The sequence below is a fragment of the Anomalospiza imberbis genome, chromosome 3, assembly GCF_031753505.1.
Source record: "Anomalospiza imberbis isolate Cuckoo-Finch-1a 21T00152 chromosome 3, ASM3175350v1, whole genome shotgun sequence".
Taxonomy (NCBI): Eukaryota; Metazoa; Chordata; class Aves; order Passeriformes; family Viduidae; genus Anomalospiza; species Anomalospiza imberbis.
This window is the reverse complement of record NC_089683.1, coordinates 10,904,376-10,976,464: the sequence shown is the minus strand read 5'-3', so window position 1 is coordinate 10,976,464 and position 72,089 is coordinate 10,904,376. Positions and strand designations below refer to the sequence as shown.

The 72,089-nt window shown below is 38.5% G+C and overlaps 2 long non-coding RNA genes across 2 annotated transcripts; both read right to left on the bottom strand.

The window, feature by feature from the left end:
- Positions 1 to 12,838: 12,838 nt before the first annotated feature.
- LOC137470260 (uncharacterized) lies at positions 12,839 to 23,844 on the bottom strand. The gene is made up of 2 exons (XR_010996969.1): positions 23,456 to 23,844; positions 12,839 to 15,190 (listed from the first exon to the last, which is right to left on the bottom strand). It is a non-coding gene; the product is annotated as an uncharacterized lncRNA (long non-coding RNA).
- A 2,163-nt stretch (positions 23,845 to 26,007) lies between these two features.
- LOC137470259 (uncharacterized) lies at positions 26,008 to 56,617 on the bottom strand. Its single transcript, XR_010996968.1, has 4 exons — positions 56,378 to 56,617; positions 36,438 to 36,506; positions 33,268 to 33,323; positions 26,008 to 26,460 (listed from the first exon to the last, which is right to left on the bottom strand). It is a non-coding gene; the product is annotated as an uncharacterized lncRNA (long non-coding RNA).
- Between the last annotated feature and the right edge of the window lie 15,472 nt (positions 56,618 to 72,089).

Genomic DNA, 72,089 nt, shown 5'->3' with positions numbered 1-72,089 from the left:
AATACAAAGCTCACAAGAGACTTTCCTGTGATCACAACAGAGAAGTCACAAGTTGCAAGATGAAAAATATTAGCAAATAATCTTGCCCAGCTGGAGTCCTCTCTTTCTCTGCTATGTTCATCAACACATATCAGTTGAATGAGGTAAAAAAAAATCATCATCCATAGGTCTTCAAAGGCACCTATCACTTCTCCTTAACCACATAGGGAAATTAGTCCCTTATTTTATACAAATGTCTTCATTTGGAACCTTAAATTTGAGAGCAAATCACATGCTTAAATTAGGGAAACTGAGTGAAATCGAGTCCAAAAGAATTTTTAGATATGTCTATTCAGCTGAACAACCACAGTCCACTTAATTAAATGTTTAGATTCTGTGTTGAATGTTTCTTTCTGTGAGGAAAGGCAAGCAGAGCAGTGTGCTTTCATGAGTTTAGCATTCCCCCATTCAACATGGAAAAAAATGTGTTTTTGTTGACCACAGCCTGAAAAGTTGTATTTTACGATAGAAATCCTTTCAACAATTGACATAACAAAAACGGACAGAGAAAAGCTTTCCTTTTTCCTGGATGTCCTACCCACAGAGATCTCTTTGTGTGAAAGGTAGGTAAGCATCACCTCTGGTGCCATCACCTCAACCTCACTCTTCAGTTTTCAGAGGCGCTCACACAACTGTTGGGATGACATCTAAATGTCAAAGGAACTGAAATACAGACCTGTTTTACATCTTACCAGACTGGAACACTTCCAGGATGACCAGGAAGTTAGGATGTCCCAGATTAATCCCGCATCACTTTTTTTAAGGGAGGGAAAAAACAAAAAGTGTGTTTGAAAAAGAAGAGTAAAACAAGAAAAAAAAAAGAAAAAGAGAATGAGAAAAAGAAAAAGAAAGAAAGAGAAAAAAGAAAAAGAAAAAGAAAAAGAAAAGAAAAAGAAAAAGAAAAAGAAAAAGAAAAAGAAAAAGAAAAAGAAAAAGAAAAAAGGGAGGAAAATAGCTCCCGGAGCAGGTATAAGATAAATATACCAAAGCCAAAGACATGAAACAGATACTGCTCAGGTATACAGCAGGATGCCTGTTTAATGTCCACTTTGTACCTATTGCTTGTACAAATAGAAAGCAGTGGCTTCAGACACAGCCTTCACTTTACCTGCTCCGATATTGAACAGACCTACTTTGCTACAGGAGACAAGAAGCAGTGGAAGTACAGGTGCTGAGAAATAATAGCCACAGGAAAAACCTGGACACACAAAATCAAACCAGTGAAACTTGGCTCTCACATCTTGGAAAAATCAACCCAGCCCTTTATGTTCTACATCAGATGCAGGAATCCATTTATATGCACACAGACATACAGGACTACATATATATATATATATATATATATATATATATATATATATATACATATATATATACACACATGTGTGCATGTATGTAGAGGAAAGGATAGAAAAAGGAATGCAGGTTACAGCTTATGTCATTTCACTAATCTAGTTGGATTTCAGTGCCAGTTTGATTGTTTATTACCCCTTTATTTTCTTCACTGACATCTTCTTGATACCAATATTCTAACAATATGTTACCTTTGTAAATGATAGCTTGAAATTAAATTTCAAAAACTGCCTATATTATATCAGTTAATTGTCCAGTGACTGTGGAGAAATGAAACCAGAACTATGTATTTCAAGTAATGCCCAACACATGGCAAACATCAACTGAGGAATGCAAGGCCTATGCTAGTGAAGAATGCAATAAATATAGGCCAGATCATAAACACTGCTATAATAAGACAATTGAGGAAGAAGATTTGGAAAGATATAATTGATTTCTGTACCTTTTCTTGTGCAGGTTGTGCAGGAAATGGATAAGCTCAAAACCATCACCTCTGTGTCTAGTTTGACATAAGCTTTTTGGACTCAGTATTCTTGACTTTGAAAAAGGGAGAGATATTCTCTTTGCAGCCTGAGTTAATCTGAAGAACTCTGGCTTGTGTTATGCAGGAAATAAGAGCTAGATGTTTACAGTGCTCCCTCTGCTCTTGAAAATCTGTTAACTTTGAAATGACCTGTGCTTCACATCATTTAAACATGGTAATCCACATCTTATTTGCTTCTGCCATCCACCTTATTCACTAAGACTGTTTCAGAGAGTTAAATGGGGATATCATAGTGCCCATTTGAAGTTTTATATTTCTGAACCAAAGGCTAATAATTTAATAGTGATATCAAAGATAATTGACATTGTGTCAAAATAAGAATTATATAACTAGGCCCTGGACTGTAAGATCTTCACTGTAAAATCGTCTTATCCTTTATTTCGTTATATCATCATTTTTTTGAATACCAGTAATGAAATGTGAATAAAACAAAATTAAATCCTCTTTCACTGGCCCTCTTTCACTTAATAGGGAATATTATGCCAAAGCAAATGTTCACTCTTTGTACAGTTTTGCTGATCAACAGAATTGGAAGGCGTGGCTTCAAATTAGTTGAACATATGCTGTATTACTGTGCTTCAAATTCCATCTTTGCTTGGTATAGATTGTGATTGCTTTAATACATACCAAAAGGAAGCTTTATACTGAAAGGGGTGTATGACCTATCAGTCTGGTAATAATGTTTGTTTTATCAAGCTGGCAATATGAACAATCCAGAGGTTCAGCTCCAATAATCCCATATATTTTTACAGGATAAAAAATAATATTTGTCATCTCCAGTAATCATTCCACAGTACAGTAGCTGCTGACAAGCACTGAGCCCTTCCATGAAGGTCCTTGCATCTTTAACCTTGTCCACAAGAATTGCTTGTTTATTAGTCTGAGATTTCTAAGTGTAAAATTAGGATATTGGATAACTGGACCTTGCTTCACCTTTCCACCTCCTAACTGATTCTCTGTATGTGCTATACGACAGTATTGTAAACTGTCTGTAATAAAAACTTACACAGAATATACATAGAGAGTGAGGGTTAATTTTAATCTTTCTAAAATGCTTTTAGATTCTCAGATGAAGAGCAGTCACAATACCTGGAAAACATCAAGATTTTTCTATTCTTTAAAATAAGCAGAGAAATAGACAAGATGTACTGCACACAGAGAGTATTGCCATACATATTTCTGGTTTTACATATGAAACCTTTTCCTTCCAAGGACAAACGTCCAGTATAGGTAATGTCAGGATGTTCCACTGACCTGGTGTACTAGAGGTGAGGTGTACAAAGTCCATCATTCAGTGTGAGGTCATGTGTACCTGGCACTCACAGAAAGATAAAAATATCCTTGCTTTCAATGCTTTTAAGGTAAATACTTTCATATTTTCTCTAGTTAAATGTTGGAACTCTGGATGCTGAGAATTTTAAAATTTCTGTGCTGAAAGGCACAGACCCACAAGAGAACATTGCATTTGACCTGAGGCTGTGGAGAAGGCTTCCAAAATTGATTGATAGCACTGAGATTGCAGGTGTGTATTTGGTTAGAAGTGTATAATATCACAGGATGGAAAACTTAGAATTTGGGGTTTTAGAATATAGTAATAAATATGAAGCAAGATGGAGGTTTTAGGGCAGAGGCAGGTTGTTCTTCTTTACCTTCTTCTTCCTTCTTCTTCATGGGTTTGTGTGGTATTTTGTAATTAAACAGAAAAGTCCACAGTGGGCTCAGTTATTGGGTTAAAAGTTAAAAGTTATTCAAGGGATCAGTTATTGGGTTAAAAGTGAAAATAATCTAGGTGTCATTTCGTAATTGGATAGTTTAGCCTTAAAAGACCTTGTAACAAGAGATAGTTAGCCATTTTGTGCCTTGTTAACGAAAGACTGCAGAACTCACTGCTGTGAGACTGTAACATTGATAAGAAATAATAAACACCTGAGTCCGAACAATAACTATCGTCTCAAGTGCCTTCAATCCTGACCTTCTACAGAGGTAGAAAAAGAAAGCCAAAAACTGGCATTCAGAACGACATCTTCTGGTTCCCTTCAGTTCAGATGGGTACTCTTTTGCAAATACATCCCATTTTTGATCCAGGAAGAAGTGTTTTGAGCTTGCAGTATTTCAAGCTTTACCTAGGCTTGAAATCTTAGGTCCTAAGCTTTTCCACTGACATCAAAGCAAAGCTCCTCTGACTTCTAAGCTGCCAGTTCAGCCCCAGACCTGCCTGTGGGAAACATAGACAGACAGCAGAAACTTGTGTTCCCAAGCCTGAAGGTTTTCACCGAAGCTCCAGGAAATAAAGTGTTTCAGCAAGGGCTCATGTCACCTCACATCAATGGAGACTGGACCTTCAAGAAGAGACCCAAATCATCCCTTGGCCTTAGGCTGCGGTGGAGATGGGTAGAAATATCTGTCTCTTATTTTCAAGAACAAATGATTGAACAGAATAAGGTCAGAATTCAGCAAGAAATTCAGACACCTTAATTTAACTCTCCCTATAGTCATGTATTGGATGGGCCAGGGGCATAAGCACCCTGAGTGGTCAGTGAGGATGCAATCAGCAAAATCAAAGATGTCCAGAGAGATTCAACTTCCTACAGGCTAGGTAAAGACTCAGCTGCCTAAACACAAGTTTCCGGCACCTTCTGAAACACTGTAGGATACTTGACAGACCTGATACCACATTATGTGACACCTCCCCTCCCTAGACTAGCATTTTGGTGGTAGCAAGTAAGGTGTCCACAAAAGCATCATGCTTTGCTATTTACATGTCTGAGTACACAGCTGAAGCAGATGAAATCAATCTCAACTTCTATTTCTCCATGTTGGAAGAAAAACTTTAGAAGATGCTTCCAAGAATTGTTAATTGTATTAAATGTATAAGAAGTTTTAAATGACAGTGAAAATAGGCCCCATTCAACTCTTGTGGCTGCTGTGCCTTCTGGTTCAGATGTTTTTGAGTTTCACTATGCCAAATAAATCCTGACTATTATTCCATTGAATACTTAAGGAGTGAGACTCAACAGCAGGCCATTTCTGTTACAAACAATGACTGACTCAGCAAGGGGAAGTTTGAGCTGGATTTGCACAAAAAAATAAAGAAAGAGGCATGGGCTGTCAGAAAGCAGACTTTCTAGAAAGCCATTCCAGTTGTCTTAAAGCTTTGACAGATAGATTGCAGAAATATATTTCCTGTTCCAATTATTTAAAACTGTCATTTGCATGTAATTATTCCAAAGTTTGGCATCAAAAAAAATTGTGAAGACAACAATATCATCCTACTCAGCAGCATGGCTAAATAATTTCTCTATGTACATACATAAGGTGTAATTAAGATTTTTCAAAATGACAATCCACATTGAAAATAAACTGAATATGTGATGCTTAGTTTCTCTGAAATGCTGTATTTCAGGTTTCTTCCCCGTGCTGACATGTGGAACATATGAGTTTATAGTCACCCTGTCAAAAAGTTGTCCTATAGTCTCTTTAGCCATAAGCATATTTAATCCTGGTTTCAAAACCTGCTGAGGTCCTGATCTCCTTTGTGTTAACTTTTTTCCACATTCTGGTTATCACTGGCATCAAAGTGCAGGGCAAATATACTCTGACTTGAATACATTAGCATGATGTCTGACTACTGTGGAACCAGACTGAAATCTGGTCAGAAAATAATAAATGGTAGAGCAAAGTCTCTCAAAGCTGCAATTGTAGCACATGCGAAAAAACACATAACCTCAGCACCAGTGCTTGTTTTCAGACAGATATGGAAACCTTGTACTCCTGTTCTTGCAGTCAGTAAGCTGTTTAAGAAAGACCCAAAGTTTATCTGCTCAGTTAAATTTTCTCAGTCCTTTGGTCTGTCCATGTGACCTCATGAACTCCAGCCATCAGGATACACTGCACCTCACTGAAGTTAACACTTATACCTACTTTAAGATTTTGGATTTGCAGCATCTACTCTCACAGCATGAGTAACAAAATCACTGTTGGACAAATTTTGATAGGTAGGCTAAGTTTGCTAAAAGAGCTGAGAAACAAGTTGCTATGAAACTCAGATGTGATGGGATGTTGGTAACTCTGCAGACTGAACTTTACTGAGGGAGAAAACATTTATTTAAGACAAATTCAACTCATATAGGTCTCTCTGGGAAAAAAGCTAGTTTCCCCCTTGCTTTGGTTCTGAAGATGTTGCTTTCAGACCAAGAGGTTTTAATGCAAGTTGGAACCATGGCAACATATAAAGACAAAAAAAAAAAAAAACCCACAAAAACAACAAAAACAAAAAACCCCACATTTCATCTCTAGGTGAGGTAATATATCCTAATTAGTTATGTCTGCTCTGCTGTCTGGCTACCAGCTGACAGACCTGAGAGCTGATCACTCTGAACCAATCCAAATTGGAAAAAGATTTGGGTTAGGGTCACTTTTTGAGTGGGCAAAGGTTGGGCTGGTTGTTATTTGAACTGAGCTAGTTCTTTCATCTCTGGTTACCCGTATGTCAATACAATAGATTCACTTAATGTAATATGCCATGGGCTAGAATCGTTCTGTTTTGTTTCCACCTGCACATTTTCCTGGGCTGCTGCCAGGACATGAAGACAATATGTCCTGGGACAGCAGGAAGTTCTGGACACTTCTGGAAGAGCTCCAGCAGGCACTGAGTACAGTCACTTTGGATGTAAAGCCTTCAAGTTTTGTGTGCTTCAGGTAGAGGTCAGGTCAGAAGCTCATTTAAGTGCCTGTGAACATCACAGTCTATATGAAGATTGGGGATTTCTATATTTCAGACTCTCTGTCACTAATTACTTTTTAGGATGTACCAGAAAAACTCACAACAGAGAGTTATATAAAATGCAACCAAATCAGTAGAAATTCTTCTATCAATTTCAAAAGAAACTGGTTTAAATTTTCATCACCTAGGTCCAGGACAAAAAAAAAAAAAAAAACCCAAAACACTAAACAACTGCACAATCAGCAATCATTATTTAATGAAACAGTCCATTTTCTTATCTAACCATAATCTCTAAAAATTCTGACTCTAAAAATTCAACCTTGTATCTTCATTATTAGTCTTGCATAGTGACTTCTGAAAAAATAAAGCTGCTCAATTCATAAATGAGAAGAAATAATATCTGAGAGTCAACCTAAGTAAATCATTAGTGAAAATTCTGCATTGGATATAGAGCTCATAAGTCCCCAAATCTATACCTAAAAGCACAGAAGTAATGGTAAAAGTCAGAACTGAAAATCCCCTTTAAGTTAGCATTGTATTGCCAAGATAGAGCAGGACTCCATTTTGAAGATAATCATCATCATTATCACACTACTATTAACATGAACACAGGTCATTTCTCTAAATAATAGACATTTTTCCACTGCTTTTTTCTTTCTGCTTCAAGGACTGAGGTGTGGGAATATTTGTATCACAGATGATAGAACAAAACAGGATACCTATATTAAGTAAATAAATTAAATAGTGTCTGCTATTGGCCCTTCTGTGAGCAGTCCCTGGGCACTGTTTGGAAGTAGGCATGGGATGCATGGACCAGGGGTTCCCCAGAGTCAGTGTGGTTGTTGTCCTCTGAGCCCTCTGCAGATGGAAGGACTTTGATACCTCTTTGTGCCACTGACCCCAAAGCCAGAGAACAGCCTTTATAGAACTTGTATAGATACAGCCAGAGAGTCCTGGGAAGTGCCCCCAAGAGCTGTAAGTGCTCTGCAGTCCTATTAGGAATAGAAGGCAGATGAAATTAATATTTAAGGATTCATATCACATGAAAAGAGCAGAATTTTTTCCAGCAAAGCACTTCCATTTTTACATTGACTGACTCATCGTCCTGTGGTCATAAAACAAAGCATAAACAGGAAGTACAAGGCTGTATATTATATATGGTATATTTAAAGCCTAGAAAGGATCCTTCATTTAAGATTTTTCCCTTTTCACAGATGGATGACTGGGTGGTATTGTTTTGCTACCTTCCCTCAGCTCTTCACATCTGTCCTCTGACATACTTTCCAAAACTTCCCTCCCCTGACCCAGTTCCCTTGCTGTATCCCACAGAATGTGTAGGATGTGTATAAACTTGGCCATTAATTGTAAAACTTTGTCCACACACTTTAATAGAATTCTGACCCATTACACTGCTGGTTACTTACTCTTCAATACATAAGCTTATTATCTTCTTCCTTCTTGTGTTGTTGAAGAAGGTAACAGAGGTCACCAATATAAATTCCAAGCATGTAGACTCTGGATTTTCATCTGGCAAACATTACAAACTTCTCCCTTCATGATTATTTTCTATCTTTTTTATTGTTTTAGAGCACTACTCACTAGTTCCACTGATTATAAATTACAGGATGGGGAGAGATCTGATGAAAATATTCACCTTTAAGCAGCCCAGAATTTTATGTCTGTGAGAAAACACATATTTTTCATTGCTAACAGATGCAGCCCAAACCACAGCCAAACAACTGCTCATAGGACACAGATATACACCTACATTACACACATTGCATGTACATGTGAACACATATCCTGTATTTTCATAATTATTCAGCATTCACTTTATCATCACAAAAAAACAATTGATGAACAGTCCAGAAGATGCAACACTTCTTTTTGTAGCTGTCTGGAATGTCCAAGTGACAAGGATATTACTCCTTGTCACTTGGACAAATGATATCAAAATTAGTCAAAATAATGAATGACAGTTGCAGAATTCTTTTTCCTTGTGCCAGAACTCCTGAATGCACTTAGGGAGCACACCAGTACTCCCTAAGATCCACTTCAGCTGCTGGAGATAGTACTGAAAAGACCATCATCTTCTGTTTTTAACTGGAAACTAATATTCAAGTTCTATATTTGGATGCCTTTTCACAGATAAATGCTTCAATTTCCACATATGAAAAATGGGGAATAATGATATTGACCTTGGTAGCACACTTTGAAATGCAAGGCAAAAAAAAAGTTTTGAGAAAAGCTGGCATTATTTTTATTTTTCTCTTACCATTTGTGGAGGTAAAAAAAAGAATGAAAATTGATGTAACAGAAACAAAGACAGTGTATTTTGATTGTCTACATGGAGGGTGATATTTGCATGACACCTTCACCAGTTTTCAACAACAAAGACAACAAAAACTAAAAACCAAGAGTTTATACTGCACACCACTAGCATGTTTTGGGTCTGACTTAATAGAGGGATTGTAGACCAGTTAACATTCTATTTTTTATTTGGTAGTTTTATCCAGCTGTTGCAGACATGTAGCTAGAATTTGGCTTCTGGAGTCCTCCTCCATGCATGTCAAGATTTGAGACCTGGTTTTCCTGTTTTAAATTGGGCAGCCATCCTGGAAACCATAATAAAATGCAGCACTGCTGACAGACTTTCTCATGGAAAGCTGAACAAAATGCTATAGAAATTGCTGTATGAAGAGATGTGGTAAAAGCTTTCAGTGTCTCCTAAAAGTCCCTGAATGTTGTCCTTTTTCTACCTTTCTGTGTTCCTTTCAGTCCTTTGCTTTTTTTTTTTTTTTTTTTTTTAATAAGCTCACTTTTATCTCACAGTTTACATTGAAAAGCAGCCACTTTGTCCAAGTCAGCTGTCAAGATCCCCTTTACCATAAAAAATCAGTGACAGGCACACCTAGAGGACTATGTGGATCTGTGTCATACATATCCTTGGATGGTTTAAACCTTTTTTCTTTCCACTGGCTAATGAGGATGCCCCAAAGGCAGGCTCAGAGCTAGATGCCTCCATGTTTGATGGCTTGGTGAGACTTAGGTGAGAAAAATCCCACTCCTGGTTGCACATAATAATGTGAAAATCTTCACAGAAAACACAGAGAAGCGAGTTCCTGTCCACCAACCTGGAAGCTCAAATCAAAGTGATGGACATACCAGAGAAGTGAGGATATCCCAGCAAAGGCAAAAGTTATGGAAATAGCAGTACACAATTACTCATTTTAGGAATCCATCTGGTTAGGTGTGTTGTTTCATTTAAATGATGTGTAAATGCATTTACTTAATGGCCCTCATTTATACATTTATACATGTCATGTGAGCACTGCAGCACACACGGTTTTAATTTGAAAACCTAAGGCACAAGTAGCAGACCTCACCTTTGCTGGATGCCGTCGGGTGTCAAAATCGAAAAGTTCAGCTTGTGCCCCTTCCAAGGTAATATAATACACACGCATCTGTGCACCCTGAGGTCTGCACACAGCTGCACAATGTTTTATGAGATGTTGCAGTGGCTTCTGCTAGACTTCCTGACGTAAAACTACAAACAATCAAACCCTCCTTCCCCCACATCCCATTCTATCAATCAAATGCTTGAGAAAGGAGATTTTTTAAACTAGCTATGTCCTTTAAACACTTTTGGTCTCCGGAGCAGAAGTTACCTCAGGAGAGGTAACTTACAGGAGGTAATTTACAGGAGAGCAGGATCTTGGGTATTTCAGCTTTGAGCAGAAGGAAGCCAAACTTCTTAGCTTTGGTTCAAAACAAAAGTTTCTCTCAATAAAGACTAAATCAACCTTGGAAGGCAGAAATAAGTATGCTCCACTGAGCAGAAAAGCATGACCTGACATTTAGAAACTGCTCACTGCTCTCCCAGCCACCCAAGAGAGAAATGATTCTGCATTAATAGAAGAAAAATGCAACCCTGAAAATTGATATCGGTGTATTTACAACAGGATATCTGCAACACAGTACAATGTCCTGCCACTCTCCTTTTTTTAATATTCAAACTTTTTCACTCAGCTTGTATAATTCTTTAACCAGTTCCAGGTCAATAAAATAGAATAGCTTTTTTATTTTTTTCAGTTTGAGAAACCAAAATATTTCCAAATTGATGCCAGTTTGGGAGAGTGAATTATTTCAGTTTTTAACTCAAAGACTTAATTTTGATATTTTCAGAATGAATTAATTTAGATCCATGTAACTTTGCCATTTAACAAAAGACTGGAAATCTCTCTAAGTAAGTAAGCATAAAGTGACTTCAAACTCCTTATTTTTTTAAACTATCAAAAAATGGAAAAAAAAATCAGGAAATATCTCAGCTACCTCAGATACCAGAAACCTGACCCCAAGTAAAAAGTAGGATATACCTTGAATGCAAAGATATTTTAATGTTTATTTTCCTTTTTCCAGAAAATGAACATGAAGTCGTTGCAATATTTTCAAACTAAAGAGCTGAATGCATTAGAAATGAAGCTAGTCACCATCAGGACTCCTTTGAGCCACCCTTCAGATGAACACATCCACATTAGTTTCAAAAATAATGTTTAATACAATGTTTATTGTACTTGTTATCATATAGGAAACCAATAAGGGACTCCTGTTATCAGATCACAGTTTCAGTGATTAGGCATCAGATGCACGAAATGATCAGTCTTTCAGCCATTTCACAGTGCCATGGACTCTTAGTGCTAGACTGGGATTTCAAGAAAACCTTGGACAGAAAGTATGAAAATTCTAATACGGTTACATGGGAACTGAATGCATAATTACACCAGTCTCCCCTGAAAATTCAAGCCTTGGTGCTCTTATACAGATATTTGTATTTTCACTCAGCAGTATCCACAACAATAAACTTCTAGGTGGAAGTCTTTTGATGGTGGCCCTTCCCCTGGGAAACGACAGGGAAAAGAGAAAGTTCTGTGAATGACATACCCCCGCGGTACCACTTCAGTTAGCAGAGCTCCTGCATAAAACTTGAAGCACAAAGTCATGGTGGTGTCCTGCTCTACAAATGTTCAGCAGCCTGACTCTAAGGGATATACGATCACTCTTTTCAAGTGTTACCCTGGAAACAATTTGCCTCTTGGCAGACGTTGCATACTCATACAGGAAACTAAATTTAAATCCTTAGGCATAACATCTTGGTCATGCCTGCCCTTTTGTTTGAACTCCTTTAATAAAACTCTTGCCCTCACACTTGGCTGTACTAAATCCAAATATGATCTTTGCTTCCTCCTCATTATTAGTTCACAGGGAACACTCTAGTAGTTACATGTGGGGTTATCCATTACCTAAAAAGAAAATGTGCCAACTTGGAGCTCTGCTCACTGACTTACATGATGTTTACGCAAGGATTTTCATGCAACTGGCTTATAATGGCCATGTAATTTGCCTCTTCTGAACAGCTTTACAGAACAGGTATTCATGATCCACTCAGACTTTTCAGTGTACAACAGGTGAGTCAGTTCATAGGTGAATTGGGAATAAACAACGGATCAAGGTAGAACATTTTATAGAAGACAGCTAGGCAAGCAGAGCTAGTGCAATCAATCAAAAATATGATTCTTAAATGAGTAGTTCCAGAGAGGGGTGGCGACAAATGAATGGAAATGTTATGTACACAACTTAGACTCATACCTGGCTGAAGGCATAGAGTGCAACTGGAAATTTTGGAAAGAAATATCTGCCCACCTGGCCAGCAAGAGCAGCACTTTCTAAACAGAAGAGAGACCAAGGCAACTCTCCACCTTTGCTCACTAACATGGGCACACACAAACAGGACACGGGAGAGGAAAGCATCTTGTCATTCTACAGGACACATGGGACTGAACTGACACCGCCTGCTGCAACAGCCATCCCTTCTCAAACACTTGCAGAGGGACAGTGGTGGTACACAGCTCAGGGGCCCACGTTGTCCTTCAGTGATGGCAAACTGCCAAAATTTGTGTCTGAATGAGCACGCTCAGCATCTCAGAGCCCAACTGGAATAGCTGAGACCTCCCACATTACTAAGGGGGTTTGGAGATATTTTCCTTGCCTCTTGTCATTTTCTTTTTTTCTTTTTTTAAATTGATGCTGAAGCAATCCCAGTAGACCTGGAAGCACATGCAAAGGGAGACTAAATTGGATCCAAGTCTCAAAAGGATGAAATAAGGATTTAACAATACCTCTCAGACTTAACTCCGCTGGTGAGGTAGGTGCTGGCCAGGGACTGTGAGGAATTATGGAGAGTGCTGCCTCCTGCTTTTTTTTTGATTCATTAAATAGCCTGTAAGGAAGAGAGTGACTGAGACATGAGCAATGTTTTTGTTGGGAATGGATGAGTTTTAGCAGTGGGGGAAAAAATAATTTTCAAAATTTACTTTTCACCACCGTGCAACACCTTGAAAATATTTTGGCAAAAAAAAAAAAACAGGGGTTGCACAGTTCCAGAATTCTATCAGAGGCTCAGTTTCTTTGGCTGGTAGAATAGAAAATGCTACCAGCATGTTGGAGGAAATAAGAACAGCTCTAGTCAAACTGTTCAACACAGCAACCAGGGAAAAGAGAGTGCATGTGAACTTCCCTGTGTCTCATCTAAAGTACCATTAAGCATGAATTAAGGACAGTTAGCTTGCTTTCTTTCTTTCTTTCTTTCTTTCTTTCTTTCTTTCTTTCTTTCTTTCTTTCTTTTTCTTTTCTTTCCTTTCTTTCTTTCTTTCTTTCTTTCTTTTCTTTCTTTTCTTTCTTTCTCTTTCTTTCTTTCTTTCTTTCTTTCTTTCTTTCTTTCTTTCTTTCTTTCTTTCTTTCTTTCTTTCTTTCTTTCTTTTTTCTATTTTTTCTTTTCACAAATTCATCACATATTAGGGCTGTGTTGTGCCGGGTGCTTTTCAGAGATGTGCCAGGAAACAGTTGCTGTACGTCAGTATTTAATGTAAGTAAATGGGACATACAAAGGATGAAAGAAAAAAGTTCCACAGTCATTTCACATGTCATGATCTGGAAAATGATGTCTTGCAGAAGTTCTCACAAAAAGGTTGTGATAATAAGGAACTGCATGCAGAGCTCTCAAGTCTCATTCTAAAGCTACAAATGTAAGCATATTCTTCTCAAAGGTAGGTTCTAACTTCCTTGTGTATGTACAAGGTACTACTTGACGGATGGCAAAGGAATTATTTTTGCTGAATGACACAGGTAAAAATAAAAGTCAAAGCTGGCTGAAAGCATAGTCACAGGACCACAGTCACCAATATGTTCCAGTGGTTTTGTGTTACCCCAGTGATACAAGACAGCTATAAAACTAGATTAAGTAATTTAAGGCTGCTGTGTGTCACCAGAAAAGTACTGAGCAGCTGCAACATATATGTGAAGCCTATATTGCAGTGTTTTACCATTCCTACCTTCTCACTTTTCTGACTTTCTCATCAAAGATTAGTACCAATTCCAGATGCTGTGAAAATATATGGAAAATAAATACTGGAAGAAAGAAAAACCAAGCATTTAACAGCAGTAACCCAAACAGGTCATAATTTCTGTTTCTTAAGTTAGTATGCAAGCAAATTTTCACTAATGTGGTTTTTAAACTCGTTACAACCAGATTTCTTTGTAGGAAGAGACAGCAATATTGAGTTGGCTTTTATTAGCACCACACCATACTCCTCAACTCTGAAACCAAGAGCTTTTGAGAAGCAATACATGAGGTCTAGAGTAGGCTGAGAGCTTGTTAACTTAACTTATTGAAACAATTTCCAAAGATTTCACATCTGTCATCTCTCATGTGTATCAGACTCAGGCAATTTTATTATGCACAATCATCACCATTTGAAAATCATATAGATCTGTAAAACACACTTGGAAAACAGTTTCTTGCTCTCTAGGTATAGTCTAAATGTCATACAGGGGAATGGATTTAAATTTTTCTTAAATGTAAAATTTAAAAAATTATAAATAAAGTGAGAAAGGATATGCAACCTTTTCAAAATTTTTTTCCCCTTTTCAGACAAATAAAAAATTTCAAATACCAATTTCAAAAACATGGAGAAAAATATTAATAGTCTGTATCTGAGGTTGCTTTCCCAAACCAATTAATGTAATACTGTATTAAGACTTCAGACTGAAATCTGAAAGAGTTGCAAAAGGGCAGAAAAAAATTCCTTAGAAAAACTTAAATGAGTTAGAATTTCCTAACAGTGAGAATGATTAAATATTGGATTGACTTACTCACACTGGCCTATCTGTAAGAAAAGACAGGAGATGGCTCACAGCCTGTGTGCAAAGAGGGAAGAAGATCTGGCTGAACATTGTGGAATGTATCTTCCTGGCGTGGGAATCTTGGAATCTGGAGTCCTTGTTCATCCCTTACCTTTTGTGCCATGAACATTGCTGCAATGCTTGCTACTCCATAATAAGATAATGAGGCAGATCATACCTTCAGGGAATTAGAGGATTATAATAAATGAGGGGAATTCAGTGAAAAGCTGAGTTGCTGAGATTCAGTTCAGAGGAAGCCAGGTAAACTTGAGGACAGGGCCAACAGAAAACTCCTGAAATACAAAAAAGAGAAGCGCAAAGTCCTGTACCTGAGACAGGAAAGTGCAGGCTTTAGCACAGGCTGGGAACCGTGGAACTGTCTCAGTTGTAGACCTGGTGGGAAGGTGAGCCCCAGATTGAGCCTGAGCCCACGCAGCACTCTTATTGTGAATAACACGTGTTTGGCTGCATGAGGACGACAGCAGTTAAGGGTTTCAGGGACTCACTGTCACCTTCCATTTGCCCCCTGTTCTGAACTCTTTTGAGCTCCTCAGTGCCTGTTTGAAGGTAGACAGTGCAGTTGTGATTTAAATATTCTATGGAACAATTCTTAGGAAAATAGCTTCTTGAATTAGGATTGCAGATATTTATGTTTTGGGACAAACCTGAGGTCCAGATGAAACAGTTTTTGCTTGTCTCTTCTGTCCCTAAATTCAATGAAATCTAAAATAACCAGCTCTGTGAAGTCAGTTCATTTCACTGATGGTTTTGGCAGAGTTGTTCTCCCACCCTGCTGCCAGAAAACATGGCAGAGTAAAATGCCTGTTGTACTGTCACAGCTTTAGACCTTATGACTCTGAGGGACAAACGCCAAGACAATCAGCATGCTGGGGAAACTGCACACTTCACAAGCTCTGCAGAATTACATGACCTTGCAAAAGGGAGAAGGCATGAGGTCAGAGGAGAAAAAAAAAGGCACAGAAGGAAAGAGCAAGGAGCTACAGAGCAATTAATCCCCTCATTTAGTCTGCACTGGACTAACACTGCCTCTATTTCATCTGAGCAGATGCTATCTGAGCCAGTAATCTGAATTCAGCAGTGCAAACAGAGAAATTCAATGATAGTAGCAAAATAACCTCTCCCTACCAGGAATGTGATAAGGGATTTTGCAAACAGACTCCGCCTAGCTTTGCACCTTACCTATTCTTGCTTTATATCGTCTGTTTGTCTTGCCTTGCTTTATCTTATCAAAACATCACTGTCTGAACTAGCTGAGAATAGCCCAATCCTAATTTTTCCACCAGATTTTCCACCCTGTATTAAATTTACCACTCATGGATGAATAATCTGTTATCCTTCTGCAACAAATTAATTGCAGGCTGTTACAGAATGAGTGATGTGGGTACAAATTCTGTAAGTGTCTGCTATATAAAATTCAATATATCCTTTGCAGTTGGGATAATCCTGTGCCAATATACTTGGCAAAAAGTACAGCATGTGTGCACACAACACGAGAAAATTTCAGGTCAGTATTGACTGTTGAATATTTATATGATTTTCAAAAAAACTTGATAAGTTATAGAAAGGATTGTTCTGAAGTATTCCGGCTACCCTGTGTACTTTATAAACTGCCTTGGGTTCAACATATGGTGTTTTTTTCTAAAGTATATGTAAATAACTGCTTCTGATTGCTTTCAGAACTGGACCCAGCTCATCACTCTAATACTACCTTAAAATATATGTCAGTTATTAAAAAATGAACAAAAAATCCACAGGCATGTGGATGTCATGTTCTGCTAACCTGGCTTTGCCATCTACACATATGGTGCATGGAGGAGTGGAACAGCTATGATATAATTAACATTTAATCCTGCAAATAACTTCATACGCTTAACAGTCACTGTTTGAGGGATGGCTCTGCTGAGGTCTGTAGTATGTCTGCAATTCATACCATTTGCTGAAGCTGATTTTTCTGGGAACTATATCATTAGGTACTGCTAAGAGTGCAACTATTCCAGTACAGAACATAGTATGGATAAATTCAATGAATCTTTACCCGGTCTTCTTGTGAGTTTTGCATCTTGGATCCCTTCCTACAATTCTAGCTATATTTCTGGTAGGCGTCCAGGCTAGTTTATTTAGAAAAGGCTTGTGTCTACATGTATAATTTGTAAACATAGTACACAAAAATCCCCAAGCAGTGAGAAGTATTTGACACAATTAGTCTTTTGCAATAGTACCCATGAAAATGTGTTTACACATGGATATGGACGTCCTCTGGGGAAAAAGATTCCAGAAACGGGTATAGCTGCAGGACTGAAGAACATAAATCCCTGTACTGAAGGCAGCTCTATTCAGAAACTGGTTAGTCTCAGCTTAGCGTTACACTGTGTGTAGCAAATCTGCAGCCTCAGTTGAAATCAGCAGGAGCTGCATGTGTGCAAGGGAAGAAATTGGCCTATTAGGACCTAATATGGCACATCAAAGGAAGATAGAGCTGGCATCTTTCAGAGGATTTTCTGATATTCACATGCAACTGTTCACTGTGGGTGGCACTGAACTGGGTATGAATGGATTGGAGCATAGACAGGAACCAGAGCAACTGCAGCTAAGAGGAGGTCTGCAGACCACCCCCAGGATGCTGTAAGACCACCAGTTTCCTTCAGAACAGTGAAGGAGGCAGGGGGAAATGGAGACTACAGGCATTACAGTTTCTTGCAACAGAAAGCAATTTACTGTTACCAATGGGAACTGCAGCTGGGAACTGCTTGCTTTTTTTTTTTTTTTTTTTTTTTTTTTTTTTTTTTTTTTTTTTTTTGGTACTTGAAACTAGCTTTTGAGACCTTATTGAGAAAAAAAAATCAGTAAACTTGGCAAGAGATGAAAATGCGCAGCTTGGGCAGGATGGGCTCTCCAATTCTAGTCTACTCAATTTAGTATTTTTTGTCCAGCCATTTGAAGATCATATCTTGTTGTTATGGTGAAATGCACACAGAGCAGTCTGATGTTATAGTTTATTCTTGTTTCATAAAGCACAGGTGTATGAACACATGCATGCTAGGCTCTTTGTTTAGAGACTGGTTGCTCTTGCCATGGTCACAACTCACAGATAAAAGCCACATATCTGAATCCAATACGCTGTGTTTAAAACCTTTAGATACACTGCTTTCTACACTCTAAGGCTGTGCTCTGGTTTCTCCTTTCCTTATGTGTGTGGGCCATTCCATGCCCCTCATTACTCCTCAGATTCATCGTGCCAGACCCCTCTCATGCTGGCAGCAGCAGCATGTGCACTTTGGTGATTTATAATTCTGGGCTCCTTGGGGAAGAGTGTGTTTCACTGGCAGTAAAAGGAGTTGTTGTGCAGGTGGAAACTTGTTTAAACAAATCTGAAGTTGTGATATAATGGAGGTTGGTAGTTTAACATAGGCTCTGAGTGTCAAGAAAGCCAATGTTATTTTATGCAGAAGAAACCTGCCGAGCTCTTCATTTCAGAGATTTCCATCAACTGAAAGGAAAAAGAAAGTACTATTGGACAAATCTGAAACTACAGTACAATGTTCAAGTATATAAGACTGCAGGTGACATGCCTGAGCAAAAAAATCCAAGTTCTTGTTGTCAGCATGGTTAACAAATGTGTTTTCACATCCCACTGAAGTCTTTGTCTTAAAATCCTGCTTCCTGTAAACAAATTTCAGATATAAAAATGTCTTCCAAATCCAGACATTCTGCAAAATACACAGACCATAAGTGGGAGGGAAAAAAAAGTACTAGTAAATAAATCTCAGATGTTGCTGTCTATTGGTTCCTCTTCAAGTACTATACTCCTGTCATTACAGCACCCCTGATAATGTTATTATCTACAGCCTATAGATGTGATTTTCTATTCTGAAAGTTGAATGGGAAGGTTCAGAGGGCAAGTTGTGTTTAGATAACTGTCCAGAATTCTGAATGTTTATTATGAAATTATCTGAACCTATCAAATCTCCAGTTTAAATTGGCAGTCTCATGAAAACCAGCATTTCATGTGAGATTTCTGGCACTTACCTTCCAGGTTCTGGCCAGAAACATCATTTTTGTGGTGTTACAGTTTCAGTCCTTGATGGCAATTACTATTGTCATAATAAAAGCTCTCTCTCTACTTGCTGTAGAGCTTCAAAAATATTGGGTTGCAGTTTGGTTCTGAAAGTGTGAAAAGGTTGAGGAGAAGGTTTTAATTTCCTTTTCCTTTCTTTTTTTTTCCCTGATTCTTTTAGTCTCTTTTGAATCAGTTCTTCACTATCTCAGATTAAATGTCCCAGTAGTGAAACAACTTTGAATTTTGTTCAATCTGAAAGTTCTTGTGCATCTTCAAAACATCAGACCTATAGAACAACTGTTACAGTAGTTTATTTCTTTGTCATCAGCTCTGTCTGCTGAAAATTAAAACACTTTCCTCATCTTGATGTGTGGCATATCTGACTGTGAAAGGCCTCACCATCTGGTTTAGGGCCTGTAGAATTTAGCATGGAATGTGAGCACCATTCTAAGAAACATCCAATGTTTGTTCTATTTCATTTCAGACACAAACTAACTTTACAGAATCTCAATACAGAGCATTTTGTTTATTTATTTATTTAATATAAACTGCTCTAGATTAAAAAGCAGATTTCACATCCTCTCTTTTTAGGCTCCAGGAATAATCTGACTAGGGAACTAATTTTTTTACTGTACCTGACAAAACTCTGTTCTGCAAGGTAAGGCTGAGATTTCTCTCATCTAACTTTAGCTATTTGAAACAGATACTTAGCTGAAGCTAATCATGTGTGTTCCCTCTGCTGACTAATGACTGCTCTCACTCAGCCCTAAGATTGTCAAAAGTCTGACAATCTGAATCCTAAAGTTTGGTCCATCTGGGTGGAGGAAAGATGTGTTTGAATTGTGATGCCACAAAGTTTCCTCTGCTCTCATCAGTGGATTTCACCTTTTGGAGATCAGGACAGTTTAGCCTTTAATATTTAACTTTTGCTGTCAAAAATAATCCGTAGCAATAAAGTAATTTCACTGATACCAGCTCAATTACTTGACAGTATTATATTTACAGGTACAGGAAAATGATTAATAGTGTGGATCTGCTTTCACACTCAAACAGGAGTCTGACAAAGTAACTCCTGGGTTAGTCATGGTTAATTATGTCTCAGAGTTGCTATTTGAGAAAAGAGAACCTTCTGGATCTTCCTAGATGGATGAAGCCATACTTCATTTTAAAAAGGCTATTTCAAGGCTGTCAGATTAAAGAACAGAGATATGCTCCTCAGTTCATAGGTACCGTATGCTCTTCAAGTTCCTATATTCTCTTCAAGCTCATATGTTGTCATGCAAAAACCTGTGTTTACTTCAATCTTTGTTTCTAGTGTGTGCTTATTTGCTCAGATTTATCACAGTTAGCATCTGTGCCCATTTATGCCTGTATCAACACACTCAGAGAGGAAGAAATTTGTGTTTCAGTTGAAATATATTTCCTATGGAGCCTGCAGGTTTCCTCACTAGTTAAACTGTGACAGGTAAAATTCTGCATCGTGCTTAAAAATCTTCACTCCCAGTCCCATGACTTTAATTTAATATTTCAGAGTGAGTTCTGACAGTGTTCTGTTAACTTTCACAACTCAGCCACAAACCTGGACGCTGACTATTCTGGATTATGAAACCAACTGTGAAACTTAAATCTTTAAACAATTATTGAAGCCTTGAGGTTATAGTGATTCCACATCAGTTAAACTAATTCTTCTAAGACATATCATCAGACTTGGCTGCTAGTAAGAATTTCTGCAGTAATGTACAATTTTTCATGTACAGAACAGAAAAGAAGTATTCATTCTTTATCTCTGACTGCAAGTTTTCTTGCAGTCTTCTACAAAGTAATGTACCATTAGTCTAACAACTGAGGGTTATTTGGCACTCTTAAGAAAACCAATAACTCCTTTCTGTCTCTGGTACACCATTGCCCTGAAGTTAAATCCCCTTCCTTAAAGCAGAATTCAAATTTGAAAGAACTGGCTCCCAAAAGAAGTTTCATGAATAGCTCAAAGATTAGGACTCATTTGTAAGATGAAGAGAATACAAGCAGGGCATAAACAATATATGTAGAGTGGGTTTGAGTGTTGCTTTCAGCTAAACAGCTCATCATCTGCTGATTATGTAGGATAAAAAAGGGCAAATAATCCAGATATCACATGTTAGTGTCTCTTTACTGAGAATATTGACAGTAATGATGACTGTCTACACAATCAATGGGAGATTAAAGAACTCTTCCCTACTTTTAGTGCTTAGAATGCAATCATGCAAATATGAAACCATTTGCCAAACATTCCAAACTATTAAAAAGCCTGGGAGCAGGCTATATGGCAGAAAGAATCTAGTAAGATATATAGCACAGTTTTTTGGTGTCTCATCATCCTACTGAAACACGCTCTTCAAAAAGTAGAAAAGCCAACAATCCTGGGCCTGTTTCTTCCTGAAATTCCTTAGAAATCAGAAGTTTTCAAAATTCTTCAGATTTCATAATATTGGGACAACTGATGCTGTCCTAAAAATAATTTTTGGAAAACTGGCATTCTGGGTCCAAACCATTGCCCTTTCATTCCATTCCTGGTCTCTTAAACACACAGTTTATGGAATACAGAGTGTAAAAAGCTATTACTTTCAGCTGTGTGATATGTTGAAAATAATTTTCCCACATTCTGTTTTTTTCTTTTTTTACAAAGAGTTCTGTCAACATCCTAGCAGCCTCATAATGCATTGTCTGGGGCCAAAAATTAAAAGTCCATTTATCTTGTAGTTGCAGACATGTCTGTGAGTTGAGTGATATAGTAGCTGGTCAATATTCTGTCAGTTCTTACTCAGGAGAACATCAATAGGAGCCTTCTTGAAGCTGTAGTGGATAAAAACATAAGGACTTTGGATTCTGGCGATCCAGAGATTATTTCCTAAGTAAAACCTGAGTATGGGATTGATAATTTGTTTGAAGATTGTTTAATTCTAAGGCATTGTTTTAATTTTCTACACATGTAGAATTTGGCAGGAAGTAGTGAACGTGCTTGGTTTGACATCTGCTGACCTCATTTGATAATTGTTATTAATTCTTCTATTGCAACTTCATTAGGATCATATTCCTTCCCATGTGGATGCCCTCTGGTGGTGAATTAACACCTCATCCTGTGCTGATCATCTCTGATCACAAAAACATTAATTATTTTTTGTCTTAGTCATACAAATAAACTTTAATTTTATGTAAAGACTCCAATCAGAGATTAGACAATTTCTGAAACAAGGATGCTAATTTCAACCTGAGGGTGAAGGAAGAGTGTTTGCTGTAAGCAGGATATTAATGAATAATTATTCAGATGCTTAATCAAATTGAAAGTCAAATTCGAACATTGTTGGGAACATACAAAATGGAAAACTGGTTTGGCTTCAGTTGAGATTGGAAATCTTGAAAACAGCCTTGTCCCTTGTTAATCTGCTATTTCTGTTTGTAAACCAAAACCAGGAAATCCAAGGGAGAAAAAAAATGAAAAAAAATCATAAAAATGGAAAATCAGAAACACAAAAAAATTGAAATGAAAGGAAATGTCAGTTCTCATTTTATTCAAATCAAATTTCTTTCTAATATCCAGTGTATTTCTCCATCTAAAAAAAATAAAAGAATTCTGCTCCCAAGAGATGTGTTTTCCTCTTTATGTGACCTGACTGCCCACAGACTTATCAGACACTGATTTATATTTCCAAACATTTAAAACTATTCAAAACACAGTATGTATTTAAAATGAAAGCTAAGTTAGGAAACTTAGAGGTCAGATATTTAGGAGTGTGATTTGGTCAAAACACTCTAAACAGAGAGGAGTTAAAAAAAAATAGGATAAATACATCCCTTTCTCTCCTGGGGACAAAAACATGTGCTAATTTGTCAACTATCCACAGGCTTGGAGCCGATTTTTTTTTTTTTTTTTAATGGAAGAAAGGAGAGGGAGAGGAGGAGAGGAGAGGAGAGGAGAGGAGAGGAGAGGAGAGGAGAGGAGAGGAGAGGAGAGGAGAGGAGAGGAGAGGAGAGGAGAGGAGAGGAGAGGAGAGGAGAGGAGAGGAGAGGAGAGGAGAGGAGAGGAGAGGAGAGGAGAGGAGAGGAGAGGAGAGGAGAGGAGAGGAGAGGAGAGGAGAGGAGAGGAGAGGAGAGGAGAGGAGAGGAGAGGAGAATAAGTCCGATGCAGTACTGAGCAATGAATAGTGGGAAAAGTGAAGTCTGAAACACCTTCCAAACAAACCTCATTAAGACAACCAATGTTATTGAAACCAGGCAAACCCTTCACTTGTGACAAAATTTGCATAATCGAGGTGAATAAATGAGCCTTCCTATGGAGAATTTTACATAAATGAAAAGCAGAACACTTTTGGCATCTCACATTCCCTTTTGTTCTCATATGTTGTCTCATGGTAATGGGATAAGTGAATTTTGAAGATTTGTCTCAGTCTGACAAGGAAGTATACTTCTCATAACTGAAGAAAAGGAAAGCAATTCAGCTAACCTCTTAGCTTCGGTAGCTCATGGTTATTGGGCTGATGGTTCCTGTCCAAATCCTTATTTGTCAGCTGTCAGGAGGGCTGTCCTGCTATTTTTTCTGTTTCAGGATAGACATTACAACATTTCCTTACTGATGTAATGGAAATTTTACCCTTTGATGGTATGAACACGTTGCATAGTTAAATATCTGCCAGTCAAATCTGGAAATTATGTTATAATCCTACCACAGGGTAACACTTTTTTGGACTTTTTGCATTAAATAATGGTGGTTTCCAATGCTTTTACACTAAGAGTCTATCCATTTGTTCATTTTTTTACAGTTTCAATTTGTCCTTTGTTTTTTGCAGTGTTCATTAGTTGCCCATCCCAAACAGGGAGCTCTTCACTGGATTTCATGAAGAAATTTTTTATTTCTCTAATGTCGGGATCTGTGATATTTAAATGATCCTGAGATATTAGAAAGTCTCTGTCTTTCAGCCCTGCTGCCAAAGAAGGAGTCGTAATTCGTCTGTGCTGGTTTTCAAGGTTGTTTATTCTTTCTTATCTACAATATTTTCTCTCTGACCTGCAGCAGGTCTGTCTCGCAGGACAGTGTGCGGGGCTCTGCCCCTCAGTGGGATGTTACAAACGTTATATACCAGAAACTACGTGTGCTATATTTACAATAACGTGCCAATACCTATCACCCATGTTGAACAGTGTGTCCCCAGCCTAAACCAAGAGAAAAATGCCAACACCACAGTGAAACATGGAGGGCATGAAGAAGAAGAGAAAGGACAAGGCACGCCCAATTTCCTCCATATTGCCTCCTTTGAACCCCTTATCTAGAATCCTAAAATTCTGCTTTTGCGCCTGTGCCACACTAATTATTACTTATATCAAACACTCAGAGCTTGTAATTCATCCTGTGAGATTGAAAACTCTTTTCCATGGACAGAGATTAGAGACGGTGTCTCTCGGGGCTCTGTACAGGGGGGCTCCTGACCCCCTGCCAGGGTCCCAGACCTTCCAGGGCAACCAGAGGGATGCTCTGGATTCCCACACTCTGATACTTCTCGTTTTGTAGCAATAAATGTTTGAGGTCATAGGAAGCAAGGATTATATGGGATTTTGAAATAAAGGATAGTTACATGATTACAGCCTTCTTGGTGAGAAGGCTACATGAGGAAAACTTTGAGACTTGCTTTGAATCTCTCATTCTGGTCTGTGACTTTATCTTTGCCCCAGATCTAGTATGAACTAGTGTGTGTTGATGGACTGCAGTTTAATATTCTTTATGTAGCTGAAAAATTATTTAAAATTAAAATCAAAGACTAATCTAGCTCTGAATCTGACTAGATGTCACTGGAGGATTCATACCATTAATCCAAGGCTCTCATGCTCTGTCTGATGCCAGGAAGGTGGCAGCTGTATTCTGTGCCAGCTGGAAATTTTACCATACTCAGTTTCAGATGAAGACTTTAATGAAATTGCAACATACAGAACACTGACACCTTTCCTCCTTATCTCCACAGGAGGAAAGGATGCCATTTCCTCAGAGACTGGAAGAGAAAGAACCTATTTTTCAGTGAATCACTCTGACTACTCTGCCTTGGAAAGATGTGAGACAGATCCTCTAAGCAGTGAGAATAAAGGTTACATTTAGTGTAACTTTTTCTATTGCTATTAATATTTTATTAAAATATTAATATTTTCAGCTGGGCTCCTTCTTTAGGAAAGAATATATGTGCTGGACATAGCACCTGTGGGCATAGAATTTAAGGCTGCATGTGATGATACTGCAGCTAAACCAGCCGGCCTTAACAGTTTCCTTCCTTCATCAAAGGAAAAAATCAGATTGGATTCCATTAATCTTCTGCCTTTGAGCTCTGAAAAAGGGAAGGAGAACAATTCTGGGGAGTCAGTAAGAAGCAGCTGGAACCATTTCTCCTGGGTCCTTGGGGAATCTCAATATTCACTGTGGCAAAGCAGAAGAGGTCCAGCTCACCATGGAGATATTTCTTGTGGCCACATCTGTGAGGAGGCACCTTTTAGAGTCACTAATGCCACCCCCATGTTCTGGCTTGTGTGCACTGTGGCAATGTAGATGGCCATGGTTTTGAGTTGGGTAGGTAGCACTTTCTCAATAATTTTTCCTAGTTTGAGTTAATATTCACTTTCAGCTTTTTAAAACTTTTCTTCCTATTTTCTTGCATTCTCACCCTTTTTTTAAATATGCTTCTTTTCATCACCATTCATTTCATCTTGGCAGTAAAAAAAATAAATATATAAATGAGGGAAATTTATTTTTCTTATGTGAAGAGAGAGAAAACAACTGGAAACATTTCATCAAAATATAAAGACCATGTAAGGAATTTAGAAGGAAATACTTTTTTTTCCCTCGCAAATTTTTTCAATATTTTTCAGCAAATCTGCATAGGATCTGTTTTAGCAATTTATATATTAAACATACATATGTATATTCTAAACATAACTCATAAAATTAATTATGATTCATAGAAAGATAAAATGCAGTGTATTTTATATCTCTTTTGTTTCAAAAGTGTTGGTGTTCTGGTGCACTGAGGGAATCAGATCTATCTAAGGCTTTTTTGTTCCAAAATAAAAGTGATTCTTCTGAAGTTCCGAACCAAAGAAACAATCTGGAAGTATCTATACATGTCTTCACATATTTTAGCCCAGACTTGTAGTCAACTCAAAACAAAAAAATCTTGCAATTCATTTTAAAAGTGATATTAGAGAAACAAATCCAATATCAAGATGAAAGCCTGGAATTACAGACTTCATCTGGGATATTTATTCTTTTGCAGTTCCTATTTCTTGAGTTATTCTAATTACTGATTTCTCTTACATTTTCATCGAACTTGTAGTAGGTTTATAGAATGGTAAACTCACCTCTCTGGTGTTCCCGGTGAGGAACAGACAGGTGAGCACATTTTCCTGTACAAATTAATGTAGTTGGACTCTGTGTAGCTGTGCTGACCTGAGCCTCTCCCTTCAGTTCCGCCTCTAGTTGGAGCACACAGTCATTACAGTTAATGGTGCTTTGAATTCCAAATTAAAGAGGTATTTCTGACAGAATCAACTGCCCCATAGAACCTCCTCCAAAAAAAATACACTTTGAAAGAACTTGCAATGTATTTTATAACAATACCATTTAAACAAATCATTTTTGTGTTTATAAGATGGTGGAAATTGAGAACAAAAATCCTAAATTATCCATCTTGCTATCCTAGAAAAATGTCAGGTTTTGTGTCTCACACATCATCAAATCAGTGGCACTAGCTGTCTAGAGTTCTAGAAGTTTTACAAGCCAGGATACATGTTATGATTTTCTGTGCAAAGACATAGGAAATCTAAACACAAGAAAACATTTCAGAATCACTGGAGGATCAGTATCATCAATATTTTTCAGTGTCATGTCTTCTGCTTTTTAGAGCCCATTCTTATGGATGAACAACAGCAGAAACCAAACAATATTTTGTTTAAAGTATTTATATCAGAACTCCTTGCAGCTTGAGAATACAGAGTGACTTTAAAACATACATAAACTAGAAGCTAATAATTTAATGCATCTTGTACAAGGAACATGGTAATACCTTCATTAAACAACAAAAAAAAAAAAAAAGACAGAGGAAAATCAAATTATGTAGAAACAAACAAACAAGCAGCCTTGGTTCCTTTGAATATTCCTAGATGCAAAAAGTTGCCCATGTTAACAGTGGCTTTCCAAAAAGGAGGCATTTATATGAATATATGTCTATTTGAAGTGCAGATATCTCACAGTGTCTCTGTCTTAGCTCTTATGGAAAACTTCACAACACCACCTGACTAGGTGATGGGGTGTTACATGTTTAGCATCAGAGCAAGCATCTGATGTGGAAGACTGTTTTCCTCACTCACAGAAGGAGAAAAGAATAGTACAGTGAAATTAAGAGCATTTAGATAGTTTGAGATAAATAGGTGTCCTCTTAGTTGCAGTGAGCCTGGTCCTGTCATTTACAGTGGAGGGTTCTTCATTCTGCTCTTCAAGAAGATGGGTAATGGAAAAGTAAACAAAATCCTTTGCTTCCAGGCCCCCAAAACACTATGCTCTGAATTTGTACAGGTGGTTTTGAGGATATAGAGCTACAGTCTTACTTGCTGGTCCTTATTCACCCAGAATGTGCTGGCTTGCTTTATACTTAGAAGTTGAACAATCCCATGGAACATTGCTAAGACCTGGAAGTCGACTGTCACAACTGTGAAAAATGCTAGACTGGTAGCTGGCAACATTTTCACTCAGACCAACCAATACTCCCTCTGTCAAAGAGCCTTTAGAATGATGCAGCCCCCTCAGGCCAAAGGCTTCACTGGATGGAGAGTTTGGAGGGAACTGATATGATTTGGAGTTTAATATTGTGCACATTGTCAGACTGTACAAGCTGTCCTTAACATAGAGAACAGACTCTGGGACAGTGATTTACAAGGAAAGGTGGGCTACTGATTCCAGTCCACTAAGACTTCTTTTATTGGCCTGTAGCACAGGATTGATTGCACACAGCCAGCAGAGCACATGGGTAGAAGCAAATATTAGTGCACTCTCTGGTGGGTTTTCCCAGCATTTCTGATTTCTGGCTCCTTTATGCTTCTGTCCTTGCTAGTGGTACCTCTTTCAGTTGCCAGACATCCATTCCCTTGATTTTTATCATTTGGTCAAGGGGTTCCCTGAATAAATCATTGGTTTCTCCATGGATTTGGCTGAAACAGAGAAAAGATTTCTATCTTCATTCATTTTGCAGTCAGGGAGATGACAACCCTGAGAACAGGTTTCCCAAAGCAAATATGGAATCACAAGTCATGTGAAGCTGCCACAGTAGCCTGTGAAACCTTTGACCATAGTATCTTTGACATGACACTGACAGGAATGTTTGTTGTGTCTATGTGACATCACAAATATTCCCCTCCTCATCTTGGTATCAAATATCTTTAAAGCATGTGAAGCAGTCTCTATTAGAGATGTTAGACAATGGATTGAAGCACAGTAGTACCAGGTTATTCCAGGAACCTGTGGAGGAAACATTTTAAAATTATTTTGTTGTCCAGAATTTGATGTAGACTTCTGGAGTTCACTAAGCCTTCATAAGTAACTAACAGTCCATAATCATTGCAGAGGAACCTGGATGAGATGGATGGGGTTATGTAGCCTGGAGAAGAGAAAGTTCTAAGGAACTCATTATTGTGGCCTTTCAAGATATAAAGGGGGCTTGTAAAAAAGACAGAGAGATTTTTTACCAAGGGATATTGCAACAGATCAAAGGACAGTGGTTTTAAACGGAAAGACCGTACATTTAGACTGGGCATAAAGAAGAAATATTTTTACAACAAGGATGGTGAGACAGTGGAACAAGTTGCCCAGAAGTTTTAAATGCCTTGTCACTGAAAATGGAAGGAATTTAATGGAAATGGCCTCAAGTTGCACTCAGGGAAATTTAGATTACAGATTAAGATTTTTTTTTTTTTTCACAGAAAGGATTGTAAATCTTTAGAACAGATTCCCAGGCAAGTGGTGGAGTCATCATTCTTGGAAGTCTTCAAAAAATATGTGGATATGGCAATTGAAGGAATAGTTTAATGGTGAACAAGGCAGTGGTGCTAGTTTGACAGTGGGACTTGATGATCTTAAAGGACTTTTCTGACCTTAATGATTCCATGACTGGATATGTTCAAGGTAAGGCTGAAAGGGCCTCTGAGCAACTTGATCTAGTGAAAATGTCTCTGCCCATGTGAGGGGGTAGAATAAGTGATTTTTAAAGACCTTTTTCCTCTGAAAGTATTCTGCAATTCTGAGAGTGTAAGCACCACTAGGAAACCCATTCAGCCCATCCACAGACATGACTTGCCTGGAAGAACACATCTTTCTTTACTGGCTACAAACATAACCCACGGTGGTTTTGCACTTTAGTGTTTGGGAAAAGAATTACTATTCAGAGGGGAATCTAAATTTTTGCCCTCCATTATCAGCATTGCCTGAAATTAATTTATAAATTATAATTAGCAGAGAGCTTCTTTGCAAATATGAAAGAGAGAAAATTAAATAAATTTTTGTTGTGGAATTAAGTTTAATTAACTAGCATATTTACTAGAAATAAGCAAGCAATTAGATAAATTGACAAAACATATAGTCCATAAACGGTTTCTCCATATTTTAACAATGTCGTGGTCTATACCAAGAACATATATGTTGCTCTGGTGCTGAGAGGATCATCATTTCAAGCAGACTCTGTGGTTTTACTTTGCTGCAAGACTCTGACTGCATAAAGCTGGACAGTGCACATATGCATGGAACAATTTGCTACTTCAATCAAATACAGATTGATCAAGGAAAGAACAAAGCAACTTTATTACAGCTTGAAACAACATCACACAACTGGAGTTAACCTGTTAAAAGAGCAGGGTCTCTTAGAAAGGATTATTGGATATATTTAAATATCTGCAATATTTAAATATTGGAATATTTAAAATATTTCAAAATTCATTCATCCAATTTAGAACTGGTTAGAAAAATCAGAAGCAAATATCATAATAATAATTTCTTATATATCTCATATTTGTGGGTTTTTTTACACTAAAAATGTAACAAAATTGTAAAACTCACTCACTCCTTACATAACAGTTTTGGAAATAAATAAACACAGACTTAGTTTTTTTATGGGATTTTTAAGACACATTTAGTAAAAATAAAAAATAATCACCCTCACAATAGAATTATGGTAGGGTTATTCAGCAACCATCTTCTGAGAATGTTATTTCTGAGTAAGTCCTGATACTTGTTTGTCAGTTGATGCACTGACCTTACATGTGTAAGACTTCATATTAAATTCTGGACATTGGATGCATCCAATGTCCAGCATCCAACTGTGCAGCACAAATACAGAATAACAATGGCTTGCTTCACTGTGCCCATTTGGGCTCTAGCAGGACATGCCTTTACCAGCAATGGAGTTCATGGCAGCTGCAGGTGCCAGTCCCACACTACACAGTCATGCAGAGCCACATCCTGAAGGATCAGGCATCCACATCGCAAGTGGATATATCTCAGTGTCTCTGAGAATGGCTTCAAGTTCAAGTTCCTGCACCAAGAACTACTTCAAGTGCTTCAGGTGTGAAATTGAGTGTCCATCATAAGACAGCAACTGAAATGGCAAATTTGCACCTAAGAAGGACCCATTCAGTTCAATAAATCATTAATAATTCCACCCATTGCATACTAGATTTAAAGAACTTGATATTCTAGAATAAGGTAATGGCACAGATTTTACCTAGTCAAATTCCAAATGAGAGGTCATACCTATAGTACATGGCACCAGTTTTCAAAGAGAAAAATTTAGGCATCATTGAAGCATATGGCTGGAATGGTGCCATGAATCACTGCAGAGTTGTTCCCATGCATTGGTACTTACAAGTTTTCTGGACTTCCAATAGTTTTATTAGTTAAACATCTAGAAGAACTTGGCTTCGATTTCAATTTGAAAGTTTTTTCTGTTATCTAGTTCTAATTTCCTCTTTTCCAAATTGTTATTCTTATCCTGCTTATGAAAAGCATAGAAAAAAAGTCTCATTATTTTTCTCATCCTAGATCTTTTTAGATCTCTTCTTGTGCCACCAGTTCATGTCCCACTCCACTCAACTGCAATCTTCCCTTTAAAAATATCAGTTCTTTTTGAATTTTCAGAGAAGTCATGTTTTCTTAATCTCTTGGATTTTTGCTCATCTTTGTACTCTTTCCAGTATGTCTATATGTTTCTTTACATGTGGCAGTTAGAGTAGAGTGTGGCAGAGTATTTCATCTGAGGGCTTCCTGGTACTGAGTACGATGGAATCTGCTTTCTCTCAGAGGCAACACCTCTATTATTAAACTCCCAAATGAGAATTGTCTTTTTTGCAGTAGTTTCAAGGAGAAATTGATAAATTTTGTGCTCCCCTATAGCTCCTGGAGGCTTTTTCACACTGGTGCTTTCTGACTAGTCTGTGCAGTTGTTTTTTTTTCCTTCTTAAGAGTTTCTTTCTTCCAATTTTTATGCTGGAATTCATAGAGAAAAATGTTTGATGAACTTTTGCAAGTTTTGTAGTTATGTTTCAAAATGGATCACATTAAGTGTAGAATAACTCAATAATAATAAAGCTGAAAAGTATGAATTTGTTGCATGTAATTTGCACTGTACCTGTCTGTGCTTCTGTCATCTAATTTTGGAGTGTTAAGCTATTTTGTGATGAGTCGGCCTTGGCTCACAGCTCAACACCCACCCAGCTGCTTGCTTACATGTCACTGTCACCACCACACCTCACTGGGACAGAGTGGGGAAGAAATTGGATGAGAAACTTCGTGGGTTGAGAAAAAGACAGGGAGATTTCTTCCTAATTACCATCACAGGAAATACTGAAAGCTGAGGTGGTGGGGGAGGAAAGAATAATTTATTGTCAATTGAAATAGACTTCAGTAGTAAGGATCAAAAAGGCAAACACTAAACCAAACACCTTTCCTCCTCCTCTACCAGACTTCACTCCAACAATCCAAACTCATTTGCATCCTCCCCAGCAGCACAGGAAGGATGGATGATGGGGGTGGTGATCAATGCATAACAGTTCTCTCTTCCACTCCTTTTCCCTCATACTTTTTTCCCCATTACAGCATGAGTCCTTCACAATCACTGCAGCCCTTCAGGATGAACCTGCTCTGCAGAGTATGGATTATTCATGGGCTGTAGAGAACTACTGCTCTGGAGCTTGGAGCCTGCTTCTTGAACCGTGGTACACCCACTCTTCTTTCCCACCAGATTCTGCTCCCTCCTCCTATCTCCCTCTTGCATTATTTACCCTCTCTTGAATGTGCTTCCTCAGCAGCACCACTGATTCTCCAGAGGCACCACCAGCTCTCCAAGTGGGCTGAGCTCTGGCGCAATGAATCTGCTGCAGAGGAGGCTGGAAGTGGCTGTAACAGGCACTGGGCAGTCCCTGGCCTCTCCCTACAGCCCGCCCACCACCAAGACCCTGCCACATAAACCCAACACGTCTCTGAATGTCCCTGTGACCCTCACCCTCCCCTGTCTGGGGACATGCGGTTTTGATGTTATCCAACCCTTCCTACAGCAGCATCTCAACAGCTGTGCAAAGGCACCAACCTTTCTCATAAAGCTCTGCCAAAATCAAGGGAAGAGACTAAGGAAATCTTGGGGAAAATTAAAATAAAATAAAGTCTTTGATTTCAGAAAAGGCAGCAAGTATCAATAGGTACAAGCCCAATTCGGTTTAGATTATTTAAAAAATCAGCTACAACAAGCATAACAATGCAGTGACATAATGGCTATTTCAAATCAGAGCAGAAGAGAGCTATATTTACTGCAGTAGCAGTTTTATGGCCAGAATATCATCCACATTATCAGCCTCAGCAACATGTTACACAAATAATTTGTGATGAAATTGTGAGAGTATCGTTTGCAATAAAGTGGTCTAATCCACATACATTTATTAGTAAGCATTTCTCTGGCCTTTTTTATTTATTTCTGTTATAAAAACAAATCATGTTTACAGATGTTATTGTGCTGATTTATAGTATCTTTAGAGAAAGAACCTTTTCAGGCTACAAAAATTATGTCACTTTCATTTACATTAAAATATAACTTCTCTGTGGTCATTAAGCGAATTATATTACTTGAGGTAAAGCATATTCAAGGATCTACACATAAATAAAACCAGGTACATTACAAGCATTATTGTGATATTTATCACTGATGGAGCTTATGATTGCAGAACTATATAAAAATCTTTAGGGGTTACCTTAGCTTAATGGTGTTCTTCCCTTTCACTCACCATCCATTTCTTATTGCAAACATCTGCTTGGAAATAAAAAGGGTTTTATATTTCCCTGGGACATACTTGGCTCTACTAGAACATTGCTCATTTTATTTAAGAAATACTTAAGTTTAATCAAGTTTTTAATTCCAGAAATATTACAGCCACTCATCTTGAATGACTTGCAACTCTAATCTATATATTTAAAAATGTCCTTAATGAAAAAGAATAACGTAATAGCTATTGTTGGATTATATAGCAGAAAATTAACTTCTTTGCTTTCTCTCTTGATTAGTGCTCTGGCATTTATTCAGGGGCTTGGCCTTGCTCATTTTAGCCTTGGTGTAATAATAATAACAAATGAACTCTATTACTCTTACTGTTTGCTTACTTCTGTTCTAGTGTTAGGTACTCTCCAGTTCATCTTGTAAATTACAGCTAATATAAGGGAGAAATATCTATATACGAACAAAAGAAAACAAGTTCCTTATAAACTTTACAAGAAACATTCTTTTTGAAATAAATCTAATGGTTTTGAGGAGAAGAAAATTATGTGTTTTGCACTCACACTGATGAATGCAAAATTATATACCGTATTTCACTTACTAATATGAACTAGTAAAATTCATGGCATGCTGTTTTACAGGCAGTAAAATACTTTTTCCAGATGTGGCTTCATAATTCTCCAAAGACTATCATAGTTATCATAAGATTTATGGGGGATAATTTATTAATCACATTTTTTTTAACTCTGGAAATCTGTTTAGTAAGATGAAAGGGAGCTTTAAAATTAGTCATTTTAACCAAATGTGGATGGCATTATGATATCAAGTTACTCCTTTTGTTCAAATTATTTTTAATGACTTTATTTGTTTTATAGCCTCCACAAGTCAGTACCAACTTGGTGGTAATGATATATCCGGCAAAACTCGAACATTTTGAAAACCAGCAAGAAAACTTTTTCTAACACACTAAATTAACTTAACTGTGCTATACTATTGTTACAGCTTATTTAGGGATATGTAAGCTACTTAAATTTATTTTTGTAAGATTTGAAGGAGACAAAGCTTATAAAAACTATGCCTCATGACTCTAACCCAGCTTCCTTAATGAAAGTTTGTAAGTGGATCATATGCATAAAACACTGCAAAGGCTGAATGCTGATTTAAATTCTGTATTTTACAACCAAGTTTATACTGCTGAAGCAGTTTTATTAAATCTGTAGTGAATGTCCAATACATGATAGATCTGATCCTGCAAGCTATTTCATGCACAGTTGGCCTGATCCTCTATGTACCATGGCTAGGGTAAATAATTTTCTTAAACCTTGCACCTTTGGGCCATACCCAGAGCTCCAGGTTAATTGATTTCAGCACCAATTCCATGACAGATCAATTCCTTCATCAGTCCCTCCAGCTGAATCATGTGAATGGTGGCAAATGCGGATGGCCTGTGTGTGAGATTTGGGAATGATATCCCAGACCACAAGGGCTCAAATAGGCATCTGGTACCCACTGATTTGCATTAACTTCGCACTAAGCTCCCCGTGGTTGAACCAAAACATTCTGTTCCCCAAAAGGCTCACAATTTCCAGTCCTGTCCAGTTATATTAAGATATTTTAGTGCTTTTTAAATTCCACTACAAGCCTAGGTTTAGAGGAATGAGTTGAGCTTTAGCTCTCCATTTGCAGGAGATACTCAGGATCTCAGATACTTGCATGCTCGCATATGAGATTCCAGTTACTAAGATCCATACTTCCTGACATCTAAAAGCACCTTAAATTCAATCCTGACATGTGGGTCACCAAGCCAAGAAGAAGACATGAGGGCAATTTGATGCCAAATTGGCATTTGTCTTATTGAGTGAAACAGAAATAAAAAGTTTGGAATAGATTAGCGTTACTGGCTGAAGTGTGAGAGAATACTGAAGAAGGAACTGGAGGAGATGGTAAAGGGTCACATGAAGTCCTGTTATAGGAAGGTATTCAGTACTTGGAATACAGATTTATAAACTGATATTCTTAAGCAGAAATGATGGTAGCTATTTTCCATCACATATGACACAACCCAAGCTTTATCTTTGTCGTGTGACCACTATGACACCAATGCTTTCACCACTACACAACAGACTTCATGCAAAAAAAAGTGGAAATTAGGCATTTCCCTTTCATACAGGCTTTAGAACTGCAAATATTTCACCTTCTGTTAAGAACTGCCTAACAGTTAAGCAACCCTTTAGCTCTACTTCTCATAGAATGGTTCTTTTGATTTTAGGATCTGAGGATTAAATAATTCTACACCTTGTGTATTGCGTATTGTAAGATGATGCCTATAGTAAAGCCAGCCTTAATAGCCTTCTGGTGCAGAACTTCTGATTTCCAAATACATGGATGAATGAGTTAAGGAAGATGATGTGGCATTCATCTGGAGCTGAGCCTACAAAATAAGTGAAGGAACTTTCCACCCCAGTGCTGTTGATATCCTTGCTCAGCTGCATAGCATTAATTTTAAAATCTTGACTGAGCAACATGAGTTGGTTTTGCATGTGATACTGCAGAGGCAAGCTATCAAGATGAATATTTCTGATATAAAGCTTGATATAGATTATACATCCTGCACGAATACAAGTAGATACATGTATGTGTGCACTTGCATGCATAGATTTTGAGGTAACTAATCTAAACCTAAGAAAATTCAACCGTGTAGCTGATTTTTGTACCAAAATTTGGAGTAGAGACTACATGCTATTGCTATGCTATAGCTCTAAAAGTAATGAAGGTGTCTTGCCTAACTGTAGACTACATTACAGATGTTTACATCCAAGGTAGTCAATCATGCCTGTCTTTGTGTTCAACAGAGAAAAATAAACATTTTCTGGGAGTAATCCATCTGGACTATTTCCGATGTGTTTTAGAATGCGGATGAATTGTTCTGTGCAAAAGCCTGTTTCTTTTTACTGATTACCTAGGGCCTGGAAAACCAGTTCAAACTTAGATGTCTACTTTGTAGATGTCTAAATTTAGGCAAATTAATCCCATACTCTGTGTTAAAATAATTTCCTACTGATTTGGAATATTCCAGATGTTCACAATTTTACCATATCATGGTTTTATTCAGGCTTACAAAAGCAAATAATCCGCGTTAGGGGAACCCACCTTTTTAAATGAAATGGCTTTTGTTCATGCTGTAGTTCTTTTTATTCTTATCCTTGCCAAAATAATTTCCTTTAAGAGAGTGAAGAAGTATAAATCATTTTTACAATTTTGGAAATTGGTTTATAGTATTTTAAAACATTTTTATGATTTTGGAAAATTCTGACAATTTTTTTTTCTCCCATTTCTAGAAAGACTGGTGCGACATCTGAAAAAATAAGACATCAACATGCTTATTTAATCTTTCATATGGTTTTATTTTTCATTTCCAACTGATTCAGAAAAAGCTGGAAGGCAGTTCACAGTTTCTAACAGCAAGTTCACACAAAGCTTTATAAGCTCAGTGAAACCCTCCTCACTGTTGGTACAAAGAATATTGGAAAGATAACTTCTTGGAGTCATCTACAAAAAACAAGATTTTTTTATGTTTCTGACACTTAGCTAAACTTTTCCTTGACAAATAGTTGAGTAATGAAATTTACTGGTAGAAGAGAGATTGTATTACAAAAATATGTGTTTATCTTAAGAATGGGAGTATTTCACAGATGATTCAAACCATGATTGGGCTCTAATAATTCAGGCCCCACAACTCTTTAGAAACATTAAATATCACAACTTTACTCCTTATATATGGTTTCTATTTTATAGCTTCTTTTTATGCTGCCCTGAGGGCTAGAAGAACTTTTTTCAAGTGAATTCTGGCATATTCGTATATTATATAACTCATTGAGGGAAGAGAAACTACCAATCACCAAATAACAATAAAAACAAACAAAAAAAAATTTAAAAATCAGTAAACAGGCAGTCCTGTGCCATTCTCTAAGAAACTATAAAAGCCTCACAGATCACTGTGCCTTATCAAGGAAAGATGGTAAATGAAATCCTGACTTTGACACTGCTGCTCAACAGGTTGGCCTTCACCGGTCTGCGGAGCCCCCAGCTGCTTCACATAGAGATCATTTTCAGAGAAGGTCTTCAAGACTAATTTCACTGAACCTCAACACCTACAAGCAAGACTGCTCTTTATTATGGAACTTTGTCCCTTCATGAAATAATGGAAAAAATGGGTATGTCCAGATACAAACCCATCCGCAGGTGAATAATGCTCTGAAAGTGCCTTTTTTCTCCCTGTGCACCTAGGAGAATATTTCTAGATCAACCTAGGAAATGTTTATGAATTTCACTGTCATTGATTTTTATGCAAAATTGATCAGGCTTATTAGATATCTTTGGAGTTTCTGTTGCAAAGTTTCACCCATATTTTTATTTACTTATTCCCTGTCAATCATATTCATAATTTATTGGAACTGAATTGGTAGGACATAATTTTGCACTCAGAATTACAACTAACCTCCCCTTAGTCAGACATGACTGTTGTCTTGCTTTGCATACAAGGGCTAGCATGATAATAGCTATAAGAAAAGGCTTGTGCATAACACTAATCAGGTATTTAAGTTATTTGTCAGATGGCTGCCAAAAAGTAAAACGCCAAGAAGAACAGAGCTTGATGTAAAAAAGTTACACTATTAACAACCAAGGGACAATCATAAAGTTTAGTTCTCCCAGATGTGTACTATAACATATATAATAAAATCTGCACTGAACTTTAAACTATTCTCCTTGTTAACAGAAATGTGTAAATTATAAACTGGTTGGCTATTAAAGAAAACATCCATGGATAAGACATCTTCTCTAACAAAAGAATGATTGTAGCCCATTTCAAATTATTTTGGAGCCATCCCAGATTGAAGAGAGCAATTCACAATTCCCAGGATAACATGACCAAGGAAGGCAGGCATTCTTTTAACAACCATGTTGGAACATGATCAAGCAAATCCTGCATTATCTCAAAAATGCCTGACAAGGATACCTGAGAAAATCTTCTAGAGTATCTGATTATAAAAACCCAGAGTACCTACTCCCTTAATTGATCAACAGCTATATTTTTCACATTGCAGCTGTGTCCAAAAACCACATAGAAATATTACAAGATATCATTGAATAGAATAAATATGTCCTTGACCAGTGTCTCACTTAAGAAGCTTATCAGCAGAACAGAAGAGGACATCATGATAATTCCTTGCCTCCAAGATAATATTCCTTTTCTGTAGGACCCTGCCAAGGTCTTACAACATTTTAACATCCCTAATCTCTATTACAGGCAAGATCTGTACTTTGATTTTCTCTTTTCATTCAAGGGCATAACACAAACTACCATTAAAACATATCATATCAAACAGAATAAAAAAACAGGCATAGTCTAAAGTGCCTTGCTCCAGGACATCCTTTATAAGAATATGAACTCTATGAACTCCCAAGATGGATGCAGCAGGTTAATTGCAGAAAGGTTTTGCAAACCAGTGTCCCTCTGGTTTTCATCCTTGTTTATTAGAACAGCACACAATAAATTAATGTTGCTCTTTTACTGTCAACAGCTTGCTATCCTCAGCTTGAATGTGCCTATGTTTCAGCACTGTCTGAAAAGATGACCAGTTCAAACCAGATATATACTCTGTAGGTAGCTGACTTCAGATGCAGTAAATCACTTCCATTCATTTCAGAAAAGAGATTGGTCAGGAGCCATACAGAGTTTCAGTGGGACTAATGAGACCTCTTTCCTCCCACTCCCTTCTGCCAGCCCTCACTACTCTGTCTGTTGGGGGATCCTGCTCGCCTCCTCCTCCTTGGTCTTGTTCCATGCCAGGATCTGCTCTGGTTCAGGAAAAGCAAAGTGTAAGATGCAGGGCTTTCAGCACGGCATCATCTGCCTCAAGCAAAACTAGCTGCTAGAAAACTCCAGAGCTCAAGGCTGTGACTCTGCTACTGTCCCAGGGCTTTCAGGTATTCTCCATGCCATCCAGATGACTCTTTAAAGGGAGAGGCAGAGAGTTTGGAGGAGATGGACTTACCCCATCACACAGCAAGGAGACACGGTGGCCATTTATGACTTCCCTCTGACTGTTATAGTGCCAGCAGAACAGCACTGGAGCCTCATCTTCCCTATTCCATGGTGACACCAAACCCCTCTGGCTCTCTGGCACTTGCTGGCTGGGAGGACCTGCACCACTTCCAGCTCAGAAATGCATCTGTGGTGGGCAGGAGACCTCCAGGAAGGTGGGCAGCCCATTTGCAAATTTATATTTCATCTCTGTTTTCCTAACTCACAATATACCTTTTTAGGTTTTCACGTTCTATGAAATGAACTTTCAGATTATTGCATTTATCTCTAGTTTCACACTGTTGCTTAATTCAGATGGCATCTTTTCCTTCTCCCTGAATGGAAAAAAAGGTAGCAACACTATGTAAATTCTACTGTCTCTATTGCCTTTTCTATATGCTCTTGGGAAGGGGAAGAATCACTGAATTTGTTAGATAAAACCAGCAAATCTAAACTAACCCTTTGTTGATACACATGCCTGCCTCATGGCTTCAGACAGACAAATCAAGCTATGCACTGAGGGTTGTTTACAGTCTGAAAAGTCACAGACAGGTACATGAAGTGATACCACATTTCATTTTTAATATTCAGATGGGAATTCAAAGGATTACTCAACAAATTATACACTCTGATTTCTTGAAATTGACAGATGAGTAGAAGTAATGTTGTACTTATTGCTTCTGATTTTACTGCTTGTAAAACTGATATGAAAGACTTAAACAGTAGGAGACGACCATCTTTACTTAATTTCTACATTTTATTCAACCAAAGGGAACATTTTTCCCTTTTCTGGGAGTAGAATGCAGAGTTTCTTTTGCAATAACTTTGCACACATGTTCATCATGGCTCATAATGGCGGGTGGTTTCTCATCTTTATACCATCTTTTAATCATAAATTTTCTAAGAATCACGGAATGTTTTCACTTGAAAGATTCATGGGATCAACATCTGTTGTATAGAATGATACAGCTGAAGAAGACCTAATACAGGCAGTTTAATGTTACTTAAAGATCAGAGATTGCAGAGAAAGTCTTTATACATGCTCTGAAGCCATTTTTGTGTCTTCCATAGACTCTTTCCAATCTTTCTATCTATTCCATCTCACACCATCTAGGCAAACTTTCCTTCTGCTTCTCTTGTACCATTTAAATGAGGACAAGAAAAAATGTTTGCTACAAGAAAGGAATGAGTCACTGCTTTATACAACCAACAACAAAACCATTTTGCAGAAAAATGCTTTGTTATGGCATATATACTATCTAAATTTATGAACTTGATATTGGTTATGGGCCAATAGACTCTTGTTAGGTCTAAGGTTCAATCTGTTCATTTGCAGGTATATATGCAAACATTTTATTGTATTGTAAAAAGTGAAGTCAGATAAATAGTGGGAGTGAAAAAGAAAGGTGGTGGGTTTTCTTTAGTTTTCAGATTCTAGAAACAAAGGAGCAGAAAGCATATATTACTTATTTAAGGTAATATAGGAAACCTATACCAGAAGAAGGAATTGATTTTTTTTTTTTTTTTTTTAATTTAGGAACCCTACCAGAAATTTATGTCTTTTCTCTTGTCTCTAAAATCAGCCCATCATCACATTGTAGTTTTTCTGTTGAATCTTATCTGATAGTTTTGCCAATTCTTAGACTGTGGCTTGGGAGATTTCCAGGTTCTGATGTACAGTGTACATGTTTGTTTCTGTGTGTGTGGTGTTGGGTTTTTTTAATAAGACATTCAAGAACAAAAAAAGGCATAGAGTGACAGTTAAAGAAATAATTTTCCGCATCACATCTTCCAATTATGTGTAATCTCTTTTGCATGTCATGTTTCCTGCATCTGCAGATAGTCAGAATGGGTTTCAGCAATAGCATGTGTGCATCCAGAAAACTTCTAACTCTTTGGAGCACTACATAACCTATATTTTTGTAGTCTACCATTTTTAAATGGCAAAAGATTTCAAAAAATCATCAAATGTTTACTATGTCAGACAAAAAGGATAAGGTGCACATGCAGGTAACTATCACCTGCAGGTATAGAAAATATTTAAGGATTGATATAATTATATAAACTTTTCAACTAGACACTTCTAAAAGCTTTTCTTATCCAATAGGATGATGCCAGACTACTGATATTGCAGGGTACTTACGAATTTGGTAAAAGACCGTGTTCACTTTAGACTCATAAGGTAATACTGAGTTCAGGTGTTACAAAACTTGCAGGAAAAGCAAGAGGGCAGCTCTTCCCTGGATCTAGCTGCTTCTCATTACCTGTAACTCAAGAATTTGAGTCAGGTGGTTTCTAGCCTGCCCCCACATTCTAGTGGTCATTGGCAATGGCAAGTCCCACTGGGACATGAAGAAGTCTGGATCCAAGGAAACACAGCTTAGTGCATCTGAAGTTAATAGCAGGCAGCAAAGAGAATACTGAAAGAGAAAAGGTATGATTGAAAAAATATGACTGAAGGGTGGGATGCGGATGAAGGAGACTGGCAAAGTGAGTAGAAAGAGTTGTGCATAGACTAGAAAGAAAAAGAAGGGGAACTCTTTCTTTATATCAAAAATTTGGAGCTTACCAGAAAAAAGCAAAGGGATCTCTTGATTGTGTTTTTGTACAGTGGGCATAAAGCCTATGTGAGTCAAAAGGACTAAAATCAGCTGGATGAAAATACCGCTGAATTAATCCCAATGGCTTTTTGTTGTCAAGCAAGCTATCTGTCCCCACTATTTCTGTGTTTGTCAGGCTGTCTTGGCTGACCTGAAGCAGCTCAGAGACACTCCCGGTGAATCTGTGCACCCTTGGATCTGGTCCCACAGGGGAGCCATTTCACCAGGCTCTGAAACCCAACCCTTCTTGCATGAAACACAGCTATTGTTTAACAGTTCTGAGCAACAAGTTGAGGGCAGGAAATGAAGAATAATGTCGCCACTTGAAACAGCTAATTATACTTGTGTTGATCTAGTGTTAAACTTTCCTGTTATCATTGGCCATACAGTCATGTTTATCTTTGTGCTGAGGTTTTCTAGTGGCTTCATCTTGTCTTGGGCTGCAGTCTGTGTTATGCAGAAATGTGAAAGAGACTTTTTCAACACCAGCTGTGCCTTGCATTTCTTTAAGCCCTGCTTGCCAGTATAGATGTACTTTTAGCACCAGAATGCTTTTGATAAGGATGGAACACCACAAAAGTAAGAATGCTAAGAAATTTAAATATCACTTTGGGTAAATATTATCAGCTAGCAATAAGATCTCTCCAAACAGAGGGGAACTGGAGACAATAATTTCAGTAGTAATGTCCTCTGTTTTACTAAAGAATCTTCATAAGCACAGCACCTTACATTTTCTTTTATCCTTCAAAAGTCCAACACTCCAATTTTTTTTCATCTTAAAGTCAAGAACAGATTTCTGAAATTAAATCTGAACAGGATGTCTGTGTTGTAAAAATAATTCATGTAATCAGCACTTACACCTCTGTGGCTAGGTTAGCTTAGCCACCGATAAAAGAAAATTATAGCCTCATTATTGAGCCCTTCTTAGGGCTGCACTTATTCACAGTAAAAATCTGAGGCATTTTTTCCTGAAGCTGCTTAAGGTACTCATGATTTCACAACAAACTGAGGCTCTAGCCTCTTCTCTGGTATCTACCCACAATTATCTTCTTGTCTACAGAAAAGCTTCATGCAGTTGAGGGATCTGTCCTCATTTCACAATGAGGCTGAAATACAAACCTGAGCTTCAGTTCCTTCACCAGCCAGCCCACACTGCACACACCACCAGAACTCAGCAGTGAGTATGTGTTAAATGCAGAAGTTAGATGTAATATCCAAGTCCACTCCATAATGAAGGCACAGCAGATGTACATATGTGGTTTTAGGGTTCCAGCTATGATCAGCCATGTATCCAGGGTACCCTCAGGTACAGACTGGCACAGAAACTCAGAAGAACTCCTATAAACAGCAGTGTTCAGGCATCAGGTTTCCAGGAGTTGTCCAAGAAATGTGTTTGGGTGGAAAACAGAACTATTCATTCAGGCTGATATTTGAAACCTTCATAATTTGGGATGAAGAGAATGCTTCATATTGTTTTACTTTTGTGAAGCTGGATTTTCATGACAACTTTGTATTTTATTGTTCACATAGTGCATTTATTTGATAAAAGGAACATTTTTGAATGACAGTAAGTATATTCCCCTTCCCAGACTTTTAAGAGTAGCTGCAAGAGCATACATCTGTGACCAAAATTTAGAAGAAACTTAGTGTCTTTTTATTCCATTCTGCAGTGCAGAAGGAAAATTACAAATATCTTTGCAGAACCCATATTTTTATATGTATCATCTCAATATTTCTACTTGTATCATTGTCTGACTGGCATTGCACTGGTTTCTGGCTCTCTACAGCACCTACCTTTATATAAGCATATTAAACAGAGGCAGGTCATGACCTTTAATTACTAGAACACCTCTTGGTGCTGTTTTGATCCAAAGTAATACTCTTCCAGATAATGTCTGGACACAGCTTTCAGGTCTTAGCTGACTCAAAAACCAACAGCCTGTTCAGAGACAGTCAGGTGGTTTTGTAAATTTGAAGAGTTCAGCTGGCTGATCATGAGGTCACTCATGTCAACAGGTCACAGAGCCAGAGCAGAGCCATGGTCCATTTTATTTACTGGTACAAATGCAGCCTCAGAGTACTGTGTTGTGGCTACAAGAACATGGTGTTAATAACCACTCAGTGTTTTCTCAATTCAGTTTCTATGTAAGGTTTCTATGTTCTACTTTTTAGTTTCTACAGCAGCCCCAGCAGATTTCATCCTTTGCATTAGCACAGTGGATACCATTTTTTAAAATTTTGGTTTGCTTTCTCTAGATAGGCATGCCACCAATTTGGATAGCTTCCATTTTGTTGATGTAAGTAGCCAGGAAAACAAATGAAAAACAATGGAAAGAGAATTTTATGCAGTGTGAATACATAACAGACTAATAACACAAGTATGCCTCTCAGCCAATAGGAAGAAACAGAGACTGGACAAAGGTTATGGCTTACAGGCATAAATTTATCCTTTGTGATGAAATGTAACTAGATCCTACCAGTCTCAACTTTAAAGTCTTCCCGAACCTGTAAGGTTACAGGTCTGAACACATCTCCAGCCCTACTTAGCACATCTCTTGATCTTCTGCATTTTTTAAAATGCACAATATAAGAAAGAAACTAAACCAAATTATGACATGATAGGAATTTCAAACTTCCCAAAGAAACACCACAGATATATATTCCAGAGCACAGTTAATGATTCTTCAAAAATACAGGGTACAATACTCAACACTTCAAGAAGACAATCCTTTCACACATTTCTTCCTAAAAAGCATGTATACAGTTAAACAATAACCATGGCATCTATCTTAGGAAAGAGGTCTGTATTTCTTCTTCCAGTTGCTAAAAAAATTGCTTTTTAAAACTTTATAATTTATAATCACCCTTTTCGAGTACATTGTGAAAAAATCAATGAAGATATAGAATTTGACAATAAACAGTATACTATGTTTCCAGGATTTTCTAGTGAAGTCATTTTATTTCAGTACTAATATTAATGTGAAAGGAGAGCTAACAAACTCCTTTGGTAAGGGTGATGAATGCCTATTTTCTTGAGTTATACTGTCTGTAATTCCCATCAGTAAATATACAGAGTAGGTGAATGAGCCCTGCTACACAGTCTTCTTCCAGAGGACACTCCCTGTAACTGGTGAAACTACAGACAGAAAAACACCTCTATTTACAGAGAATAAAAATATCAAGAACTGCTAAAGATGCTGAAGAATTTTCTTACACAGCTGTGTGGCAAAATTTGAACCTTGCCTAATATAGCTGTGTCAACAGTTGTTTCAGTAATTTAAATTTTTTACAGGACAGTGTAAATTTTTTTTGGAGGACAAAGTGGTGTTTCAGTGCAACAACACATAACGAACCCTTCCTGATAATGAGGGCTGGAATGAGATTTAGATAAGTTAATGCAATGGTCTGAAAGTTTGAGTCTTAGGCAGGCTTAAAACTTATGCACAGTCTGCTTTTAGTCAGTGGAGAAAGAAGTGCAGGTACCCCTAAAATGCAACTGCAAAGCCAGGTGTGACATAAATCATTTTGTCTCCACTGACAATAAAGGGAGTGGAGGCAACTGGTTTTGTCTGAACTCTATAACTTTCAGACTTAAGAACATAGCAGCATGTATTGAGTCCAATCAAAGGTCCAGAAACTTATTTTCCTGCATTCAAGATAGACTGAGTGAATTCATAGCAAATGTAGAAACATCTGCAAACATCTGCAAACTTGTCCCTTTACTTCCTTTTAGTTACTGCTGTTGGGATGCTTTAGTACACAATCATTCCTCCACCTGCAGGGAACTCTGGGTTTCAGAGACTTTCTCAGAAATGTTCAAAGTTTTTTTTCAGGGGATAATCCAATTTTGAGTAATAAAGCTGGAAAAGGTTAGACAAAAACACTATAATCTTCCTGGGGGATGGGATGGTTAGATGTAGAACTGGTAATTTTTATTATTCCCAGAGTCATTCCAGCAATATTCATTTTCCTGTTAAAACAGTATGCTGTAAGTCTGTATGGTCAGAATCATCATGCAGCACAGCAGTTCTGTGCCATGGCAATGCAATGCTCAAGAGTGTGTTTTCACTACAGATTTGTTTAGTTTTCATGTTCTTAAAAAAAAAAAAAAGTCAAATAAAGTCATAAAAACTGATGGGGAAGCAGTTTTAAAGCTCCAAAGTCAAACATCTGAAATCTGGAAAAATTCAAATGAAGCATTCCCCATACCACATAAAATGGACCCTCCACACTAGAAACTGATCTGTGAAATGCAAGAAAAGGATCTAAACAGAGGTACAGCCACCTCTGTGAAGGGAATGGTGATGCAGCATTCCCTGAGCTTCACAACAACTGAACCTTTCATCCTAAAGAACTTTCAAAGCAGTAGATTGTGCATGTGCTCTTCCCTGTGCAATATGGGCTTTGTTCTACATGCAGTCAACCCCCTCTGGTCCATGTCCTCTCTGATCGAGACCAAGCCCAGGGAGGGCTCTGTGCCTGTAAAAGACAAAGCTATAACAGAAGTTGTTTGACAATTTTAATTGCAGTGGGGGTGGCCTGTGACTTGTGTCTGGAAGTCAGTGCAGAGCTTTCATGAGGCTTCCACGCAGAAGCCTCCATGAGGCTTCTATTTGTTCCATGGTCATTAAACACCTGATCCCCAATGAAATAGTATTCATTACATAGGACAAAGCTTTTAAGATTCTGGTAAAATCTCCAAGTCTCATTCCCAAAAATTAGGGATATTTTGATTAAATTCCCTAAAGAAAGCTCTTTTCTGCAGGCAATGTGGTGCACTTAAAATTTTCTATACCTTAGAATAAGTATAAAGTCTTAAGAATATATTCTCCTCTCTTATTATTCTTATTTTCTAATAAATTCATTGAGAGAATATAAATAATGCAAATCTAACTTATTCTTGAAATTAATGAGAGGTGAGGCAAAAGCCAAAATGACTGAAATTCTCACCTGAGACATCTCCAAGGTCTGGAAATAGTACTGCAGAAACCCCAACAAGTGTGAGTCATGAACTTTATTCATAGGGGCTTTTTCAATTAGCCAGGAGCCTGTTGCACAGCTTTGGTCAGTCCTACCCTCAGCGAGCCAGGAGTGCTTCCAGAGGAAACAGACAGCCAAAAAGCAGAGTGCTCAGTCACCTTTATTTCCTGACAGATAAGAAAGGCAATACTTCCTGAAGTGTCCTCACTGGATTTACATCACTTCTGTACTCCCAGGAGCCCTAGCAGCAGAGAGCTTTCTCTCATGGCCCTGGTTTTCCCAGCACAAGATAAAACAAAGAAATTTTTTTATTCCTAAGTCCCTCTGCTGTTAAAATTAATGTATAAACCATGTGTAAAAAATGTTTTTCAAAACAGTACCCATTTTCAAGTTAGTTTTTGAGGACAACTTTCAGTTGTACATCAAAACTTAGTGAATCTAAAGATTTTGTGCAAATGTTTTTCTGAGTACTGTCCAGACCTAAGCTATTTTCATCAGTCTAGAAATATTCATGTTTTAAGTCCCTGGCCATTACAAAAGCCTTTCTAATTAATGATCAAGATATTTAAAAGAACATAATTTTGTTCTGAAAGTCCTTGATCTGAGATTCTCTTGTACTGTCTATACCTTAGCAGAATTTTGAGGGTCTCTATGTTTATCAAGGACATTTTGATCAGACACTTAGGATTTTAGGGATTCCTGATATGCATGATATAAGAACTTTTTCTGAGGTTATGCAAGTTACTTTTGGAATAGGATCAAAACATAGCCCAAAGCTCCCTACCTCCTTACTTACAGAGCTCCTGTTATTGTATTTAGGTTTGGATAAACTTTCCTCTGGAAGGTGATTGCTCACAGCAGTTAATTTTAAACTTGCAGGCTTAGATCTGGCTCTGTGTGTGTGAACAGGCTGTCATCATGCATTCCAGGTTACTCTTAGAAATGAATGTGTCTTTCCTCAACATTTCTCACTGCTGGGGCATCAGACATTCCTTCTGCTCTGCATTAATCCAATTACTAAACACCTGCAGACATGCAATAACAGTTTTTGTGCCAAGTCCCTTAGAAATGGTTTTATAGGAGAATGTAATCTGCTGTCCTGCTATCAGGAGTCACATTACACACCTGCCAAGTCCTGAGCTGAAAAATAACAATCAGCGTTCTAATTCAACACAAGAATGTTTCGGGGCACATTAAAGAGACAAAATGACATTCTTCTTAATTTTACTGCCATGGAGTCCATTAAACATTTTGAACTTGCAGTTAATTTTATTAAAAGCCAATTTCAGTACTAAAATATTTACAGTACAGCATGATAAAAACGGACTTCTTATGGCAACTTAGTCAAGTTCCAAAAGATCCATTAAAGAGAGAACTGTTTCAAGCACATATATAGTGTCATTCCAATTCTGTTCTTAGGGATTTATCTGATAATCACCAAAATGCACTTCAAAGTGGAATTTTAAACTGTGAAATAATTTGTTTTTCTTGTGCTTTTTTTAAACTTTTCCCCAAAGATGTGTGCTGTTTGTGTCTCTGTTTTTAAAGTGATTGTGCTCCTCAGAGCTGAAATAAAACCTGGTTTAAGAAGGGAAGACTTTTCAAGGCACAAGATTTTCCTGGATGCCCAAGGATAATATAATATAGTAGAATGGAACAGAGATTTGGAGTATAAGTCAACTGCTGACTGCACCACAAGTTTATGTACAGCCTTGGTTAGGTAATTGCAGCCTTTTGTGGCACAGTTTAATTTGTAAAATGCACATCGATGAATCACAGGAATGTCAGTATGAATAGTAAAAAAAATTAAGGCATTCCTAGAAAGACTCTTTGTGAGTCCTAAATTTCCTAAAGTGTGTCCTTTACTAAGCTGAACAGCTCATCTTCGCATCCGTAAATCTATTTATATATACCCAAACATCATATTTCATCATTGCCCATTAACCTGAATTACAAGCACAGGAATTAAAACAGTTCATTATTTAAAGAAATGCAACAATACCAAGCACACGTTTGAATGAAATTCTCTAGAATAATATGTAACTTTGTTACCCCTGTTTACCTTGGCAAGGAGCACTCAGTGATAGCATGCACTCTGTTAAGGAAGAGAAATTGGATTTGACCAGAGTCACCTGCAGTTTATAGCGCTGCAGTCACTGCTGAGGGCTGTATATGATGTCCTGAGGGGTCTTTTGCACAGCTGTAGACAAGACAGCAAGAGAGCTCTGGCCAACAAAGAGCATTCCGAGGCTACGGCCCCGTGTACTAACCCCTTCCAGCTAACTTCACATTCCCCCAGCCCATATGTAACCTTCAGCCCCCCACTTGAAGCAGGCAGTCTGACAGTAATAATAGTAGTCACAAGAAAAGGTAACCTCTGTCATACTAATAATTTTTGAAAACTTAAATGCCCATGATGTGATTTTAATTAAAATGCACACTGTCTGGCTCGTCTGTTTCCAGGAGAAGGTTTCTCCTGCAGGAAGATGGTGACCTGTTGTACCTATTTGCCTCCCACACTCTGGGGTCAGTCCCATCATTACACAGCCTGATTTGTAGAGAGCACATATAGTGGTACATAAACATGGGGATGAATCTGTTTTGCTTTAAGTTTGGTTTTGCCCAGTAACCTTTGCGTGAACAGCATTTGGAATGATCAAAACAAAGGAGACTTTTTTTTCTTTTTTTAACTTTGAAAGCTCTTGTTGGTGTTACAATTTTTCACTGTCTCTGGTATAGTTTCTAGTAAGAGAAAGTTATTTGGACTGGTCCAAATAACAGATCCTTTATTATAGTTTGCTTGTAACTAACACACAGGGATGGTGAGGTATTTACAAGCAGGACAAACCTCTTCCGTCAGTGTGTGCCATGTAGAGAAGCATGTACAGAGTTTTAGCTCTATAATTGTCTATTGCTGCCTCCACCCATCACAGTGTACCTGGTTCTAGGCTTTAATATTTCTTCATTAAGATAATCACAGGATTTTATATAGCATTTTGATGATTTGTTTTATAGAAGTGAGTCCAGATTTTAACGTCCTTTCGGGAGGAGTTGGATGGGGTATCACCAACACCAATGTTTATTCATGAGCAAAGCTGAGAGAAGAACTGAAGTATTTAAAATCAATCTTAAATGCATTGGAACAGGACTGCAGAAACTGGAAAATGCATACCATTTTTTTCTCCACCTACAAAAAACTTGTATTTTTCTTTCCACAAAAATGTATAGCAAACTCTTTCCCAAGACAGTGCAGGTAAAATTCTCATAAATTATTATGTTCATGAACTGATGGCAAATCTAAGATGCTCAAAGGGAAAGCTTAATATCACAATTTACTATACAAGGATCTTCTTCTCCAAAGTAAAGAACTTCTTTGCCTCAGCCTTTCCAAAACCCTCTCTGCTGTCCCACTCTAGGGACTGCTATTCCCTGCCCTGCGGCACTGCAACATCACCAGCTACTTTGCACACACAGAAGCTCTATTTGCAGAGAAACTGCAAAATATCACTCTGCATGTTCCAACTAGTATGTATTTAAAATAGTCTAAATATTGCATTTGCATGACTAATTCCTATGTTCTGAACTCTCAGGGACCCACATAACTTTCCTTATTTAGATCCTGTTTTCCCAGAGGCAAGCTTAATGCCCAGTCCCCTTTATACAGAAGTCAATGAGAGTCTTGATACTTACTTCAGCAGGAGGAAGGCCCATATAACTGGGAGTCCTATGCAGCTTAAAAATGACACAATTTTTTGGACAGAGGAAGGCTCCAAAGGCTCCATATGTTGCTCTCATGCTGGGCTGACTTATTTGAGGGGAAGGTCATCCCATTGTGCAAAGGGTCAGGGAGTGAATAACACATTTGCTGCATGCCTGGGAGAGGAAGTTTGAAGCTGGGAAGCAGGTCAGGCTTTTTAATTCCCATCAGGCCCAGCATCCTTCAGGAGTTATTCCAGCTCAGAGTCTGCACAGCTTCAGCATGTGTTTTCAGATTTGTCTCTTTTTATCCAAAAGCAAAAAAATCTCTAGGCTTTGGAGGATTAAAATGCAGACCTTGATTACAGATCAAAACAGGAGTCTTCTCTATACTGATGTTGTGCTTGAAAAGACAATGACAGATGTGAGCTGAAGAAAGAATTTTATCCTCCTCCATCTATTTTCTACTACATTATGTGAAATGATCATTCACTAAAGGTATTTCAAAGACCTTCATTCCCAGATTTTTTTTTTAATGTGTGAATCAACAGATGTAAAGGAGGACATGAACCAGAGGACTCATTTTCTCTAGGAAACCACTCCCTTTCTATGATGGTCAGTCAAAACCTTCCTCTTGACAGGCAGTAACTTTCACAGCTGGGCAGTCCAAATGGCACAAAAGCTTCTCTGACAGAAATTTAGATGCTATAATTATGCATTGGAGAGAAAGCCTACAGGAAAAACAATAAATATTCTGTCAGTCTTAAGTTGGTTTTTTGCTTATGTATCATTTGACTTTTAAAAAATTGTCTATTGGTTCTAAAATCAAGGTCAAAATAAGTATAAACTGTAATTTTCATATTTCAGCAAACAAAAGTCAGTAGTTTAGTATTTCACACAGAAAGAGGAAATAAGTACCTTGACTACCTGCATGTGTTTTGCTTTGATTAGACTTGAGCTTGGGCAGGATGAAGAATATTTAAAGCTTCTGACTAAATTTATTAAAATGAGACTAAACCACACAGGACAAAGATCACCAGATAATCTGACTGTATGGGACAGGTATTGCCAAATAAAATGAATATTTATTTGGAGCAATGTCCAGATGCCAGAGTTACCATCTCATGGAAGGAATATGTGTTATATGCTGGAGGAACTGATCAGGTAGAGCACCAGAAAGCTGTCTTGAAAAGAACTACAACTACAACTACCACAGATTATCAAAATCCACGCACAAAACTAGGAGATGCTTGCAATACCCTAAATTTATCCTTGCCTTGAACCCCTCCACTTAACACAGCACACTCATGTATCACATCTAAACTATTAGGGAGCCATTTGCTGCCAATCATCTTCAGCCCTTCAGTCCAGCAAGATCTTGTCCTCTCCTTTTGCACTCTTCATGCCATAGGCTTATAAACGCCAAAAGGATTAATCCCCAGTTTAATTCTGAACACGGAACAAAATTAAGAATGCTTTGAAGAGAATAGACTTAAAATCAAGAATATGGAGCGTATAAAATACACAAAAATAGATGCTCTGGCACACTCTTGAATGAATTTATACAAAAAAATATATCCTAAGGTCATGTATCAACATTTTAATGTTTTATCACCTAGATTTCACCTTTCCTGTAAGCCCACTGTACGTGTTAATATCTTACTCTTCACTTGTTCAACATGAACTTTGTCACTGTATTTGGCTGAGGTAAAAATTGCTGAAAGGCGTAAAGCTACTTTAACACCTTGGAAACCTGCATCATATTATTCAAATTATTACTGAAAGAATCAACTTCAATACACAGATATGACAGTCACATCCCTCACTCAGTGAACTGGAGAAACAATTGAAAACCTGCAAGGATAAAGCTGTCTTTAACACCAGCATCAAAAGGAAGTTTCAGCAATACCCATGGTTCAATATACTACACCGTCTACCCAAGGATTAAGTCAAACAGCAACACTTTAGAAAATGCTGGAATGCTTTAGAAGATTTCAGAAGCATTACCCAGAGTTCAAAAACTGGAGCAGATTATAAAAATACAATTTGCATGACATTTTTGAGAGTATTCATAAAGCTTCACTTGATCATCACAAGCTTGATCTCTCTAGTCACGTCCTCTACAGGGAGAGAAGCAAGATGTGTTTCCCTGGGGAGCCTTTGGGAGTGACCCTATCAGACTGAGTGAACCTTTGTGAATAACCCATTTCAATGCAAAATAAGCACCCTTTTTGGATTACCTATCCCCATTCCTGGGCCAGCTCTAGCCATAAATCTGAATGCAATGCAGAGAGCAGGTCACAAGCAGTACCTCCCTCCTGGCTGGAGCCCAGTGGCTCCGTGTGAGCAGTTGGTTTAAGTGCTTTGCTGGAGCAGAGCCATGCTGCTCTGCACCTCCCCGGATGCAGCCCCAGATGGGCACGTGCATATCTGTGTACAGGAACTCCTCTGAGGTCCTCAAGGAGTTAAAATCAGACAGTACATCTACCACTGCCCTTTGAGCTGGGATCCAGTCAAATTTTACAAGGTAAACAGGATCAAGAGGGGTCATGCAAGAAGCAGAGACAAATAGAGATCCCCTGAGGCTGCAGGGAGTGATTTTAATAATGTGAAAGGTGGCACTTTTTCTCAGTGCTCTAATACTAAACACAAATCACACTCCCCAGCCAGCTCTGACTAGAAAAGAATGCACAAACTCTTAGGAAACAGAAAGAAAGCAGAGAAATATGTTCATTTTAAAGTTCTGGTAGGAGACTGTTATAGTCCAGTTATAGTTAACTACTATAGATAGCCAAAACAGTAAATATTTGCTATGAAAGGTTAAAAGTAAGTGGATACTATCCATTTTCTCAAACAGACGAAAAAGAGGATGCTTTCAAATTTCGCTTTGACTTTTCCCCAAATTATGTTTCTAAACAACTGGTGAGGCCTTACCTTGAATATTGTGTGTAGTTTTTGGGTGCTACAATGTAAGAAAGACATTGAACTATCAGAGTGTCCAAGGGGGGCAACAAAGATGGTGAAGGGCCTTGAGGGGAAGCCGTGGGAGGAGTGGCTGTGGTCACTTTCTCTCTTCAGCCTGGAGGTGACTGAGGGCAGACCTCACTGCAGGTACAACTTCCTTGTGTGGGGAACAGGAGGGGCAGGCACTGAGCTCTGCTCTGTCACGACCAGGGACAGGATCTGAGGGAATGGTCTCGGATCAGAGGAGCTTTAGGTTGGATATTAGAAAAAGGTTTTTCACTCAGAAGGTGGTTGGGCATGGCATAGGCTCCCCAGGGAAGTGATCACAGCACCAAGACTGAGAGATCTCAAGAAGTGTTTGGATAACAATGTCAGGCCCATGGTGTGACTCTTGGGATGGTGCTGTGCAGGGCCAGGAGTTGGACTCAGTGATCCTGATGGTTCCCTTCCAACTCAGCATATTCTGTGATTCTATGAACAACAAATTTTTTTTAATTACATTTTTAATTTAAAATTAAACATTAAAAATATCCTCAAGTACTCATATATCACAAGGAAGGTCATCTCAACTCTGATGATTCTCAAATAGTTTCAGATATATAAACAGTTTTCTCACCATTTGATCCCCAATAATATGCATAGAATATAATTCTATTGTATTTCAGGGGGGTTCAATTGCAGATGATGTTTGGGGGTTCTGTTTTGGTTTTCTTTTTGTTTTTTTTTTTTTTTCTTTTTTATTTTAATTCTGAAATGTTAATATTTCAAGGCACACAAGTAGAAGTCTCATGCATGGTTATCAGGCTTCACGGTGTATGGGAACACCACCAACTAAAAAACACCAATGCATAGCACACTATGCAGTACAATACAGTCCAATCACAAAGTTGTGCAGAATTTATTCAGCCACACAAGAGCCAATATTTTCAGCCATTTATATTGAATTGTTAGGTAAGACGACCAGCAAGACAGGCGGGTTCAAGCAGGCAGACCCCAAGGCTCAGACCCCAAGGTTTACTGCTCCCTGCTGACCCATTGTGACTTTTTGCTGAAGCAGAAGGCCTGCAGGTTTCCTGCCCCAGGCCTTTACCATCAGCAGGATGCTGGACACCCAAGCAAGACATGCTCCCTTGGGTGACATAATTGCAGCCTTTCAGTACCCAAAGGGGGCCTACAATAAGTTTGGACAGGAACTGTTTACAAGGGCATGCAGTGATATAACACAGGAGAATGGTTTCAAACTGAGACTAGGTTTAGATCAGATTTTAGGACCAGATTCTTTCCAGGGACGGTGGTGAGGCTCTGGCACAGGTTTGCCCAGAGAAGCTGTTGATGCCCTTTCCCTGACAGCATTCAAGGACAGGTTTGAGCAACCTGGTCTAGTGGAAGGTTCCTGCCCATATCATGGGGATTGGAACTAGATGACCTTTCATGTCCCTTCCAACCCAAATTTTCTATGATTCTACTGTTCTCTGAAACCTCCACTCAAACCCAACTTCCCAGGAAGCAGTGTCCAGGAAACAGAATAGCCCTTCAGGGGAAACTGCAGCAAGAAGGCACCTTTGATGTTTCTCCTGACAGCTTTTCAAACAACGGCCTTCCACCCTCAGAGCAAGTGAGAGCTGCGCGGTGCTCTCTGCCCTGCACGGCCCGGCCCGGCCGGGCCCGGCCCGGCTCGGCCCGGCTCGGCTCGGCCCGGCCCGGCTCGGCTCGGCCCGGCTCGGCTGGGCCCGGCCCGGCTCGGCTCGGCTCGGCCCGGCTCGGCTCGGCTGGGCCCGGCTCGGCTCGGCCCGGCTCGGCCCGGCTCGGCTCGGCTGGGCCCGGCTCGGCTCGGCCCGGCTCGGCTCGGCCCGGCCCGGCTCGGCTCGGCTCGGCTCGGCCCGGCCCGGCTCGGCCCGGCCCGGCCCGGCTCGGCTCGGCTCGGCTCGGCTCGGCTCGGCTCGGCTCGGCCCGGCTCGGCTCGGCCCGGCTCGGCTGGGCCCGGCCCGGCTCGGCCCGGCCCGGCTCGGCCCGGCTCGGCCCGGCTCGGCTCGGCTCGGCCCGGCTCGGCTCGGCTCGGCTCGGCTCGGCCCGGCTCGGCTCGGCCCGGCTCGGCTGGGCCCGGCCCGGCTCGGCCCGGCCCGGCCCGGCCCGGCCCGGCTCGGCCCGGCTCGGCCCGGCTCGGCCCGGCTCGGCCCGGCTCGGCTCGGCTCGGCCCGGCCCGGCCCGGCTCGGCCCGGCCCGGCCCGGTTCGGCTGGGCTCGGCCCGGCCCGGCCCGGCTCGGCTCGGCCCGGCCCGGCCCGGCTCGGCCCGGCCCGGCCCGGCTCGGCTCGGCCCGGCCCGGCTCGGCTCGGCCCGGCCCGGTTCGGCTGGGCTCGGCCCGGCCCGGCCCGGCTCGGCTCGGCCCGGCCCGGCCCGGCTCGGCCCGGCCCGGCTCGGCTCGGCTCGGCTCGGCTCGGCACGCAGCATCTTCAGCGCCACCTGGTGATCCCCACCGCCTCTCCTCCCTGTCTCAACGCACGCATGAGCATTTCCAGGCTGCTTTTCTCCATCGGCATGATGGAACTGAATAGCCTGGAATACACCGAGTTCTGTTTCTGTTTCTGTTCTAAACAACACAAGCTGGCTGCTGCTGGATCTGCCTCTGCTATGGGCTTTTTCTACTTTTTCTTGCTAAGTTTTCCTGGGGGGAAATAGAGTTTTACCTCTAAACCAACAAAAGGAATAGTTAATGGAAATTAATTACTTTCATAGAGAAGACCCTGATAAATTAATAGCAGCTTACCTTTCCTCCTGGTGCAGAAAAAGAACTTCAAATTGCTGCCCAGTTCACTTTCTAACGTGGAAAGAAGTTTGAAACCAGATTTACAGTGAACTGCCAGGAGACAGATGAGAAGCCCAAACAATCTGTTACCCTGGGAGTAAATCATGCACCCACTGACCAGCAAAAGCATTCAGGCACTGGTTTCAGAAGGAGCTGATTGTACTCGGTCACTGCTTATCTGATCACCTGATGGATGCCACATTGTACAGGGGATGGAACGGGGTATGTACATCCCTGTCGCCCCACAGAAAAATACAGCAAGGTCTAAATCTGCAGAAAAATACTGTCATTAAGGGAATGAGGATTATATTATAATAGAAGTTAGAGTTGTAGTTCATAAAATCATCATAAATTCATGGATTGAAAAAAGGCTGTTCAATGTACCCCTGATACAGCCCCAAAATTAACACTAAGGAGAGGGCAGGGTCTTCACATTTTTGCCTTTTTCTCTCTCTATTAATAAAGAACGTATGTCGAATAGAAATCTGGAAGGAAAACAATCACCAAAAAACACAACTGCAAAAGCAGTTTCTTAAAAGCACTTATCCACCTGGTATACACATAATAAATTTTAAGATCAGTGAAGTGACTGCATGTTAAAACAATGGCTCTCTACAGATGTATTATAAGATGTCTCAGATACATAAAAAGAGATGGGTTCAGGAGTCTAAGTCTTGCTACTTTCTACAAAATCAAGAAATATTGTGGGAAAGACACTAATCTCTTTTAATTAATCCAAGAAGCTATAACGGTAATCATATTTATTCATGAGGCTCTACTATAGAAACAAACACTAAACACAAAACCAGTCACTGGATTATTTGTTCCATTGAGTAAATGAATCCATCCAGGTCTTCAAACATTTCAGTGCTCTGCCTGTGGATAAGTAGAACGAAGTCAAGTCACTCTGACAAAATATGTGACGAGAGTTTCAAAGTATGGGTTTTTAATGAATGTGTAAACTCAGCCAGTTCACCTAAAATAAGTCCTGAAATTCTGTCTAAATGCCCTGGATGTAGTAAACTAGAGTTCCTGGGCTAAATTCTTACTTCTCTTGTGGGTATGTGTCACACAGACAGAACTTCTCAACAGGTACTCAAATGCATCCATTCTTACCATAGACTGTGCTGCAGAATTGGACACTTCCATTAGGAGGCCTGGCTGTCTCCAAGTGGAAGCTGACAGAATTCAAAAACACCACAGCAGAATGCTCCCAAAGAGGTAAAATGCTGTTTTATGGCACAGGCAGTGACTGGCTTTCTGTTTCCTCTTTATGAAAGGTGCAACTGCACACCACCTTGGAAACATTTCCTAACTCTTTTCAAAGGCCTCTTGGGACCTTGAGGAAGAATGGAATGAAATTCATTTTGTGCTCCTGTAAAATTTGTACAGTTGGCCTGTGGAAAATCAAAGACCCTTCTTGATTTCCAGTCTAATATCTGACACTGGTGCTTCTCCAGCCTTGGCTTTTAGCTGTATTCTAGAGCATGTGGGAGTACTTCTGGCTACCCTGTTCAATAAAATGCAAAGAAAATTAGATTCTTTCCCCTTGTCCATTTTAGCAAGAGTCCATCATAAAATATATATAATATTTGCAAACATATTTTTATTCCTAGTATTTATTCCAATGGTTTCTCAGCTATTTTAGCACCGATCTTATGATTCTTCGTCCTAAGGTAGTTTTTATTTCATTCTATTTAAAATCACAGTTATGTCCTCTCCTAGGCTTCTTCTCACAATTGAAATAGTTGAGTTTGTGGAGTGTTAATCATGGAAAAAAATCACTGACATGTCTGAGGGGCATGGAGGACCACAACTGCCCTTCCTACTCTTTTGGAATTTCTGAGTGACTGCAACCTATAGTTTGTGTGGGCATACTGCATTACTCCCTTCACATGAGCAAAGTCAAGTTTATGGCTGCTAAATACAGCATAGCAAAGGGTGGAATATTCTAGTTTTTACTAGGAAAGCAGTTTTACCAATGCTGAGTATGTCAGTCCCAGTAGTACAGTTCCATCAATGTGTTATGCCTTCCTTTTTTATTGCCTCCCCACAAGACAATCTCTCCAGTTACATACATTTTCATTTTAATTATTTTTTTAATTCACTCCACTTTTTTTTCATTGAATTATTGCAAACCAGGAAAAAATAAAAAATGTTTTCTTATTTTTAGACTTTAACAAGAAGTGTTTGAAGTACTTAAGAGAGATCATTTCATGATAGTCAAGAAAATAAAACATTTTTTCTGACAGGTTTGTGTTTCATGGTTGACTCACAGTTTTAGATGAAAGATACAAATATTATAGCATTAACTCACTCATTATGGTCCTTAGACATGGGGGAGATGCTGTGAATATTCCAAAGTGAGGGAAAATAAATTATTAAATATCACATAGTCCTTAGAGGAGAGTATTCTGCATCCTCCAGTGACTAATTATGAGAACAGGTCACATGAAGTTTTTTCTCTGGTTTCTAGTGAAAATGGAGTTTGTGTCATTTCTTTTCCTTCAGCAGCAATAATAACGCCTCCTACCTTTACCTAGGTGTCTGTTTTCACAGTGCATATTAAATTTTCATCTCTGAAAAATGTATCAAATGTGGCTGAAAACACTCATTAAAATCAAGAGGAAGTTCTAGTTCTGAGCACACCAACTACAGTTTCTGAGGAGAAGTGAGGCAGAATTTATACTGTTCTGTCCTCACTCACTGTGCTGGGAAGAGTCAAGCGCTGTGTCCTGACAGCAGACATCTCTGGCATTGCATGACCAATAAAATTTGCAAAGTGGAAAACTCTGTGGGAGATTTTCAGCTAGGAAGGTAGGTGTCTTCTACTTTTAGATGGCTGAGTTTTAGGAAGAAGTTGAATGCACTGAATTCTGCCATTAATCCCCTAAGAAAATCAGGTTAAAAGTGGTACTGAAAGGCTTATGCTCCATGCATAAGTAGCTTTTATTGGCTGAGTGAAAAACTAATAAGATGTGAAAGATGTTTTTAAAAGAGAAATTGCAAATATGAAGACTGATTTGATATTGGCTAGTGTTACATCTACACTGGAGAAGATCAGCATGGCCCAGAGGATGAAAATTAACAGGCTATTCCATCGAGCTAAACATCTAGAACCAGATTTCCCTCCTCATGTTAAAAAGTCCATTTCATGAGAGAGTACAGACAGAAGAGGCCAAACAGAACACTTGCAATATAAGCAAAGCATTTTGGCATAAGACATTAAGAATGCAGAAAGATTATGATTTTGTGACTTGCAGATTTCTGTTGTACATTTGTGCTTAGGTAATCTCTTTCCAGATGTACATCTTTTGTTTAAAATGGCTTATGGCTAATTCTTTTTGATTCACAGAAGGATTTGATTGAAAAGAGTGAATAATGCTGGAGAAACCTTGCAAATGCAATGGCTGGATCTTTCTTTTCAGTTGCCTGGGCAGAGGTTTCCATTGTTTGTTTGTACAATAATTTATCTGGAACAGCAGAGGGTGTTTTCAATGAATGAACCACCTGTGTAACAATATAGGAAACAGAAAAAAGATAGCTTTCAGCATTAGTTATTTGTATATGTGAAAAAAAATTCTCTAGTTTATCTGTTAAATAACTGGATGACTTTCTGAGGATCACTTGGGAATACTGTATAGAGAAATGCTACATCAGTTCCTTTCCATGTGCACAGACTGTGCCAGTGAGATTTCTCAATCAGATGTTCTGTGATAAAATGTTACATTCAGTCTTCAGGCAATCATGCCAAAAACTCCTGTGACCAACTGCTCTTGTTCTTGCACTTTACTCGATCATTACTGAAGTACAGCAACAGCACGTTGAAAGTGCCTTAGACTTACAACTGCCCCCTTCTTTCCTGTCACTTTGTTTCCTAACTTCTTTCTCCATTCAGCCCTTCTGTTGCTAGTAAGAAATAATCTGAATCTTTTCATGATTACTTTACTTTAGTTGTGTGAGTAACAGACCTCTATGTATAATGGCAAAGGAGTGAATAGTAATAATTCATTTTATAATGAAACTGGAACATGTTCAGCAACCTGGTAAAAAAAAAAAAAAACTGTCTGGAAAACTTTTAGTTATTTAAAACTTTTTTATTTCACTTTTGACTGCCCCCCAAAAATGATAAAATATTTGTTTTCAAAAAAATATACATTAAAAGTTAGAACCTCCATATTTAAACCCCACAAAAATTTTAATAAATTGAACTGTGCAATCCCTTTCATACGTGAAAATGTGTGCAAGATAGCACCCTAATTTTGAAAATAGCTTTAGTCAGCCAGAATTTCATGTATTTACTCCTATGTTTCTCAACCTCAGTTGCTTACTTGTGGCTTATTTATTTCTTAATGTACTTATCTACAGAGGCATATGTGGTTTTAATCCTCTTAAAACATAGTGAACTTCCCACAGTCAAAACAGAGAGCTTTTTTGAGTTTAGTATTTCTAGAAGTTTATGCTAAACTTTTAAAACTCTGGAAAAAAAATCTTCCCATTGTAACTTTGCACTTTTTTCTTCAAAGTTCTATCATGTATAAAGAACATGGTATTCGTTTGCTGGGTGAAAATTTTTAGATTCTTTTCTTACTTTCCCTCCCTTTTTAGTATGTGAATGAAGATAGTTAAGGATGAAAGCTGTTGTATCATTCCAAAGGAGTAGTCAGGGCAATGCAGCCATTTCCAGTGAAGCACCCAGGTAGAAGTCTCCAGTTACTGTCACTACTGCCACACATTCATCTGGTGGCCAACACTTGTACAAGGAAATGAAGGAAGGAGAAAAGAGCTGTGGTGTGTGCACCAGTGTGTGAGTACATTCTTCTGAGTGCCAAGTACGTCAGAGTGGGAAACAGCAAGGGAGTGGAACATAAAGCCCATCTCACATACACTGGGAGGGCTGCATTTGACTTCACTGCAGTTACTTCTGATTTACTCAAGTGTCAGCTGGAGAAGGACCACAACCCATGCTTTAAAATGTTTTTATATGCTCCTCTGAGTAAAAAACTTGGAGGACTTTGTGAAAACAAGCTACTGTTGCTGATTTGCCAGGTAGGCAACCTCTCTGAGCTCTGGTTGAGAGCTGATCCAAATAAAATGTTTCTCACAGCTATGACTGTGTTGCACTAATTCAACTAGAATAAACAATTACATCAGAAAAATGTGTTTACTTTGGTTCTGGGCCACAGAGACTGGGCCCAAATATGATGTAGAACATATGCCTGTTATTGCTTATAAGGACAAATAATTTTACAGGTGGACTTCAAAATTCCTTCCTTTTGCTAAGTATACTCCTCCTGGCAAAGTACCTGGAATGTCTGTTTATTATTTGTGGAATTATACATCAACTTTCTTATTTAAATAGACAGTGTAAACAGTAACTCTGAGATTAGAAACAAACAGAAAATTTTATTTCTCTCTTTGTTTACAGGTACATGACTATGATCCTTTTGTTAAAGCTACACCTGTTTACACCAGCAAGGAGTGACATATTCATCTCCTCAGTAATCTTGTACTGGGTAACTCAGAAATAAAATAATCAAAACCAGCAAAATTTTGCTCATGTAAAATTAACATAGAGAAGATTACAATCAGTTTTGTACTTTTTTACTGAACTCATCAAAATGTTGGTCCATACAGTCAAAAGCAAAGGGAAAGGCTATTCAGCCAGACTGTTGGTTCTTGTCATACAATATCATTTCAGTCTAGAATTTTCATCTCTACTACCAAGGAAGTTAATCAGAAACATCAGACCATTTTTATTTGCCTAGGTTTAGCCATAGTGTTCCAGTATAAAGGTAAAGGAGGTATAAATTGGAGTTTAGTTTAAAAATGCCTGGTCTAAACTATCTGAGTAAAAGTCCTTTGTTTATTGGTAAACTTTCTGTTGTTAACAGAGTTGAGTATAAACAATCAGTATGGGAGAAACTTTGCACAGTAAATATAGAGGGTACCTCCGAATAAGGTGTGATATATCCTTAGCCATTGTTACCTGGCAGCATTTATACACATGAAGCAACAAACCACTTTTTTAAATTGCAAATTAGAAATTAAATAAAAAATTACAGTGAATAAAACTGAGTCTAAAATTCTGCCCACATTTGTCCCAAGTCTGAGTCTTGTTTTAACCTAAAGTTCTGGGTTTAATCTATTGAAAGAATATAATGAGAGCTGTACAAATTTAAGCTACATCAAAATTGCATTTGTCTTGAAGTTTGGAATATCTCCATCACAGAGAACAAATACTAGTACCAGTGCCACCAGCCCATACAAAATTAAGCAATAAATACCCATTGGCCTGGTTGAGACATTATTGCCAAGTCAAATTGGATGAAATTAGAATACTTCTGAACTTTTATTTTTGAATAAAAGTTTTTAAACTCAAGCCATAATCTTTCCTGAAGTTCCAGAATTGGGAGAAAATAAACCGAATTTCTGGGATATTACAAGAGCTGCTGCTAATACATTTCTTTCTAGCCAACCTGATCTCTCATAAGAATGCTCCTATGAGATGCCAACCCCTCAGAAAACACCAGAGGCATTGAAATTACCCACATAAGCCTTTGGAGTGCTTTTGATGTTCACCTACGTTTGGAGAGCCCTTCCATTTACTTCACTAGCCATGTGTAGGGTCTCATTGAAGTGACTAACAGTGACTACCTGACAACCTAGTGATGAGTAGTGACCACCTTGTGAGGGTAGATGGAACAAATTAAAGTCCCCTAAGGGAATTTTGTAATACTTATCCATCTGTCCTGAACAAATTCAAACTTAGGTCAAAACACTGTGCCTTATTCCCCAAGCAGCTGCATTCCCATGCAGCAGACTTTTGCATTCCTTCCAGAAACCACCGTGCAGTTTTCAGTGCTTGCTGAAACTGATGGAACAATCACAAGGGCTTTATTGATCTGATTTCTAACTAACATAATAGGAATATGTATTCACTACAGATTTTTAAGTGTTGTCATTTCTGGATGTCAAATTTTGATATGGATAGAACTCCTTTTTTCCTGAGAAAGAGCTATATGTCTAAGAAGAATATAAAAGTCTCCTTTGCTGTGAAAATCAGCTCTACACAGTCTCCAGGTATGGAGTAAAAGCAACCCTAACAAGAAGGGGCACCTCTGAGGATGTTGTTCTTCCTGGCAGAAAGTGAACTGAGATCCTCCTGTGCAAAGCAGCAGAAAAATCCAATGTTTTCATCATTGATATGCACCCTAAACTGCTACTTTTTGTGTTGTATGAGCTGAAAAATGGATGAAATGTTACTGGAAATGTCTTCATTCTGTACATTAAGGAAAAACTTATAATAAATTATGTTTGTGTGCTTTTATTAACCCTTGAACTGCTGCTGAGCGATGCATGTGTTTGAACAAGAGTTGAAAAGCTATTAAAATATTTGCTTAAATACTTTACTACAGCCTAAGAATTGAGCTCCAAAGCCTCTGGGATTTGAAGACTCACAAGAAAGTTAACTGAAGGAAGTCTGGGAGAGGTCAGCATGCTCAAGCACACTCCTACACAATCTTCCACCTCCCTTATCAGCTTTAATAAACTTGACTCCTACTTTCTGATCTTGAAATTCAAAGGACCCATGCAAAGATTTCCCAACTATGTAGGCTGTGTTCACAGCAATCTCATCTTTGCTCTATGAATGTAGAGTCAGTTAAATGTCTAAACTTTGGGCCTATTTTCTGTTGGTTTATTCCAATTTTACACTTCTACAGTTGGCTGCTTTCTGTAGCATTAGGCTACACAAGAAGCAAGCCACCTGCAGATTTTATTAAAAATGACATGAGCTGCAAAACTACAATATTACCCCTGATTTCCTTTACTCAAATGAAATACTTTTCTTCCTGTGAGACATATCTTTTCTTGTTTTTGCATTTCATACACTTTAGCCAGATTTATCTCATGCCAAACAGTAAGACAGTTCTCACAGCACTGCCTGTAACCCAGTTCACCTAATTCTCCCTTTGCCTATGCCCTTAAGTCTTTAATTACTTGCAATCAAATATCAGAGTCACACTTGCTTTTTCTTTCTGGCTCAAGAAATGTTTTAATCTTTTGGCCTGATAGAAATCTTTAGCAAGAAGGTCAGAGTCCTGTGAACAGTGTTACAATGCTCCTGGAGAGGGTGGGAGATGTCATTCCAGAATCTCACAGGTTAAAGAACACAACCCTCCCTCTGCCAGGGAGAGTTGGTCACAGTGGGAGATTTTGCCTGGGGTTTTGAAAGAAAGATACCATAGCAACATTTTGTTGAGATTCCTCTCTTGTTGGAGCATGTTGGTGCTCCCTGAGAGGCCTCCAGCATTGTAATTCCCTGTGGATTTGAGAGACATCTTTCTTTCACAGCTCACTTGAGTCCAAGCACAAAGTAGGTGACAAGCTGCTCATTAATGTCAAAACTGGGCTAGTTCTCTATGTGAAAACTGCCCAAACACTAACAGTGGGATTCATCTCAAATATAGACCTCTGCAATGTAGAAAACCATGCTTCAGCCAGTACACTTTGCCAGATGTTTTTATTGTTAGTGAAGTCTTATCACATCTAGTTCAGTCTTATCACATTTACTTCAGGATGAGATGACTGTCACCTCAGAAGAATTTGTTTGTCTTCACAGGTGGAAAAGGGAGTGTTGGCAGTAAGCTCAGACAGAGTTCCCTGCAGTGCAGATGACTGAACGTGGGCACGAGAACTCCACTTCCACACCCAAAGAGTATTCATGTCAACAACACCGCACCTGGGGGCTACATTCTGGTCACTTTTGGATCCTATTTGTGAGTTGGACTTGGGTGTTTAATCCTTTATGGAACATAAAAGTTACTTACACTAAAGTCAGAGAGTCTTAAGCACCTTTTAAAATATTAGCTTTCTTTTCTTATAGTAGGAGCAGAGTCACCAGGTGGTCATGTTAAATATAATCTTACACATTCCTTTTCTTAGTCTACAAGGAATACATGCACTTTCAAGGAATGTTGCACTGTTAGTTTTTGGTGTTCAGGTTTATGAGGGAGCTTTTGTAAACAACCAGGGAATTCAACCTATCTTATGCTCTCTGATTAGATTTAGTTCTTGGTGAAAATTATTTCCTGAGAACCTGAAGGTGGCTTTTGGGTTAAGACTTCTAAATAAGGTTTAGCCTGCATGTAGTCTGTGACCACCTATGTTCAGTGACTGTTGTACACAGTATAAATAAATGACTCTAAGATATTCTGTATCACTGATTTCTCCCCTGATAGAAAGCTGGGTTGCAAGAATTCCAAGTCTGTCAAAACCAGGCAACAGTGTTGTATTTCCGGGTCTATCCTTACTTTCCCAAATGTGTACAACTGCCATTAATTTTCATTGAAATAATTTGAACTCAAATGCAAAATAGATGTTTCTTGGGGATGCAGTCAGTTAATATATGAGAATCTTGTGAGCCTTAGAATCAGTCTGGCTTGTGAGTGGATTATTTGTTTGTTTATTTTATTCCTTATTTATAAAAGAGATGACAGCCCACCCAGTGGAATTTTCCCATCAAAAATAGTATGAAACAGAATAATGGAATGCAGAATTGATTAGATGGTGTGCTTGTTGGCAATGGGTGCGTGTACTTCTTAATCTTAATGGATCATAAAAAAAAATCCCTTCATATTTGCCATAATGCATGTGCTAAGTTGTGGGTTCCTAGCCAATGCAAAGAAATATTCTATGATTTCCAGAGATACAAAGTAAGAATTTCATACATCACATAAGTGGGGCCTCTGTTTAAATGCATAAAGATAATTTCTTAATTATGGCAGTGATATTCATTAAAAAGCTTTCCAATAGTACATGCAGTTCCCACACTGGTCTCTCTCCCACTGTCTGACAGACAGACAGCTTGGTTACACATGCTCAGAAAGGAGGGTGGGGGCCCAGATTCTTGGCTGTCTTGAAGTGGCCACATCCTGCCATCTGCTGAATCCTTCTGCTATTGGCAAATCCAGGGAAGAATATTTCTGAGGTGTCTTAAAATATTCCACACCTCTGCAGAAATGTTTTATTTAAGGACAAGTAAACAAATGCTTTCAGGGAGAGAGAAATCAGCTAAAAATACTTAGAAATATACATATATATATATATATATATATATATATATATATATATTTAATCCCTAGGTTTAAAGAAAAGATCACAGAATCACAGAATAATCTGAATTGGAAGGGACCCACAAGGATCATCAAATCCAACTCTTTGCCCTACACAGGACAGCAACAACAACCACACCACCTGCCTGAGAGCATTGTCCAAACACTTCTTAAGCTCTGTCAGGATTGGTGCTGTGACCACTTCCCTGGGGAGCTGTTCCACTGCCCAACCACCCCCTGGGTGAAAAACTTTTCCTGATATCCAACCTAAACCTGCCCTGACACAGCTTCAGGCCATTCCCTCAGGTCCTGTCACTGTCGCCACAGAGCAGAGATCAGTGTCTGCCCCTCCTCTTCCTCTCACAAGGAAGCTGTAACTGCAGTGAGGTCTGCCTTCAGTCTCCTCCAGGCTGAGCAGACCAAGTGACCTCAGCCATTCCTCACACAGCTTCTTCTCAAGGCCCTTCACCATCCTTGTGGCCCTCCTTTGGACACTCTGCAATAGTTTAAAGCCTTTCTTATTTTGAGGCACCCAAAACTGCCCCCAGCACTGGAGGTGAGGCTGCCCCAGTGCAGAGCAGAGCAGGACAATCCCCTCCTTGCCAGCTGGCAATGCTGCCCTGATGTCCCCAGGACAGGGATGGCCTCCTGGCTGCCAGGGCACTGCTGGCTCATGTTCAACTTTGTATCAACCAGAACCCCCAGGTCCTTTCCCCAGCACTCTTCTCCAGCCTCTCTTTCCCCAGTCCTCTAATTTGTTGCGGTGTCTCTGCAGGATCTCTCAGCAACTCTCAATTCTGTATCATCTGCAAACTTTCTTAGTATTCCTTCTAGATGTGCCAGGAGGCTAGTGTCTAAACTTTACCATGTTTAGTTCATCACAGGAGTACACAAGATTTAATCCTTGGAGTCTTTATAAAGCTTGTAAGTCAAGAAACAGAGTTCATACAGTAAAAAAAGACAGGCACCTTCTCCTTAGATCATCTTTTACTGTTGCAATCACAGCAACTGTATAATATTTAATATGTGTATATTTACATGTAAAATTAACTGACAATTTCATAATATTTCTTCATTTTCTTACTCCCTTTCTCTATCTCCATTTTTTAAAAAATTAACTTTGGATTTCCTGCAATTATTTGTTTGTTGTCTAAGAATTCACACTGTAGGTTTCTCACTTCTTCATCTCATGTGACCAAGATTCTCTCCTGTTCCTTAGCTGTCATTTAATGTGAAAAGTGTCATGCTCCCTAGAAAAAAATCACTTAATTGTCTGGAAGCACCCTGGAAATTAACAGAAGAAGGTAAAAGAACAACAATACCCCCTTTGACAGCTGAACATATTGCTTTTGCAAACCAGAAGGTCTTAGATTTTAGTCTTTGGGTTGGTGTCCCACACCTGAAGAACTTCTGTGAAGCAGGAATATATTCTGTCTAAATGAGCCTGATGAAAAATCCATAGTCCTAACATCTGGAATATGATTCTTGTGCCATTTTTTCCTGGGAAAAATGTCTCTTCAGGATGGCCCTCCATTATTTCAGAAGCTAGTATTTTCTGAATTCAGTGTTAGTTTTAGCTACATAATATTTAAGCATTTCTTTTTGATGGAGCAAAATCCCCTCTGAAATAAATGACAGCTTTACTTCAATAGGTATGTTCAGGCCAGGCCCCTAATTAATCAGCACTGACATTTACAAGAATCACTGCTCTCTGCTATGCCAAAGGGCTTGGGTTCAACTCCCAGGAGCAGAGGATTTGGACCTATTTCATCATAAGGACTTCTTATGACTACTTTTCTCTGTCATGTAGCCCATTTTTTAATGGAAAAACATTATAGAGCAATGAGTATGTTTACAAAATAACAGAAAAATGTAACCCTCTGAAAAGAAAATTCTCTCTATAGATTGTAAATGTCCACAAAATATTCTCCTTTTCTTTTTTTTTTTTTTTTTTTCTTTTTAACTGCATGTGCCTCTTCTGGACTGGTATTACAACATGCTGTGCATGTTTGAAACATGCACATTTATACTGGGGTCCATCCTGCAATGTTTTGCTGCGTTGCGATTTTTTTTTCACTTAATACTAAGGTGGCCTCTAGAAGAGTAAAAACATGTGCAGATTCCTTAATATTGTCTAAAGGGAAGCTAGAAACTACATCATGAAAAATTGATCATGTGAAAATGATATCTGACCTGCTGTAAACTGCAAACTATGCAGAGTATCTTGGAATAGTGCAAAGCCCAAAGCCCAAAGCTATACCAGTAACTGTGCTAACCATTTCCTAGTAAAAAGTAAAACTAGTGATTATCATCACCAATGGATAATTCCAGGTAGGAGATCTGCTCTCCAATTCTAGTTTTGCAAAGAAAACAGCCTTGTCTGTAAAGTAGGAAATGGTTCATGACATTAGCTTTCTTTTCTACAACTGCATGGGGAGGGTCACAGGCTGCCTCCATGACCTGGACTATCGAAGAACTGGAGATCCCCAAAGGGACAATCTCTCTGCAGATTTGGAGGTTTGAGCCTGGATTTTCTTCAGTCTTGACTTTCACATACCTCTGTGATTCCATCAGCTGCCAAAACTTCATTCCCATCAGGAGGTTTAGTAAAAACTGAAGGCTGTCCAGGCTGCCAAATTCTGGGACAAATTGTTCCCTGCAGAGAACTTTTGGAAAGGACAGAAACATAGGACTGATAATTATATTATGAAATAATAAGAATAGTTTCTTGGGTTTTTTGGGCCAACAGCGGGAGAAGAAATTATAGTGATAAAATCTATGGAATCGGAATGCACCTTCTTCAAAAATCATCTGTAAAAGGCCAGGTATCCACAAAAGTCTGTGTGAAATATTAAAAACCTCAGGATTTAAGAAACATCTTTCTTTTGCTCTCATATCCCAGCACATGGTACAAAGTCCAGTGATACTGCAGATGCACCGTTGTTTGCAGCTGCCGATATGCTGTCGGCCAGACAATTTATCCTGTAGGGTCTTGTAGGCTGAGAGAATTGTGCTGCAGCTGCAAAGTTCATTCCTGTTCATCTGGATGGATTTTTAACAATGGTCTCTGCTCTCCCCACTGCCCAAACAAAACTATCTATAAATGGAAAACTCCCTTCCTCTCCCTCCAAGGCCCTGAGGTAGCAGAATGAATGCAGCACACATGGTGCTAAGTGTCTCAGAGCTAAAACATGCTTAATACATGCAAATACCAACATTAACCATTATGAACAGGCATGATTTATGTGCCTGTCAGCAAGACATCAATCATGACTACAGAGAGTCAGCAGCAGTATCAACAACAGTAGCAGGAGTGGAGGGTCAGAGCCAAGATGGGATGGTCCTTCCCAGCCACCCGGGGGGAAGAGAAAGATGGATGAAGTAGTAAGAATCCCCAAACAGTGTCTTTTAGGGAAAGGGATGCTAAATTTTAAACCATCTCTTGAGCCCAGTCAATGTCCAAGATTATTTCTTTGTTAGATCTATAAGAAAGAGAGAACCAGCACAGACATTTGGAAATGCCATCGGAGAAGGGATCTGGACATATCAAAAAGAAGTCAGGGTTTTGAAACTGTGACCTCAAAGATATTTAAAGGGATCTTTTCAGGAGACGTTTTTACCAGTGGGATCTGATTTACTTTCCTGTGCAGATGGCAAGTGTATTTAACTGTGAAACTTTTCTTTACCACAAATTAGAGCCAAGAAAAAAACTGCATCAGAGCTATCTTTGTACAGATGATAGTATAACTCAGAGAAACTACATCTGAGGCCATCCTGTGATAACTAACTTTGGCTTACGAGTAATTTAGAAAATACCAGTTCATGCTAAGTATACGGTTGAGAACTTGTTACATTTTGGATTTTTTTGCTTTTTGTAGTTGGCAGGCAAAAGCTGAGCTAGAGGAGATGTTGGCTGAAATGATAGAAAAAAAAATAGATGTTTTATTTAGATATCTCAGGCTGTACTTGCAGTTGGCTGGAGACACTAGATAAAGATACTTAGATTTTACTAATAAACTGATAGGGAAAGAAATTGGCATCCCTGAAAAAAATCTGTCAAGAACAAATAGAAACAATTCTGTCTGCATGTGTTAAGAAAAACTGATTTGGCATATTTGCTTCCATCTGGGACATACAGCTGAAGTGTTAAAAAATGTCTCAGAATTCCCTAAAAACAGATTACCTGTCAAATTTACAGGCTCAGACAAATGCATGTAGCATCTCATCCCCAAACTGGGTGGACTGTACATCAAGTGATGAATAATACTTTTGAAAGCAAAGGCAAAATTGCTCCCGACAAGAATGAAGCCAAAAATACATAATTTTTTTTTCTGTCTTTCATGGTACAAGGCATTTTGCTAAAATATATCTTTTTTTGCATGTCCTTAGACCAGCACTTGAGAGATATTGAGGAATCTGATGAAATTTCTCAGTAAAGAAGCACTAGAAATTTTATAAATATGTTGCAAACTGTTTAAAGAAATATAAAAAATATACAGGTATGGAGAAAAGCAAAAGAACATATTCATTACAAAGGTTCTGATCAAGTCACACAGTACAAAAGTCCTAATAACATATGCTGTTGTGTGATGACAAATATTTTAAGATTTTTTGCTTGTTTTCTTAATAAATTCTGTAAACTGTTACAGACTTTCTGGATTCTGCTCTAACCTTGTCAACCATGGAGCATTCCATGGTACTGGTTGACAGAAATCAACAAAGTGTAATGGTTTAAGTATCCACTTTGTATATACTTTTCTGCAGTCCTTCAAGAGTCAAATTCATCCATGTAAATGCAAAACAAAGTTGACAATTTCTGTTTCTCCATTCCACTGCTGAACTTCTCTTGACTGATGAAGTGCATGTGGACGATTAGTAACGGAAATATTCAGGACTTTTAAGGCTGCAGAGAATTACTACTCTGCATTACCTTTTGGTAACTTCTATTCGGGTTAGTCTCTCTCTCATAGCCACACAGTTCTGATGGAAAGACTGATATTAATGGAGAATTTATGATATTTATTTGCAATTTTTTTTTACGTTATTAATTGCCTTCACTGTTAAGTTCACCTCATTTATAGCTTGATTTGGCTACAGGACTTTTGAGGCACAATTATCTAAAAACAGAATTAGCAGTGAAATTATTGCTTAAACTGTGCAAGGAGATACAGCATGTTATCAACTCCAGATATGGAGGATAGCTTTTATACTCTTTGTAAAATTCTCAGCACACTGCTTTACCTAACAGGAGATTAACTCAAGCTAAAATATGATTGCTCATTTATTGACTTATTTATTTATTTTTTCCAAATTTAATTAATATTTATTCTTAATGTTTTTTTCCCAAATCTTGCACAAATTCTTCCTGTAATTAAATGGTTTCTCATCACAAGCTAGTCATAACTGAAAAGTAATTTCTTCTACTTTAAATATGACTGCTGCTTTTTGTTTCAGACTTTCTGGATGTATTAGTGTTATTAATCAGCTTAACAGAATTCAGTGAGTTCTATTAAAATAAAATGCTCCTTTTTTGCAAGCAATCCCTTCAGAAATTTTGA